General features: G+C 45.2%; 1 protein-coding gene and 1 long non-coding RNA gene across 3 annotated transcripts; one reads left to right on the top strand and one right to left on the bottom strand.

Moving 5' to 3' along the window:
- The first annotated feature begins 15,353 nt into the window (after nucleotides 1-15,353).
- Nucleotides 15,354-24,386, top strand: R3HDML (R3H domain containing like). Its single transcript, XM_061210159.1, has 5 exons — nucleotides 15,354-15,611; nucleotides 18,616-18,734; nucleotides 18,835-18,967; nucleotides 20,111-20,226; nucleotides 24,287-24,386. The coding sequence occupies exons 1-5, from the start codon at nucleotides 15,354-15,356 to the stop codon at nucleotides 24,384-24,386; spliced, it is 726 nt and encodes a 241-aa protein (XP_061066142.1).
- A 16,506-nt stretch (nucleotides 24,387-40,892) lies between these two features.
- Nucleotides 40,893-61,993, bottom strand: LOC133104419 (uncharacterized). 2 transcript variants are annotated; one of them, XR_009703567.1, is made up of 3 exons: nucleotides 61,778-61,993; nucleotides 45,824-46,001; nucleotides 40,893-42,644 (listed from the first exon to the last, which is right to left on the bottom strand). It is a non-coding gene; the product is annotated as an uncharacterized LOC133104419 (long non-coding RNA). The 2 variants fall into 2 exon arrangements; XR_009703566.1 differs by lacking the exon at nucleotides 40,893-42,644 and having other exon boundaries at nucleotides 45,729-46,001.
- Between the last annotated feature and the right edge of the window lie 492 nt (nucleotides 61,994-62,485).

Here is a 62,485-nt window from a genome sequence, read left to right as displayed (position 1 = left end):
GCTTCCTCCATCTGAGCCTTAGTTTTCTCATCTGTAACATGGGGAGCCAAGAGGAGATCAACCTTTCCCAAGTTAGTTTATGAACTCGAGGTTCATTATGGTGGTCCAGACATATGGACATGAGAAAATCCGTAAATTGCATTTATCTGATCATAGTTTTTACGTAGCAAGACGTCTCTGGGTCTTCAAAAAGCTAGGTCGAAAAAAGCAAGTGTACTGGTGATTATACTAATTTGCCTTTTCATGACTGGAGATAAAAACCACACAGCTGGCAAGATGTTAATTGTGAAGGCAGCTTGTAAATAGTATCTGAAACCATCTCTATCTCCTGAAGATTGTCAGGTGCTGAATTATTGTTACTTTCCATAGCAAGCTGCATAATGGTTAAGAACAGGGAGGTAGGGCTTCCCAGGTGGCACAGTGGTTAAGAATCCGCCTGCCAATGCAGGGGACATGGGTTCGAGCCCTGCTCCGGGAAGATGCCACATGCTGCGGAGCAACTAAGTCCATGCGCCACAACTACTGAGCCTGCACTCTAGAGCCCGCGAGCCACAACTACTGAGCCCACATGCCACAACTACTGAAGCCCAGGCGCCTAGAGCCTGTGCTCTGCAACAAGAGAAGCCACCGCAATGAGAAGCCTGCACACCTCAATGAAGAGTAGCCCCCCCTCGCCGCAACTGGAGAAAGCCCGCACACAGCAACAAAGACACAATGCAGCCTAAATAAATAAATTTATAAGTTTATAAACAAATAAATTTATAAATAAATAAAATAAAAAAGAACAGGGAGGTACACTGGACATTATTAGCTAAGTGGTTCCCCTTGACAAAAATCCAGATGCTAATCCCCCACCCCCAAGAAAAGGGGAAAGGGCGCTAGGTGACAGAAACTCTAGACATCACCCAGAGGAACCAGCAAAAACATACCTCCTGTATGTTTCAGGATTTGTATTTCTCTAGAAAGGAAACGGGTTTGTTCTATTTGAAACTCTACAGATTAATCCCTGGAGATTTTTGAAGACTGAGCTACACCCAGACCTGAAAATTTGTAGGTCTCTAAAGTTTTCTTTTCTTTTTTTAAAACTTCAACCCATGTGAAGAAATACATATTCATGTTGTGGGTCCAGCTGTGTGCTGGAGCGAACTCATACGGATGGCAAGAACAGATTGTTAAATTTTCCGGACTTCTGCCTGCTGATTGTTAAAGCCAGTATTAAAAATCACATTATATAAATGAACAATTAAATGCACAATAAATATTCAAAACCCATAATTTCCAAATTATTTTACTCTGTTTCACTATTACCTATGCCCCTGAGGTTGCTTACATCTATTGGATAGTATGTTACTGTGCAACTTTTCCCAACTGTGTGTTCATTGGTGTCACATTTGTAGCTTGAAACCAGCCCTGGTAGGAGTATTTACACTAAGGGAAATGGCAGGTACTATAAATCAGGGCTTTATTTGGTTTGTCGACTGTCTAGACTGGGATGCAACTCCATTTGTCAAACATGGTTGAACTGAAACTATAGGTTGGCTATGGATACAAGAGTCCAGCAAACATCAATGAAAGCATTCTGGGAGAATCAATTCGCTATATGGAATTTACAGTGAAGAGAATTTGTATATTTTATTATTTTAAAATTATGGCTACACATTCTTTATATTAAGAGAAAGTTGGGGAATCCCTGATGGTCCAGTGGTTAGGACTCCATGCTTCCACTGCAGGGGGCACAGGTTCAATCCCTGGTCGAGGAAATAAGATCTGTGGTGTGGCCAAATAAATATTAAATAAATAAAATTTGGGGACTTCTCTGGCAGTCCAGTGGTTAAGACTCTGCACTCCCAATGCAGGGGGCATGGGTTCGATCCCTGGTGGGGGAACTAGGATCCTGCATGCCGCACGACGCAGCCAAAAAAAAAAAAGGAAAGAAAAGAAAAAAAAAGAAAAATTTATAATACACTTATGTACATACATACTTATACATTTTCCCCTAGAGAGATAGTTGTTAAACATTTATCAACAAATCACTGGTTGTGATCCAGTACACATATAAATATATATGTGTATAAATATATAAATATATATTGTATATATATATATAAATATATATATAATCATTCATAAGTGAATATATATGCTAATAAATATATAGGTATAGCTATAAATATAGCTTTATGACAGTTCATGACAGAGGTTGCCTCTACTATGTGTGAGGCACTCTAATATTTTCTATTCAATTATAAATTCAATTTTTTAAACATGCTGGTCTTGACCATTGAACTGACTTTACAACTCACTAATGGGTGGGGATCTGTAGTCTGAAAAACACTTCACTAGACTTGAAGGCATTGGAGAACCATGACCTGCCCTTCCCCACCAGGGGGTGATAGAAGACTACAAATATCAGGGCTCTGCCCTGCCTGAGACTTCAGTGGTATCACCTAATTTGTTGGGTTTCATTCCTTCATTTATTTATTCAACAAATACTTGTTCGAATTATATGGCCTCTCACTTCCAGCAACTTAAAATCTAGTGAAGGTGATCATCATTAATTTATTCAGCCAACCAACACTTAGTAACAATTTGCTATGCGCCAAGCATTGGGCTAGATGTTAAGACCGCCAGTGCTTTGGATAGATGAGTTTCCTTAATAACCGTAGATTTATTGCTGTTTAAAAACACCATTTTGGGGATTTCCCTGGTGGTCTAGTGGTTAGGTATTCCTAACCACTTTCACTTTCACTCCCATGGCCTGGCTTCAAGCCCTGCGGCCAAAAAGAAAAGGAAAAAAAAAAACCACACACACCATTTTTCAGGCTTGAGGCAAGATGAGTCCGGGCCATCTTGTCAAACCAGAAAGCAAGGAAACCATAAGCTATCAAACACTGCTAAGGTCATTTCAGGAGGACACAGAAGCCAATCAGAAAGGCTCACAGGCCAAAGATGGGACAGTTTGAGCCTAAATAAGAGTATTAACTGCAATGGATGGAAATACACACATATGTTTAAATCCAGAGGTTCATAATGTACTTAAACTAATGGCTACCTTTGGAGAAATCAACTCATCATTTTGACAACTAGTAAATAAAGGGAAAGAATCGAGCATTTTTCCTGCCACTCCTATGGGGACTGAACCACTGAATAACCAAGGAGCAGATGAATTTCTTGTTAAAGAAAATATCTCAAGGAGTAAATGAAGAGGGAACAACAGAATTAGACATGGAAGTTTAAAATGTTAGTTTGACGTATGGGTGAGTCAGATTCATCCAAAAGAAGAGTCAGTTTGCAGCTATTCATAAAAAGAAAAGTTTAATACTGAGAAGCACTGTCAACTAAATCTCTACAGATCCATCTCATAAGGTTTAAAAATTTTAAATCAGATTATCATAATTGTGACCTTTGCTCAGAATTTTATATTTTAGGTTTCTTAGGGTCAGATTTTATAAGCACATGGCTTCACGTTTACTACAGAAATGGAGAACTAGAAGCAAAAATATGTCTGCTACAAAAAAGTAGCATTTTCTTATTGAACGCTAAATGTAATTTCATAAGTAAATTCCACACGTATGTTACTTTTGTTGCAAGAGTTTGGAGATTATAGAATTTATCTTGAAGTCTGAGTCTCTCTTGGACAAATAGACACTCTGCTTTTTGAATTTTTTGAAAATCACTTGTCTTTTTATTTTGATGGCGGTTTCAGTTCTTTGAAAAATGTAAAATCACTAAATTTGTGAATGGTTGCCTGGAAATCATCTGAGGCTACAGTTGGGCTTCGGCCAGGTTGAACATGAATATATGTAAACTAAAGATTAAATAAAAGGAAATGTAAGCTTTGACTGCCTTCTTGTAAAGAATTTTTCTTCTTTATAACCATATTACATTATAATACCACTGATTCATAAGATTAAATTCTGTTGGGGTACAATCCCATTACTGGGCATATACCCTGAGAAAACCATAATTCAAAAAGAGTCATGTACCACAATGTTCATTGCAGCTCTATTTACAATAGCCAGGACATGGAAGCAGCCTAAGTGTCCATCGACAGATGAATGGATAAAGAAGACGTGCCACATATATACAATGGAAAATTACTCAGCTGTAAAAAGAAACGAAATTGAGTTGTTTGTAGTGAGGTGGATGGACCTAGAGTCTGTCATACAGAGTGAAGTCTGAAAGAGAAAAACAAATACCGTATGCTAACACATATATATGGAATCTTAAAAAAAAGACAAAAATGGTTCTGAAGAACCTAGGGGCAGGACAGGAATAAAGACGCAGACATAGAGAATGGACTTGAGGACACGGGGAGGGGTAAGGGTAAGCTGGGACGAAGTGAGAGAGTGGCATGGACATATATACACTACCAAATGTAAATAGATAGCTAGTGGGAAGCAGCCGCATGGCACAGGGAGATCAGCTCGGTGCTTTGTGTCCACCTAGAGGGGTGGGATGGGGAGGGTGGGAGGGAGACGCAAGAGGGAGGACATATGGGGATGTATGTATATGTATAGCTAATTCACTTTGTTATACAGCAGAACTTAACACACCATTGTAAAGCAATTATACTCCAATAAAGATGTTAAAAAAAAAATAATTCTGCTAGGGTAGAATACCAAAAAAAATGTGAGTGTTTCCACTGGAAAAGAGATCTTTATTTTGACAGTGATCTTGGTCTGCTTTAAGGGTCAATTGGCCTGTATCACTTGATTAAATGCAAAAAGCAGAAGGTCTTTATGGATTAGGAATATCATCAAAGATTCTTTTAAAAACATAATTTACTTATTTGTTTATTTTCTGTCTCCCTTACTTGAATATCAGCTCTAGAGGGTAGGGAACATTGCCTGTTTTGTTCGCTAAGGCATCCCAAGCGTTAGAACCATATCTGGTGCCTACTAGGCACTCAAAAAACATTTATTTTGTTAAATAAATTAAAGAATAATTATTAATATGCTGATGAAAGAAAATGATTTTAAAATTTAAATTGCTTCCTTATAAACAGAAGAGAAACAGCAGAAATTAAGAAAAATTTTTTTTTACTAGTAAGGGGCTCCCAAGATTACAAATCACTGTGAAAGGGGTTTCTGGTCCATAAAGCCTTGAAAGATGCCGCGGTAGAATGATAACGGGTTAAGGAGAGGATGTATGGGGCCATGAGGAGAGGACCCCGTAGGATCAGGGAAGGGTCAGAGAAGAGTTCTTGGAAGAGATGATTTCTGTCTAAGCTGAGATTGGAAGAACTGGCTAGAGGGTGGCCAGAGGAACAGTGGGAAGCAGTCATTCCAGGAAGAGCAACCAGCAGGTGCTTTTTTGTTGGCTGGTGTGCATGAAATAATTCATTCCCGCTTTGGCGGGAAGGGCCGTAGGCAGCCCAATAATTCTCCCAGCAGGCAGCCCTCTTTGTCCACATTTCCTAGCCAGAGAGCAGAAGTATTCATCCCCAGCACAAATTCCTTCTTTCTGAGCTCCCCTCTGCAATGCCTCCCCCATTCTGAACCTCTGGCCACCTCTCTTTCTGGCCGGAGGGGATGGCTAGCCACTCCCTAGGGTGAGGCAGCTGAGCAAAGCCAGCAGCTGCCAGAGGCCAGGCTGCCTGACTGCCAAACTGGGAGGGGGTTATATCCACTGGCTGTGCCCCCAACACACACAAGCCCAGGCTGCCCATCCTCTGGGCCCATTTGGGTACAGGGTCAGAAGGGCTAGCGCAGCGCGACAGGGATTTGGCTTCGCTCATCTTCAGGCCACAGGGAGAGTGGCAGGAGGGGCCAGGGACCCTGAGTACCTTCCTGCTTTCTCCTCTGGCCACTGAGTCCTACAAACCCCAGACCCTCCTCTCTGAAGCAGTCACAGGGCTGAGGCTTGGAAGGAGGGGGCTGGCTTTTTTTTTTTTTTTTTTTTTTTTTTTTGCCTGAATTAGCATTGGTAAAGTTAGAAGAAGAAAAAAAAAGCAAGGAAATGAATATCCCAGTGTCAGTACAGCAGTTACCTGTAGGACAGAGGGTAACTCTAACCCTAACAGTTGATAGGGTTTAGAGGGCATGGGATCAGAGAGTTTTGCAGGTGTAGGCAGTGTTCTTTACCTGGGGATAGTCACAGAGATATTTGCTTTAAAAATATTCATTAAACTATAATTTGTATTTTATAAATCTTGTAATTTGTTATATTTCACAATTTAAGAAATGATATTTTTTTAAAAAAAGGAACACCAAACTGTGAATAAAATGCCTAGGTTCTGAGAAGAACAAGTTTTATTTTGTTTTTGCAGTCTTTCTCACCAAAGCATAGCACAGAAACCAGATGTATCTACATAATAATTTAATGCCCCTATTCTTAAACGAGTTAAACATGAATTTTCTATTTTTCTAGTTTAAACATTTAGTTGTTTTGTTTGTTTTTGTTTTTTTATGGAAGTAGCATTGATTTATAACATATTGAGCCTTAAACCAGGTGCCAGGCACTGTGCTAAGTGCTTTACTGTACTTGACTCTCTTGCTTCTCACAACAACCACACAGGTAGGTACTATGATCACTCCAGTCTACAGATGGAAACGCTGGGCACAGAGAGGCTAAGAAACTCAGCCAAGGTCACACAGCTAGCAATCCAGCAGAGCTGGGATTCAAACTAGGGTCAGTGTGCCCCAGGGGAAAAAACCTTAACCACTGGCCCATACTGCCTCCCAGGACTGACCTCACCTGCCTGCTGAAATAATGGCCACCTAGTCACAACACTCTGCAAAGTTTACAAACAGTTGATAGGGTTTAGAGGTCATGTAGTATGTTGGTTAAGAATACGGTCAGACAGATACGGGTTCTAATCTAAACACAGAGTTTATTACCTGTATAACTAGTCATTTCTCTCTCCCCTGAAAAATGAGAATGGTACTCGGCCAGCTTTGCTGCCCAGACAAGTAAGGGAAACATTATTTGCCGGGTATCAGGCACACAGTAGGCACACAATAGATGATCACCTCTAAAATAAAGATGCTCATCTTTGGCGGGTCATAGCTTACGAAATAGACAAGGCCCAGTGTCACCATCCCCATTGAACAGATGGGACGTCTGGCTCAGTTCTCATGCCTCCGAGCAGTGAGGAGTCCCAGAGGGTCCACGGGTCCCTAGCCGCCCCCGCCCTGTCGAATTCTTCGGGTCGGGGTTCTGGATGTGGACGCCGGCCCTCACTTGGCGCCCGGCGCAGGAATGCGGGGCCTGAACGGTGGCGAAGATGGGGCGCTGACGCTGAGGCTTTTCCGCTCCAGCTGCGCGGACCGGCGACACAGCAAATTCCGTGGCCACACCTGGCCTTGCAGCTGTCCGGGCTGGACCGAGAGGTGGATTCCCCAGTCCTCCGGCCGCCGGCCCCGGAGGGCACGGCCTTGACCCCTGGCGGCCTTGGGCCCCGATGGCTGGGCCAGGGCACAGGAGCACCGGGCGCCCCCTCGGGGTTAAGTGCGCCGGATCAGCCCCACCCTCCAGGTACTCCCCTTCACCAGGCCTTTTTGGAAGGGGGCTAGTCCTCTCTGACACCCAGGAGGATGAGGGGCTCCCTGGGTCAGCCCCTGAGAATACCCTGCTCAGAATGCTTACTGGGGGGCGGAGGACGGAGAGGGACCCCTCAGGAACATCCCTCTGGTTTCAGGGTTCTGGGGGTCCATGGGAAATCAGCTCCTAGAAGGTCACCCTGGGGTGAGGCGCTTTCATCTCCCTGAAGGGCTGAGCCATGGTCTACTTTCCCTGCTCCCTCCCATCTGCCATCCCCTACCCCCAGTAGGGTAACAGGACTGGGCACAGGGCAAAGCAAAGGAGAATCTGAGGTCCTCACCAGTTCTGCAGCTGGTGTGGTGTTCAAGGCCTCCAGGCTGCAAAAAATGGTCTCTGCTCACCTCTGCTCCCATCTCTGGACCACTTCTTACACTTCTGTCCCTTCTAGCCTTCCCTAACCTGTCTTTTCTCAGTTCTGCGAATGAACCAAATGCCCTCCATCCTCAGAGCCTTTGCCCATGCTGTCCCCTCTCCTTGTACTGCTGTCCCTCTTGGCTCTCTCCTATGTCCCAGCTTCACCCTCCCCCCATTGTTCTGTTTTCTGCTTAATCATCACGAATTACTAATACTATGACTAACGGAGTATCTTGAAAATTCTTGGGCCATGGCTCTCCCACATGAAGGTTAGAATCAGCTTGCCAATTTCCTCTAAAAACTTGGCTGGAATTTTCATTGGGATTGTATCAAATCTAAGATTAATCTGGTGAGAATTGACAACACATGCAAGTTTACTAATAATGACATGATGTGAGTCATCGAGGATACAGAGACCAGTCACACAGCTCCTTCCCTCAATAAGCTTTTTTGCTCATGGTCTTCTTTTTTATTTTATTTCATTTCGTGTGAGAAGATCTTATTGGGCTCATTTCACAGATCAGGAAACTGAGGCTCAGAGAAATTACATGATGTGCCCTAGGTCCTATGGTGAGGAAGTGGTGGGCCAAGACTCACGAATCTGCCCAAGTCAATTCGGTTTATGGGTTTGGTTTGTGTGTGCCTCTGTGTGTTTGCATGTAAGATGTGTTTCCATGCACCCAGAGTGGAAGAGCATCTATATTTACAGATGGAGGTGCTGTGGGTTGAGTGGGAGTGCAGGCATGTCTGCTCTATTGGGCTGTGACTTCTGTTTGTGTTGACGTTGGGGTCTTTGGCTATGTGTGTACAGTGTTGGGGGTTTTAGTGGGTGTATTGGGGAGAATATTTATGTGTATTGGGTAGAAAGTGTGTGTCAGGGAGACAAAAAATGGGATATTTCTGTTGGTGTGTGTGTTTTTTCTTATATGACTTTAATTTGATACTTGTTGAAAGAACTCTTTTAAATTAAACCAAGACTTTTAAAACCATCTATAACTCTAAATTTTTATTAAGGTATAACTTAAAGTGCCCAAATCTTAAGTGTACAGCTAGATGAATTTTTATATACATGCACCCATGTAATCACCACTTGGATCAAAATATAAAAGATACAGCACCCTCAGTTAGAACTTCCTCATGCCCCTCCCTCAGTCAGCACCCCTCAAAGTAGCCACTGCTCTGACTTTCACCACTGTAAATTAGTCTTGCCTGTTCCTGAGTATCTTGTCAATGGAGTCACACAGTGTTTGCTTGGGGAGGTTAATAGCTAACACTAAACAAACTTGCTTTGTGTGCTGACACTTGCCGTATCTCACTGAATTTATCATAATAGCCACATAATGTAGTGCCTGTTTATTGTTCCCATTATACAGATGAGGAAACTGAGGCTCAGGGAGGGCTCACGACTTGCCTTGGGTCACCCAGAGCAGGGTCACCAGTCCAATGCCACGGCTCTGGTCCTTACCCGCTACTAGACCATCCTGCCTCCCTCTGGGTAACCTGCCAAAGAGGTGACATGGCTTATTGGATGCAGAGAGAGCAGGAGCCCAAAGGTGCTTCTGGGTGAGCTTTATTTATCTTCTGAGGAGTCGGTGTCTCTGAATCTGTTGTGAGATCTCTCCAACTCCCCATCGCTGGATCAGGAACGACTCACCACCCGCAGCCCAGCCACTGCAGTGCTGCAGAGACACACCAACCACAGGGCTGGCTCCGAGAGTTATTTGCTGGGTGACTGTGAGGATGTTGCCTCCTTTTTTGAACCTCACATCCTTAACTGTTGAAAGAAGGTTAAAATCCTCATGCAGGGTTATGGTGGTAACAGATGGAAGGTGTCACTGTATAAATTACCACAGCTGTTATTTTTGTAAAAGCCTTCTTATTGAAAAATAAAACATAAATAAAGTCACATAAAACAAACGTGGGACCCCTTAAGGCAAACCACTTGTAACCACCAGTTAGATCAAGAAATAGAAGCCCCTTAAATGTTCCACCCCAATCACAGCTTGACTTTTATAGTAGTTCTTTGTGTCTCTTTTTAGTTTTATCACCCAAGTGCGCATCTCTAAACAGTCGAGTTCATAAAAAAATTTGCCCATATATAAAAAATGTATATCTTTTGAGTCTCTACTGATTTCCCCCTCCATCTCTTTCATTGTTTTACAGTTTATATTTTGGAAGGGTCTGGAGCATTTGACTGAAGAGTTTTTTTTGTTTTTTGGGTTTTTTTAAATACATTTATTTATTTTGGGCTGCATTGCGTCTTCGTTGCTGCTCGCGGGCTTTCTCTAGTTGCGGCGAGCAGGGGCTACTCTTTGTTGCGGTGCGCGGTCTTCTCATTGCAGTGGCTTCTCTTGTTGTGGAGCACGGGCTCTAGGCAGCGAGCTTCAGTAGTTGTGGCTCGCGGACTCTAGAGCGCAGCTCAGTAGTTGTGGCGCACGGGCTTAGTTGCTCCGTGGCATGTGGGATCTTCCCGGACCAGGGCTCGAACCCGTGTCCCCTGCATTGGCAGGCGGATTCTTAACCACTGCACCACCAGAGAAGTCCTGAAGAGTTTTGAAGAGTCTGGATCACCACTATTATTTTTCACATGTGTACCCCTCCCTCCAGCTCCCTCACTCCCTTGTTTGGATTTGGAGTGACATAGATCTGGGTTGCAGTTCTGAGTCTGCCAGTTGCTGTGTGACCTTGGACAAGTCACTCACCTACTCTGAACCTCTTTCCTCAACTGGCAAATGAAGGGGTGACCCTGAAGATCTCTAAGGGCCTTCCAACTTTCTCAGCCTCCTCGCTCAATCACCAGGCTCCTGTCCCACAGTTTCTTCTTTTTTTTTTTTATCTCTCTCTTTTTAAATTATGTTTAATGTACAATATTATATAAGTTACAGGTGTACAATATAGTGATTCACAATTTATAAAGGTTATACTCCATTTATAGTTATTATAAAATATTGGCTATATTCCCTGTGTTGTACAGCACAGGTTGTTCTTAAAAGCAACTTTACTGGGTGGAAAGAGTACTGGGGTAAGAATCAGAGACCTGGCATTGGAATCCAATTTCCACTGGAACTAGCTGTGTGAACTTGGGTGAGGTACTTAACCTCTCTGAGTTTCCACTTCCTCGTCTGTTGAATGGAGATCCTGACACCTAATCCATAAAACTGGAGCAAAACTTATATGAGATCATACCCCTACAATATTTAGTGCCTGGCACCTAGTATGTGCTAAATAAATGTTAACTGCTATTGTTGTTGTTATTATTGTTAGCTATTATTATAACTAACATTTATTGACTGCTTACTCAGGCTTTGTGTCAAGTGTATTAATTCACTGAATCCTCAAAACAATGCCACGAGGCAGCCCTATTTTATAGATGAGAAACCAAGGCACAGAAAGGTTAAGTAACTTGCTCACGGTCACACAGCTAGTAAGCCATGAACCTAGGCTGTCTGGATCCAAAGCCAGCAGTGTTAGTCACTGAGATATATTGCCTCAAATACTACTGCCATCTAGAAGAATTTCCCCTTCGCTTGCCCAAGACCAGAGAGAATTCCAGTAGAGGTAAGGATGAAGCAATAGCTGAATCCAGTGTGATAAAATCCAGGGGTGAGAAAAGTTCTTACCCCGAAGTGAGATCCCAGCCCAGGGCATTAATCTGGGCCATCCCAGATTATTTCCCGCCTCCATCCCTAGCATTTTTATACACAGGCAACCTGCCGAAGTGAACCTGGGAACAGGCTTAGTCAACGAGGACAGCAGGGAAGGTCATACCTGGTGGAGCAGCCAGGGGTGTCGCTGTGTGTTTGCCACCAGTGCGATTTTCTGGGTTTCCTTGGATGTGTGACCGTGTTGGGTAGGAGATGGTGATTTTGTATATGTGGTTGGGCTGTGAGGCTGTGCCTTCCTCAGATGTCTGTCTGTCTGTCTGTCTCTGTGGAGAGGCAGCGGGACCAGCTTGGCACATCCCACTTCTGCCACCCACTGGCTGTGAGACCCCAGGCCAACAACTCACCTCTGTGTGCCTGTTTCCTCACGTATAGAAAAATGGTTATGATGACAATGATGGTACCGACCTGATAGGGTTGTTCTGAAGATTGAATGGCCTCATTCCAGGTAAAGTGCCTGAAACGGTTCAGAGCACCGAGATAAGAACAAATACAGCTTATATGTGTTAATATGATTAAATGTGTAAAGGGTAGGTTTCTGTATATTTGTGCAAGGGCACCTGAGGGCATCTAGCAGAAAGGATCTGAGGGGCTAGGGGAGCCAGCTGTCTCTGTGATTTGTGGGAGGAGGGTATGTGTGTGTGAGTGTGTGCATGTGTGTGTGGTGTGTGCACAGTGGATGCGTGTGCATGCTGTAAATGGGCGAGAATGTTCACTGCCAGAACCCTAGTTACCAGACAAACTCCAGGCCCTAGGACAAGTCACTGAGGCTCTGTGTCCCCATCTGTCCATGGGCGGGGTTGCTGCCTCAAAGGCAGCTGTGAGGACCGAGTGAGTCATGGATGTAACGCTCTGGACCATTGCAAGTGCCGGGGACATGGGAGAGGTCCGTACGAAGTGTTCTGAGAAAGCGGGGCATCATCAGGACGCTCCTGGGTCGTTAGTGCCAGTGCCAAAGCCGTTTGTTTCTGCCTCCTCTGGGCTGCAGCGCTCCCCCTGGTAGGTCGTGGATCCCAGCCCACCACAGGCAGAAAAGCCCTCAGTCCAGTTGCTCCAATGGCCCAGAGAAGGATAGGGACTTGCCCCAGGACACCCAGCATACTGGAGGCAGAGAAGGGCTAGATTGGAGCCACTCCCTCTTTGTCCTTCTGGCGTGATGAGAACGCCGTGTAGAGGTCAGGGTCAGCACTCCCCAGCCCCCACTGCCTCTGTCTACCACACTTTCCCAGCATCCAGCAGTCAGCCTGGGCCGGGGGAAGCTGCTCCAGCGTGAAGGTGTGTGCTTTGGCAGCAGGCACTGTCTGGGCCGCCAAGGCTGAGGCCAGGCGGCTGCCTGGGGCAGGAATTCCATGTGTCTGGGGAGGACCCCACTCCAGTAGCCCAGTCCCAGCCCCCAGCCCTGCATCGCCACCTGGGCCAGGGCTCTGCTTGGCACCCGGAGACTGGGTTCTGCCTGGGAATTCTCCAAGGTCTCTGGAAGAGGAGGCTGAAGGATTACAAGTGCTTCAACTTTGGGTTTTTTTAATGTAACCACTTTCTTGTAAATCTGTCCATTCCCATCGCAAAAGCGTCGCTTGTTATTTGTGGAGAATACAAGTAATCAGAGAAGAGAAAATGAATCTCTTTCTCAACACCGAAGTACAGCAATTCGGAGACCAAAGGGGCTCTGTCAACACACACACACACACACACACACACACACACACACACCCCTACCTGCATGTTCATGCATGTATCTACGCACACATGCATGTGACATAGAAACCATCATAAGCATGCCCTTGCACGTGTGTGCTTGCACACTTATAACATACAAGCACATGCATACTCATGTGAGTACACACACAGGTACAGGCATCTGCATGGTCATGTATGTATCTGTATACCTACATGTGACACACGAGCCCTCATGTTCATGTGTATGTCCACGTGTGCTTGCACACCTATAACAAACACACACTCTCATAAGTACACATGTACACACAAGCACATGCGCGTGCACACACACTTAAAGAGCAACACGCAGTGCTCCACCAATGTGAGTTCACCTAATCCCGGCATCAGTGCTATAAGGTAGGTACCATTACTTCTCCCATTCTACAGATAGGGCACAAATGGTTACGTAATCTGCCCAAGGACACCCAGGTAGTGAGCATAAAAAGAAATTTTTAAAAAGCATTTTTTAAAAAAGGACAGCAAAAAAACCCCAAAAAACAAAATAATGGGGATTTGAACCCAGATCCATGGGCTTAATTAATTAGGCTGCATGGTGCTATGTTTGAGTGGCATCGCAGGGAATATTCCCGTAGAGTTTTTTTCCCTATGCATCTATATGTGGTTTGGTTACAGAAATGACATCCTTTTTACATACTAGCAGGACCCTGGGGTCAGACCTGGATTTGAATCCTGGCTCCACTGCAGACAGGCTGGCTTGACTTTGGGCTGTTCTTTCACCTCTTTGGGGATCGGTTTTTCATCTGTAAAATGGAGAGCGATCGTATCTGTTTCTGAGGGTTGGCTGAGCGTGTGTGTCAAGCTCAGCCAGGCTCATTAGATGAGGCCATACGAAAACTGCCAACTCTGGGGCTGGAGGGCTTTGTGGGGAAAACAGTCAGAAAATACTCTCTGGGCGCTAGATGGGCATAATATGTTGGGGTCTGGAAGGCAGAGAGTAGCCTCCGGATCTGGGGTCTCCAGAGGGGAGGTGGTATTTTGTCCTGGAATCCCTGCCATGACTGCATCCCGATCCTGACCGGCAGCTCAGCCCCAGCCCTGCGCATTCCAGGTGGAACAGCAGAGGCGTGAGAGGGCGGGAGAGAAAAGCCCACAGACCGGAAGGCGGAGCCTCCTGGCCAAGTCTGGCCCGGCGGGAAGGGGAGGGGGCTGTGGAGCTGGGACGTCAGATGCCATCACCTCCTGGGGGACCTTTAAAGTCGCTGTGCTGCCAGGCAGGCCAGGGTGTCTGCAGCGGTCCTCTGCCTCCTCAGCCGCCTCCTGCCACCCGCCTGGGCTGCCCATCCTGGGTACGCGCCCCTGGAGAGCCTGGTGCCTCGTCTCCGGATGCCTCTCTCTGGCTCTCTTCTCTTTTCTCTCCATTTTTTCTGTTCTCTTTTTCCCCTTTCTCTCGTTCTACCTCTCTTTCTGTCTCTCCCATGTTTTTTCTCTTTTTGCCCCCGTCATTGTCTCTCATTCTCTCTTGTATCTACCTTTTTCTTTCTTTCATGCCTTTTCTCTGTATCTCTTTTTGTCAATCACCTTTTCTTCTTCCTCATTTTTTTTCCTGTTTCTCATTGTACTTTCTTTCTGCTTCTTTCTGTCTTGCTCTCAATCCCGAAATTTCAGCAACCCAGGGACAAGAGTGCCCTGCACTATACCTTGGGGAAGGTGGGCGCTGCCCCTCTGAGGGCACCGACAGAGCCCACTTCCAGCAAGATTGGTGAAGAGGGTGTCCAGGCTGGGGAGGACTGGGGTCTGCCTCCTGGGCTGCTGGGACGAAACCCTGGCTTTGAAGTGGCAGTGTCATCTCACCCCAGGGCCTGGTCCAGATTTAGCCACTGTCTGGGCATTTCTTCCCATTGCCCCACCCACTTAGTCCACTGGGGTGGGAAGAATGGGGTGTTGCGCCCCTGGACGAGAGCCGAGTCAGGAGGTCTTTGCCAAGTTCCCAGTAGATAGCATCCTCTGGGGTGGTAATGCTGGAGAGCACTCAGGGTTTGGTGCCCTCATGACCGCCCCCTCCAGGCAGCCGGCTCTGACTGCACAAGTCCAGACGTGTGACCCTTCCAGCCAGCTATGCCCCTGCTGCCCGGCACCGTGGGCCTGGCAGGCCTGCTCTTCTGGGCAGGCCAGACAATGAACGCCTTGATGCCCAATGCCACCCTGGCTCTGGCCCAGACCGAGGGCACAGCTGTGCGACCCCTGACTGGCCTGGGGGTGCCCCGGTACCGGCGGAAGCGCCACATCTCTGCCCGGGACATGAGTGCCTTATTGGATTATCACAACCACATCCGGGCCAGCGTGCACCCACCTGCCGCCAACATGGAGTATATGGTGAGTCCCCATGCCCTCCCAGTGCCTCCTCCAGCAAACGCCAGTCCACTCAGTGTGTCCTGGAAAGACTGGACCATTCACCAGCCTGGCCTCACTAGCCAGTATCTGGGCATCTGGGCCCTGTGGAATGGGCAGGAATTCGTCTGCCCATTTTACAGATGAGAAAACTAAGGCGGTTGTCTAGGTCCTTTCTGCAGGCAGGAGCAGAGGACTGTGACTTATGGAGCATCTCCTGTGCGCCAGGCACTTACGTGTAACCCTCTTCCTTCAAGGTGGGAATTATCTCCATTTTCCAAATAAAGAAATCAAAATGCAGAGAATTAATTTGCTGAAGGTCACCCAGTTGGGATTGCATCCCAGGTCTGCCGGCTGCTAAAGCTGTCTTAACTAACACAATACCTTTTCCAAGAATTCTGGCTTCCAGCCAGGGAGCCGCAGGGGGCGGGTGGCTGGAGCTTTCCCTGCCATTGTCTCTTTGCCCCAGGGGTTTGATGGACACACCCGAACTGTCCTCAGCAAGCCTGTGGAGGTAGAATTTGGAGAGATGGGGTCTGGTACCTGGGGTGGGAGTGGGGGTCTCAGGCTGAGGAAAAACAGCAGCTGACCAGCGGAGGCAGCTGGGATGTCTTCCTTCAAAGAGGCAGGGTGGAGGGCTCTCACCCCAGCCCACCACAAGCCAGACTCCGGAGGGGAGGAGGGAACCTTTCTCTTTATCGCAGCCCCTCCCCCAGGACCATTGTCCCAAAGCAGCCTGGAGAGATAGGCTTCCATTCCACCTACAGATTTCTTTAGGCAAAGGGATTGTTGGCCTGCCCCCTCGAAGACAAACACCTACTCCCTCAACAGCCTGCAAATGCCTATACTTCTGCAGTCTGTCCATTCACTTACGTACCAGCTCCTGCTTGGAGCCAGGCACCACGCTAAGCCTCGTGGACGCTGCCGAGAACAGGATGGACAAGGTCTCGTCCCTCACAGAGCTTCCATTTTAGTGGGGATGATAGAAAACAAAGATCAACCACAAAAGTTACGTGTAATACGACATCAGGTCGCAATAAGGTGTTGGGAGGGGTGGGGATAGGAGCCCAAATGGCAGGCAGCTAGAGGTGGCGGAGCCATTTATTTGTTCATTAACTGACTCATCCATTGATTAACACAGTGACTGGCATGTAGAAGGCCTTCTAGTTTTCAAACAATGACACATTTATTGAGCACCAGCCTGTGTGCGAGGCCCTCCCCACTGCAGGTGTTTAATTATTGCATGCTTTGTAGGACAGAGAGAGCTAGACAGCTCACCAGGGGCCCGAGGAGTGTCAGTGAGTGTGGGTTTGATGTTTGCATGCCCCTACCTCAGTTCACCCCTTTGTGACACGAAGGAAACATTCCTCTGCTTTCCCTAAAAATGGATGAGTCCAACATCTCTGGGGAGATGTCTGGACCCCTCTTTGGGGATCCCCATTGCTTCACTAGCTAGCTTCAGCCCACAGGACTGGTATCTGGCTAAACATCCCTTGCTTAAGCAGCCCTTTCCCTCCTCTGGCTCCAAGAAAGACCGGGTCCCGTTTCACATTCTCACACCCGCCAATTGTAATGATTGTTTAACATCTCATTTCCTGGTTAGACTGTGAGTCCTTGTTCAATATTTGCTGAATGAACAGATGAAACGAATAAAAGAATAATATCTCAGAATCCCAGGAAGTCAGAGTGGAAGGGAACTGGTATTTTTTTTTAAAGTGATGCTTTTTCAAGTTATAAAAGTTGGAGCATTCAGAGATTGGAAAATTAAGAAGCTGTTACGAAGGATGAGGAAGGTATTCTCTAGGTACTGATGTGGAATCATCATTAAGGTAACCCATCTGGTTAAGTGAAAAGAGCTAGGGGCCAAATAGAATGTCTGGAGTCCTGCCATTTGTCAAAAAAATTCATATATATATATATATATATATAAAACTATTGTATGTATGTAATATATAATTATTTTATGTATATACCATATAAGATATATAATTACATATATAAATATATATGTGCATATATAATATACTTACAGGTGTAGAATATTTCTGGAACAGGACACAAGAAACTCACAGTGACAGTTGCCTCCAGGGTCAGGGTGGCTGGAGGGACGAGTGTAGGATGGGGATGAAAGACTCTCCATTTTTCCTCCTTCAAACATCTTACATATTAAATTTGTTCATGCTTTCACTATTAAAAAAAGAACCTTTTGAATTAAAAAATTTTAATGTTTAAATAAACACATTGGGGACTTCCCTGGTGGCGCACTGGATAAGAATCCGCCTGCCAATGCAGGGGACACGGGTTCGATCCCTGGTCTGGGAACTAAGATCCCACATGCCACGGAGCAACTAAGCCCATGGGTCACAACTACTGAGCCTGTGCTCTAGAGCCCGCGAGCCACAACTACTGAAGCCCGCGTGCCTAGAGCCCGTGCTCCGCAACAAGAGAAGCCACCACAGTGAGAAGCCCGCGCACCGCAAGGAACAGTAGCCCCCGCTCGATGCAACTATAGAAAACTCGCGCTCAGCAACAAAGACCCAACGCAGCCAAAAATAAATAAAATTAAATCTTTAAAAAAAAAAATAAATAAACACATTGAAAAAAATACAATAAATTAAAAAAAAATCCATTCTCTTCCCATCACTCTGGGCTGAGTCACTTCTAGGGACTGCTGGGAACTCCTAGGCCCATACCCTGGGACCCCGCTCAGAGCAGAGAGCCCCAAGCTTGAAGTCCAGTGAAGGACAAAGGGCATTGGACTGGGAGTCAGAGACCTAGGTGTGGATCTCGGCTCTGGTGTGGACTTGTCTTTGACCTTGAAGTCGTAGGCCTTCTCTGAGCCTCAGTGTTCTAATTTATCAAGTGGATTGGTTGCAGGGTTCCAAAGGAGATGGGGAGTCAACGTACCATGTATACGTGCATCTCTAGACACTGTTGAAATGATGGTGTTTGTTCCCCCGGGGAATTTCATGACCTTTCTTTTTCCCAGGTCTGGGACAAGCGGCTGGCCAGGTCTGCTGAGGCCTGGGCCACGCAGTGCATTTGGGCCCACGGGCCCTCACAGCTGATGAGATACGTGGGCCAGAACCTCTCCATCCATTCTGGCCGGTGAGTGAACCTCTGCCCTTCCTTCACTCCATCACTCAACAAGGTCACTGAGCACGCTGATGGCAGAGTGATTTTTCGTCTATCTTCTCCGCCTCTGCAGGTACCGCTCGGTGGTGGATCTCGTGAAGTCTTGGTCTGAGGAGAAGCGTCATTACTTGTTTCCGGTCCCGAAGGACTGTACCCCGCGCTGCCCCTTGCACTGCAGTGGCCCTGTGTGCTCTCACTATACCCAGGTACACCTTTGTTGGGATGTAGGGCTGATGAGAGAACAAATCCTCTACCTTAGAAGAAAAAGAATGTGGTGGGACAGCAATTAGAAATAAAACAGAGGCCCTTAACAGACTTCCTTTTACATAACGAGCCAGTTCCTGGAAAGTTGTGTGTACATTGAATTGAGCTGAACTGGATCTTGTTTTGAGGGTCTTAGGTCGGCGGACCATATTGTTTGACCCCAAAATGGAGATGTGTGGTCTGACAAGTTCAAGACTGCCTTTGATTTCAATAGGTCCAAACATTTTCTAGTATTTTTTATTTTCTAAGGCTCCTGCTGTCTTAAAAAAAGAAACGCCAGATAAGATTACAAAAGACTGTAGTATATTTTGAGTGCTAATATTGAAGTTGTTACCACTTATTATACATAAAAATACAATGCAGTATAATGTTGCAAGAAATAGGACCAGAAGTTTTCAATGGTAGGAAAAATGTCTACTTTCAGGTCTGCCAATCTCTCTGTGACTCATTTGCAGTAAATGTTAAAAACTGAAATTTGAGACCCCCTAGGAAATGTGAGGCCTAAACCAAATGTCCTTCCTGACATCCATGAAATATTATTACCTCCATTTTGCCAAAGGAGAAACCAGGCACAGAGGGGTTAAGTGACTTGGTCAAAGTCACACAGCTAGTGATATTGAGATTCTGATCCAAGGCTGTTTAACTCCAAAGTTTGTGTTTTAACTTCCAACATGACAATGATTTTCAAACATTGGTCACTAGGGGGAAAAAAAAGAAAGAAAGAAATCTAATTGAAAGGTATAGAACATATTAGCATATATCATTCTATATGATAAGATTAAATATTGGTTCATAAAACTTTTGTTCAAATTGTTTGAGGAGGGGTAAGGGTGTGTGTGTGTGTGTATGTGTGTGTGTGTGTTGGTACACTGGGTAACAATATAAAATGTATTCCTTACTGTTGGTTATAGTGGAAAAAATTTTGAGAAACATTATAGTACAATATGCCTCTAGTCCCCTCACCCTGAGACAGGTGCCTCCCCCAGGAAAACCTCATCTAATGCATCCACCCTGACAGAGCAAGCCCAAGAACCTTTCAGCCCCAAGTCCTTCTCACAGCCTCCTTTGTCTTTGTCCCTCCTCAGATGGTGTGGGCATCTTCCAATCGGCTGGGCTGTGCCATCCACACCTGTGGCAGCATCCGTGTCTTGGGCAGCACCTGGCACCAGGCTGTGTACCTGGTCTGCAACTACGCCATTAAGTGAGTGCAGCTCTGAGGCAGAGGGGGCTCTGGGGCAGGAGGGTGGACCCTGAGGTGGAGTGGGCAGGATTCTCAGAAAAGGAAGACATACAGGACACCCTGCCTTCCTCCGTTCTAAATAACCTGAACATCATACAATTCAGTACTTTTAGAGTCAATCAAGAATCCTTTTTCTTTACCCAAGTTTCAGAATCGATTGGGAGATAGACAGAGGACCAAGGCAGGTGGATAGGCAGTGTCCCTGATGAAGCCAACAGTGGAGAATGTGGCTTAGGTCTGCCAGCCAAGTGGGCTTGCAAATATCTCACTGTTGAATTAGACCTTCATATCTATTGACAGGCAACATTGGCCAACCATAGGCCTCTTCTAAGTGCAGTGCCAGCCCCTCTAAGCTTCCCACAAGAAATAGAGCAACCAAGAATACATGCTCCCTACAGGCAGGCAGGTCCCATAGGAAAGAAAGGAAGGATGCAATGAGCATGCTCTGCTGCTTCTCCCAGACTCTCCAGTCAGCTTGGTGGGAGAGAAGTCAAGAGTGGTCTTCACATGCTAGTCTCCTGGAAACACAGAGAAAGGGGGATGGGAGTTCCCATCCAACGTACAGTATATAAACTTGCAACAGATTCTCATACAAAACAGATTACAGACTCTCATACACAAACGGGAACAAATTCTAAGTAAACATGATATTCAGAGTTTCAAGATTACATAGTCATAACTGCCTTTTACTCTCACGTAGCTCTTGATCATTTACAAAACACTTTCCCCTTATTATCTCATTGAAGAGATGAAAGAGAGAAAGAAGGAAAAAGGGAAGGACACTGGGAAAATATCTACTCTTTTTACAGATTAAGACATTGAGGATCAGAGAGGTTAAGTAATTTACCAAAAGCCACAAAGCCAATAAGTTGCAGAGCTGTTTGAAACACAAGTCTTTTGATTTCATGTTCTATCTACTGTACTATCCTGATGTTCTGGAAGTCATTGGTAGCCCGAACTCGGATTCTCAAGTCAAGATATTTGTTAAATAGAGACATCTATTGACAAAGTGTCATAATGCAGCCCAGCTTTATCAGATATGGAAAAATGCAACAAAGCAAATTCCATCACACACAGCTTAAGGAACTGTTCCAACTTGTTTGCTGACATATTGAATTTTCTTTTAAAGCTTATGACGTTCTTAAGGATTTTTTTTAATATATTTATTTTTATGTATTTATTTTTGGCTGCGTTGGGTCTTCGTTGCTGTGCGGGTCTCCTTGTGGTGAGCGGCGGCTACTCTTCGTTGCGGTGCGCGGGCCTCTCATTGCGGTGGCCTCTCTTGTTGCGGAGCACGGGCTCCAGGTGTGCGGGCTTGCCGGCTGTGGCCTGCCGGCTCCAGAGCGCAGCCTCAGTAGTTGTGGCTTGCGGGCTCTAGAGCGCAGGCTCAGTAGCTGTGGCCCAGGGGCTTAGTTGCTCTGCGGCATGTGGGATCTTCCCTGACCAGGGCTCGAACCCGTGTCCCCTGCATTGGCAGGCGGATTCTTTAACCACTGCACCACCAGGGAAGCCCCATATTGGATTTTTGAAGCATTGACTATTAACCGTATAGTTGTTAAGATTTTTAGGCTCTGGAGTCAAGACTGTCAGAGTTCAAATTTGTGATTCAACTTCTCCATGCCTGTTTTTCATCTACAAAATGGTAGTAAAATGGTATCTACTTATAGAATTGTTGAGAGAATTAAGTGAGCTGACCCAGGTAATGTCCCCAGGCTCATAATAATTTTGGAATACATGTTGGTTCTTATTCTTATTACTAGACCTGGGTTTGGTTCTCAGCTCTACCATGTACACACTGAGGACTTTGGATAAGTCATTTCATCTCCTTGGGTCTCAGTCTCCTCTTTTAAAATAGGGCTAATGCTACCTGGCTCACAGAGGATCTTGGTACATAGTTGCCCATAGTACATGTTAAATAAATAGTGGCCAGGATTATAACTAGGTTATAAACTCTTTGAGGGCAGGAAATAGACCTGATTCATTTTGGTATCCTTTTACTACAGTGATTTCAAACCTTTGTTCTTTCAAGCAGAACTCTTTTCTAAGTGGTTAAATTAAACAAAAAAAGAATGACTTTTATTCCATCACCCCTGGTGTCTCCACCACCCACATTCCCTGCCCCCAAACTTCCAGGAACACCTTTTTTTTTTCCTGCTGGAAAAACTGGTAGCGTTTGATATATTTATTTATTATTGTTTAAAATTCTATTACATTTTATACTGATGTACATGCTATAAAATTCAGTGGGTATGAAAAAAGGTAAACACAGAATGTTGTCTCCCTCCCCTGCCCACACTTCCCCTCTGTAAGTTTCTTGCATAACCTTCTGGAGATCTTTTATGTATTTACAAACATGCATATGTTTTCACTCCGGGAGCACCTTTTGAAAACGGAGGACTCACAGCATCTGGCACAAGTCCTGATGCCCACTAGATGCTCTGGAAGTGTTTGTTGAATGAATGAATGAATGAACCCATATGAAACCAGAAATGCATACTTTTCTAAGCACTTTGGCTGACTTTACTTACAGTCATTCAACAATCACTTTTGGAGGAAAAAGATTCCATTTCTGTCCACAAAGAGTGTTTGTTTAATGTGTGAGAAAATAAGGCACTGGGACTTGAAAGGTAACTAACACTACAGGCCAGTGGTGAGATTATTAGGTAACTCTTAGCAAGAACTGGGGGAGTGATTTTAGGCTTTGAGAAGACAAAGAGGGGGAAAAAGAGAAATCTGTGGGCTGGGATGGAGAAGTGAGTTGTGGAAAGATGAGGTGTGTAAGCTGGATCCACTTGCTGCTAGAGCAGTCTGGAAGGCCTGACTGAAAGCTGTAGATGTGATTCATAAGCTAGGGGCCAGCAAACTACAGCTCACAGCCAAAATCTGGCCTCCTGCCTATTTTCGTAAATAAAGTTTTATTGAAACACAGCTACGATATTTGTTTACATATCGTCTAGGGCTGCTTTCATGCAATAAAGACATCTGGCCTCCAAAGCCTAAAATATTTACTATCTGGCCCTTTACATTGCCAACCCCTGCACAGGCAATGGGGAGCCACTAAAAGTTCTTGAGCAGGAGAATGATATGATGAAGGTTTGTTCTTTTTTTTTTAAACAGCTTTATTGAGATATAATTTACATACCATATAACTTACCCATTTGAAGTGTACAACTCAGTGGGTTTTGGGTATATTACGTTATTCATTTTTTCAATCGTGGTAAAATATATGTAACATAAAATTTGCCATTTTAACCATTTTTAAGTATACAACTCAATGGCATTAATCACTATTTCCAAAATGTTTTCATCACCCCAAAGAGAAAATCTGTAACCTTAAAGCAATGGCTCCCTACCCTCCTCCTCCCTAAAGGCTGTGGTTCATTGAGAGGATTAACGCTGGAGCAGGTAGGATGGATTTGGGATAAGGCCATTGAAGAAATAAATGTACAGCAGTGGCCACAAAGAGGCTTCGTGGGCATGTCCCCCATGAGTGAATTATACTCAGTATCTAATTATTCTAGTTCTCATTTGCATACCACCTTGTAAGTTACAAAGTGTTTTCACATAATTTTTATGGACACCATTTCATTTATTTATTTTATTCAGAGGATAAAATCAAGGCTCAAGAAATGAGGTGGTTTATTCTGTCACCAACTGGCAGGTGGCAGAATCCAGGACCAGAACTCAGATCCACCCGCTGGGGAGGGGAGGGGGGTGTTTGTGCTGGGAGGTGAGGGTGGGGTGGAAGGAATAAGAAAAGCAGCATGTCCTGGGGAGTCACTTATCTGCCAGGTGAGGTGCTAGAGGCATGCGCACATGGCTCCATTATTTGATCTGCTGCTGCATCCCTGTGTGGGAGGGAAGTCTTGTATTGGTTTTACAGATGAAGAGACTGAGGCTTGCAGGTGTGACTTGGTCACAGGGCCAGACAGTGGCAGTGCTGAGATTTGGAAACCTTTGTGAAGGTGGCTCCATGTAACTGTCCCCCGACCCCGCCTCCCTGGGACCTTTTCTCTTCCAGGGGCAACTGGATCGGCGAGGCGCCATACAAGATGGGGAGGCCGTGTTCTGCCTGCCCTCCCAGCTACCAAGGCAGCTGCAACAGCAACATGTGCTTCTAGGGGCTCAAATCCAACAGGCTCCTGTGGTTCTGAATTTTCCCTGGGCTCTGGCAGGGCTCCAGCTGGGCCTGACCCTCCAAGAGTCCCTTCCCAAAGACCGGGTCAAGCGATTTTTTTTTAAGGACATGAGTTTGGCTTACTTCACCAGTCTGAATTTTCCCTCCTGATTCCATTTCCTAAATGTCCAGCATGTGCCAGAAGAAAACAACCTCCTTGCCTTCCTTCTTACCTGTTAACATCTTTTTTTCCTCCGGCCTCTGGGAAAGAGGCCTGCATCTTTAATTGACTCAGTTCTCCCAGAGCCAGGGCTGGAAGGAGAAGTGGCAGCAGTTTTGTGACTCTCAGGCCTCAAACCCACAAGTCTTTGTCCATCCAATAAAAGGTATTTATTAAATAATCTTTATCCTGAAACCTACCTTCATTGATCCAATAACAGCCAACCAGCTTCTGGGCAGCCTTTGAGGACCTGTGGTCTCCCTCTCTAAGATGGGACCATTTCAGCTCCAAGCTTTTAAAAAATAACTGAAATTAGCATATGGACACCCCACTCACAGTGTATGTTACTGGAGCCACAGCAGGGTCCAGGCACCCCTTTTACAGATGGGCATACTGAGGCTTAGTGAAGGGGTGTGACTTACTGAGAGCTGCACGGCTTGTCCTTGTCCACGAAAGCACCCAGGTTTAAGCTCCAGCTCTGACAATCCCTTCAGGCTGTTCCAGACACCTCTCTGAATGTCAGAACTGAGAGGCTAAAGCCGAAGCTGGCCTGAGGGAACTCCCTCTTTCAGCGTTTTTTTTCTTCCTGCCACTCTCTCTGCCTTGGTGTCTCTCTTTCACCTACTGGTCTCTCTTTCTCTCACCCTCCTTATTTCTCCCATGGAATCTCATTCTCATTCCCAGAAACCATTTCCCCTCTCCCCACCCCACCCCACCCAGTTATCATAACACACAAAAGTCCTTTTGTCTTTAGAGATAGTAAAATCTCTCTCAGACCTTGCCCTCCAGCTGGGGCCCACTCCCTGCCTGGCTGGAGAGAGCTCCATTCAAAGACCTGGATGGAAAACAGGCCCCCTTTCCCCAGAGTCCCTACATTGTCAACAGAGTGAGTTTTCTTCCCTGTTGGTCATTCCCACCTGGGCTATGTCTTGTGTGTATCAACACCACCTCCCTCCGCCCTCAATAAAGTCCTTTGAGATCCCGTGCAATGGCTCTTTCTGGTCCCTGTCTCAGCTCTCGGAGGGTCAAAAGAGGAGAGAGGGAAATGGAGTAGGGGAGATGCAGCGAGGGGAAACCAGCTCAAGAGGAAGGCCAGGGGAGGGGCTAACAGCCCCTCAGCCCTTCCTTTGCACCAGCTACATCAGCTAGATCACACGTGCATGTGTCTGTATTATCACTCCATTTTACAACTAAGAAAAATGAGGCTTAGCAGAAGTGCCCAGTAGTGAAATAAAAACAAGGACGCTGTTCTGAGTTCATTATTCTTAGATTATATCCCGCCTGCTTTTTTGGGGGGGGTGGGGGTATTAAAATATCCTTTCATTTATTACACAATGGTGATAATAAATGTTAGATTTCCTAAAAAATTATTAATGTACTTATATTGGGCGGGGGGGAAACGGCTTGCCAATCCTATGTAAAATTCCCAAAATGTTCTGGAAATTTAAGTGGCATGTGACCCTCTGGATTCAATGGCATGTATAGGGTCACATAGCTAGTAAGGAGCAGACATAGGATCTGATTTCAGCTCCATCCAACCTCAATGCCTGTGCTGTTTCGAGCGTCTCACGTTACCTTCCTGTGTCCTGAGTATCAGGATAACGAGAATAATGACCATTGGCATTTATGAGCTGCTGAGTACACTCTTAATCTCATTGAATTATCACTGCTATCTTAGGTGATAGGTACTTATCCCATCCCCATTTTACAGACATAAAAACTGAAGCCATAGAAGCTGGGTTTGAATATGCTCTGTATGACTCCAATGCCCAATGTCTTAACCCGTTCACTCTCCTGCCTCTCAGCTAAGAAGGGAGAAACCCAGGGATTGGACAAGGGTAGAGACGATGAAGCAAAAAGTGCCACTGGGAATTCCAGATGACCTCCCAGTTTCCCGCATTTCTGAAACTGTCTCTGAGAAGAGCCCATGTCAAGGAGAAATGAGTCAGGTGAGCAGGCTTGTGTTTGCCGTGCCTTGGCCCCTGCACCTGGGAGCGAGTACTCAGGTAGTTTCCTGGCTTGATTAAGCTGCTGTTCCAACTGAATCCGGGAATTTTTTTTTTTTTTTTTTTGGCTGCATTCGGTCTTCATTGCTGTGCATGGCTTTCTCTAGTTGCGGCGAGCGGGGGCTACTCTTCGTTGCGGTGTACGGGCTTCTCACTGCGGTGGTTTCTCTTGTTGTGGAGCATGGGCTCTAGGTGCACGGGCTTCAGTAGTTGTGGCACACAGGCTCAGTAGTTGTGGCTCATGGGCTTAGTTGCTCTGCAGCGTGTGGGATCTTCCTGGACCAGGGCTCGAACCCGTGTCCCCTGCATTGACAGGCGGATTCTTAACCACTGTGCCACCAGGGAAGTCCACCAGGGAACTTTTGCTGCAAGAAATCTGAAACAGCTTTCAAACCTCTGTAATATTTTATGTTTTTTGAAGATCTTCATCCCCCAATCCCATCTGATTTCTCATTTGCTCATACATTCACCAACCAAGAGGGTTAAGAGCATGGACTCTAGAGCCAGACTGCCTCGGCACAAATTTAACTCAGTGGCCAAGTGTGCTTGCGTAAGTCGAGATCTTAGTGCCTCAGTCTCACCTATAAATGGGGACACTAATCATATCTGCCTCATTAGGTCCTTCAAAACATTAAATGAATGAATACATGGAAAGCACTTGGAACAGTACCTGGCGCTAGTGTAGATGGCTATTTTAAAAGTTCAACATCGGGATTCCCTGGTGGCACAGTGGTTAAGAATCCACCTGCCAATGCAGGGGACACGGGTTCGATCCCTGGTCCAGGAAGATCCCACATGCCACGGAGCAACTAAGCCTGTGCACCACAACTACTGAGCCTGTGCTCTAGAGCCTGTGAGCCACAACTACTGAGCCCGCGTGCCACAACTACTGAAGCCCACGCGCCTAGAGCCCATGCTCCGCAACAAGAGAAGCCACTGCAACGAGAAGCCTGCACACCGCAGCAAAGAGTAGCCCCTGCTCTCTGCAACTGGAGAAAGCCCGCGCGCAGCAACAAAGACCCAACGCAGCCAAAAAATAAAAAATGAAAGTTCAACATCAAGAGGGAGGAGAGAGGTGACGTAGTCACTGAAATGGAAGAGGAAGCTATGGAGGGAAGTTGCTTTTTTTTGGCCACGCAGCATGCAGGATCTTATTTCGCCCACCAGGGATCGAACCCGCGTCCCCTGCAGTGGAAGCATGGAGTCTTAACCACTGGACTGTGAAGAAAGTCCTAGAAGTTGTTTTTTTAATAAAAGAGATAGTGTAGCATATTTAAATATTGATAAGATTCTGTCTCTAGACATTTGTCCTACAGATATACTCCTCACATCTGGGTCAGGACATTTTTGAAGTTTATGATGACATGCACTTTATGTAGTGGCAAAAGCCTGGAGACAACCTTAGTGTCCAGCAATAGGAGACTAGAAAAATCACCTATAGGACATTCACACAATACGTAGCCACTCAAAGAATGAGGCAGGTATGTTGGCGTGGAGATAGCCCTTAGACACTAAGGAGGGAAAAGTAAGTGACAGAAGAGTGTGTTTAATATGTTCCCGTGTATTTATATGCATTTACATGTGTGTATGTCTGAGTCAGCTTGGGCTGCCATAACAAAATACCATAGACGGGTGGCTTAACCAAAAGAAAATTTTTTCCCATCCTGCAGGCTGAAAGTCTGAGCTCAAGGTACCAGTATAGTTGGGTTCTGGTGCGATCTCCCTTCCTGGCTTGCAGACAACTACTTCTCACTATGTCTGCTTATGGTGGGGGCAGGAGAGAGAGAGAGAGGGTGCTCTCATGTCTCTTCTTATAAGGGCACTAATCCTATTGGATCAGGACGCCACCCTTATGACCTAATTTAATCTTATTTAGTTCCATAAAAGCCCTGTCTTCAAATACAATCACATTGGGAGTTAGATCTTCAAAATATGAATTTGGGGAGGACACAGTTCAGTCCATAGCAGTGTATAGGTGTATAATTTCTGGAAATACATACGAGAATTTGCTTAAAAGTTCAATAGAGTGAGATGTGGGAACTAAAGTAGGAGAAAGTCTTATTTTTCATTTTATGCTGTTAGTACAATTTTCATTTTTAACACATGAATTTACTACTGGCTTCATTTATAAAACTAGTTTAAAGTAAATGGAAGCAAAAGGAAAGATCACATCACATGGTTAAAGTTAAAAAGACTGACAGCAACAAACAGTGATAAGGATGTGGAGTAAATAGGAGCTCTCTTACCTTGCTGGTGGGAATGCAAAATGGTATGGCCACTTTGGACAATAGTTTTGGAGTTCCTTATAAATTAAACATATACATACCATATCAGCCATCAATTCCTTTCCTAGAAATTTAACCAAGGGAAATGAAAACATATGCCTGCAAGAAGACTTGTCCATGAATGTACATCGCTGCTTAATTCGTAATTGTCCAAAACTGGAGATAACCCCAATCAATGTCCGTTACAAGGTGAATGGGTGAACAAGTTGCATTATATTCATTCAATGGAATACTACTCAGCAAGAAAAAAGGACACTAACACAGGTGAAAGTCACAAATAGGCTGAGCAAAAAAGGCAGACACAAGAGTAAATCCTGTCTGATTCTACGACATTCTAGAAAAGACAAATCTACTCTAGTGTGACAAGCAGCAGATCAGCAGTAACCTGGAGTGGGAGGTGCTAGGGGGATTAATTGCAGAGGAATAAAGGGAACTTTGGGGGGCAATGGAAATGTTCTGTATCTTAAGGTTATAGTTACATAGGTGTATACATTTGTCAAAACTCATAAAACTATACACCTAAAAAAGGGTACATTTTATTATATGTATATCATACCTCAGTAAAGTTGATTTTTAAAGTTTAAAGAGGGAGAGGTTGAATATATAGGAGAACTCACACATGGTCACGTGGGGCTCCCAAGCAGTGGGAAGAGGGAGGGTGTGGCCCCACGTGGATCTGGAGGGAAGGAGGTGAACGAAGTGCAGATGCAGGTGAATTTTTGTGGGGAGTTGAGGCTGGTCCAGGGTGAAGGCTTCTCTTTTCTCTGTGAAGAAGGTAAAGTCTCAGCCTGCTGAGAATGAGATGGAAAAGTTTTGAGGAGAGAAAAGATCTGAAATAGAGGCAGAAAATAGAAAAGCAAGGAGGAGAGAAACAGGGTAGAAGTTCCAGGCAGTGTGGAGGGACCTGGCGAAATTGTTGATCATTAATCTCTGGTGGCCCTCATCTGTCTCGCTAAGTGATTTTGTTTTTTTTTCAACAGTGATTGGCTGCTGGTTCGTAGGCATGAAGAAAGCAAGATACTTAGGCTCTTCCAGGCTTGGGTTTTTGTCAGGCGGTCAGAAGGAAAGGAACTGAGACAGAAGCAAGAGAGAAACTAAGATGATGGACTGTGGGCTTCAAACTGGACAGGAGGAAATGAAGACAGGAAGGTGCAACAGGTAGGGAGGAAACGGAAGGAACAAAGGACTGGAGACACCCCAGTGTCCATCAGTAGGGGATGAGAGGTCCCCTTGAGGTTGCTGAGCAAGCACACTGGGAAAAAGAGACTGTGGACAGAGAGGAATAGATCAATTAGCTAGTTTAGAAGTGAAGCAACACGTGAGGTAGGTGTTACTATGGGAAAATGAAGCAATGTACCCAAAACTATACAGCAAGATGATGGTGGAGCTGGGGTTTTCTTGACTTTTCTGAGTCCCAGGTTTTCCTACTTCTCATTTGAGCCTCCCCATCATGATGAAGACCCTGAGCTCAGGATTCCAAGTCAGGCTGTGAGACCCAACATTGGGATAAAAGAAATGAGACTGTTTCCCCAAAAGCCAGATGGTAGCCCAGTATGCAGGACAGCTAAGATGCAAGATGGCTCTGCATTCCGAGGCCAGGATGCAGATTTCGGCAGTAGGTTGTGTTTTGTGTGGCGAAGGAGACCAACGGACCGGTGGAGGGAGCAGGCAGAGTGCCTCTGACCCACGGGCCTTGAGGCATACTTGTGTTTCTCCATTCCTCGTAGCACTCACCATCTGTAATTATGTCTTTGCAATAATATCTTTAATGTTATCTAATTAATGCCCATCTCCTCCATTAGTCCACAATTCCATGGGTGCAGGGATGACGTCTCTTTGCTCATTTCTATATCACTGGAGTCTAGCACAGAGCCTGGTATACAGTAGGTGCTCAATAAATATATGTTAGATAAAGGGAAATTGTGGGTTGGAATTCTAACTCCTCTTTGTACCAGCTGGGAGACTCCAGGCAAGCAACTTCTTTCTGTGCCTCAATTTCCTCATCTCAAGTTTTAATTTAAACGTGGCAATGCCTGTTGCAACTCCCAGCATCCAGTAGGCGCTCAATAAAGCCAGCTTCCTCCTTTTCTCCTCTACCCCTCCCTCTTGCCTCATGCCACACCCATTGTTTGGAGCCATAAAACCCAACCCAGGTTGGACTCTCACCTCCTCCTCCTCTCCTGGCCAGTCCTTTCCCTCAAGTGAGGGGTGAGGGGGCTGGTGTTCCCCACATTCTGGTTCCAAGAGCCCCCAACCACAGAATGCAGGACTGGGGCCCTAGTGGACCTCTGGTCTAGCCAGGTTGTCGTTGCCATGGCAACAGTGACAGTCCCCAGCCACAGGTTCCCTAAGTGACTGGTTACTCTTTAACGTATCCACCCACCTTGGGTGATTAGAAGAATCAATAAGATAACCGGGCAGTGGCAGCTGGCTGCACTCACTGCCTTCCTGGTGGACTAGCTCCCGCTGTTGTTGTGTGTGGGCCCCAGGCTCCTCCATGCCCCCAGGTCTCCGGCTGGGCAGGCTTGGCCATGGTCAGTGTGAACGCGCCCCTCGGGGCTCCGGTGGAGAGTCCCTATGGTGAGTGGGGTCTGCAGTTGGGCTTCGGGGGAAGACTGGACATGGTGGGACCACCGTTAAGTTTGGGAGACCATGGGATGGCCCTCTACGTGTTTCCTAGCACCCCAAAGACCCTCTAAGGGCTTCTCTAGAATGGCAGGAAACCCAAGGGAGGCATGTGACTTGCTTCACTAAACTCCTAAACTGAGGCCTGGTGGATCCGATATGGGAAGTACTTGGAGGGGCTGCAGGAGCCCCAGAGTAGGGGCTCGGCTCACTTTGCCCGCCCACAGAGACAGCCTTTGTGGGGATGCATCCCGGGGGTCTTTAGGAAATTTCACAGAACGTGGAACTGGAAGCATCATCCTCACTTTGAAGCCTGCAGAGAAGCTTGCTGGGTCTCGGTCACGGAACTAGCTCCTGGTCTAGGTGGGATGGGACCCAAGGGGAGAGTTGGCCGGCTCCTCTAACGAGGACCATCAGCTCTGGATAATTCAGCAAGGGGAAGCCATAGAAGGAAACGCACAGCCTGGGGCATTGGAAAATGAGAATGATCTTTGCTGTAAGTGTGTAACTTAGACGCAGGGTTAGGGAAGAGTGTGTTTCGGTGAAGGACTGGGGCTCCGCTGCTCGGGGTAACCCCAGAATTGGAAGTAACCCCAATGACCGGCAATAAAGGATGGGTAAATAAAGCATGATGCCTCTTTAGGATGGAATGCTATCCCGTTGCTGAAGAAAAAAAAATGCAGATCTGTTTGCAGATAGAGAAGGACCTCCAAGTAATTATGTGAAAAAAGTAAGCTGAAGAGAGTATAGCATATTACATTTCTGATAACAGAACAGATATATTCATATGTATGTACACACGTTTGTATTTGCGTAAAAAATTAGTGGAAGGACACAAAGAGACCGGTAACAGAGCTTTGTTTCTAAGGAGGGAAGTTCAAGAGAATGTTCATTTTACTTTTTTGCACATTTTGGATTTTCAAAAATTTGGTGCATTTTATAAACTGATTTCAGTCACATGCATGCGCAGAGCTTGACCTCTGGAATCCAGTAGATCTCGGCTCTTGTTCTGTGACTTTAGACAAATTACTCATCATTTCTGGGTCTTGGTTGCCTTCTCTCTGAAGTGGACGGAGGGTGTCTTAGGGGCTTCTTGCAGGCAGGACTAAAAGAAAGCGAGGGTGTAAGCCCTCGGCACCAGGCACGTAGTAAAGCCTCAGTAAATATTACTTGATATCATCATTACCTAAGGGCAGATGGCCTCAAGGAATCAGGGACTGGTCTCTCGACTGGTCCAGGGGATCTTCTTTCTTTCACCATCAAGCAGGAGTATGTGAGGCAGTGGAAATGGCAGAGGCTGAGAAGCCAAAAACAGCCTGGGGACCTATCCCGCACACCAGCTGTGTGACCTTGGGCAAGTCACTTCCCAACTTTAAATCTATTTCCTCATCTGTAAAATGGAGAGAACAACAGGACCTATCTCACAGGGGGCGGTGGTTAGAGGAGATAGCATAGCTAAAGGGCTGGGCATGCCTGGGGGTCTTCATCCAAGGTTAAAACACAATTGTGAGACTTGGCTGACCCTGTGTCCAGAGGAAGACTCGTCATCTCCCAATGGGTCAGATAGGGATGGATGGATGATGGATGGGTGTTCTATGCCTATTACTGCATTTAATTCTCAAAATAGTTGTCTCAGATAAATAACATTATCATCTCCAAAGACAGAAGAGAAAACTAAAGTTTAGGATTGTTTAAAAAAACCCATCTGACTCCAGACCTGACATAGTCCATCTGTGCTGACCCTCTTGGCTCAGCTACAGATATGGCTGAGGAGATAAAGAAGGGCTCCCATGCCCAGATTTGCAGCATGCATCAACAACAAGAGAACATTGCCATCCTGGAACAGGGGGGCATTTGCTGGTGTGTGTGTGTGTGTGTGTGTGTGTGTGTGTGTGTGTGTGTGAAGAAGAGGAAGAGAGAGAGAGAGAGAGAGAGAGAGGGAGAGGCATTGGCTAAAAGACCCTGCTTTTCAGATAAAATAAATGTGGGTTAGCATTAGCATTCTGGATCTGCCTTTTTTTTTTTTTTTTAAGCTGTATAACCTACCCTTCTCTGAGTCTCAGATGTTTCATCTGTAAAATAAACTAGGGCAGTCTGCTGGGAGGCTCTGGAAAGATGAACTTTCTGATTAAAAAAACAAGCAAACAAGTGCTTTGAGTAAAACCCCTTCTTCTGGGATTCTCAACTGGGGATAATAATAACCTCTGAAGGTTGCAATCACAGAGGTGAGTTGCTGGGTAAGGAACATGGTTCATAGCAGAGCCTTGGGAGAGGCAATGGAGGGCAGGGCTGTGGTTAGGATCACAAGAATTAATGTACAAGTGCTTAAGATGCAAACCATTATATATAGGATGGATAAACCACAAGGTCCTAGTGTATAGCACAGGGAATTATATTCAATATCCTATGATAAACCATAATGGAAAAGAATATGAAAAAGAGTATGTGTATGTGTAACTGAGTCACTTTGCTGTACAGCAGAAATTAACACAACATTGTACATCAACTCTACTTCAATAAAAATTTAAATATATATATACACACAAGTGCTTACAATAGTGCCTGACACAAAGCAAGCACGGAATAAATCCCAACTGCTGTCTCACGTTTTTGAACCTTAGTAGGATAGTCTTTAATCAGCTTTGGTGTGGTGGTACTGGGCAAACTTGACCTTTCCCTGGTCTTGCAGTGCCTCCACGGCACACTGGATTCGGCTTTATAGTTCTCATCACTACTCTGATCAAATCATTGCGTGTCTTGTCGCATCTGTCTCCCCCACTAGACTATAAACTCCATGAGGCCATGGACTTCAGTGTTTTGTTCAGCCTTGCACGTCTCACATGGTGACTGGCACAGAATAAGTGCTCAGTAAGCATTTGTTGGATGAATGAATTGAGGTCAGTTTTAAAGAAACAGCCCTATGACAATGGTCAGCAATGTCCACCAGGTCTGTGCTCTTCCCTTCCTTCCTCCCTGCCATCCTCACTGTGTTGGCTTTTGGTTCTTGATTTGTCCCATTACAGACCCAAGGTGGCTGTCACAGTATCAGGTATCACGTCTGCAGTTAAGTGTCTGAAGCTGGAAGGGTTTTTCCTCCAAGCACTTGTTTCTTTTCCCCCCAAAGCAAAAATTTCCCAGAAACCTCCCAGCAGACTTCCTTAGTTCAAGGAAAGCTGGGAGGTGTCTAATGGAAAGAAATGGGAACACACAACACAGGTTTAGACCAATGATGGTCTTTTCTTGTCTGGCACAATGCTGCTGCAAACCAAACTGGGGTTCCCTTGTAACGGGTTTCTCAACTTTGACACTACTGATATTTTGGCGTGGATAATTTTTTGCTGTAAAGGGACTGGCCCGTAGGATCCTGCACTGTAGGATGTTTAACAGCTTTCCTGGCTTCGACTCACTAGATGCTATAGCACACCTCCTGTCAGCTGTGCCAACCGAAAATGTCTCCTGCCATTTCCAAATGTGCCCTGGGCACATGAAACACCACTGTGTTATAAGGAAGCAGAATAGCTGCTGAGTAGGATCTGCCACAACTGAGTGTACTGTGACTCATGTTGCAGTATTTGCTTTGGGTGCCAGCATCTAGCTCAGGGCCAGATTTGGGGCTATCCTTAGCAACTGTGAGGATAAGATGCTATGGTGTGCATATCTGTGTGCTAACCTAACTCCTGGCTTTGTTATTTTCCTACCCTTGTTTTGCTTTTAGCAAGCTTCCCTTGATGATTATTTATTTTGGCCCTTCAGGACTCTGCCATTTTTGTAAGCATCTCAAATCTCCTTGAGGGCAAGGTCTGTATATGTCTGATGCTTCTTGTTATACCCCAGGCTACCATAGGACCTGGTCCCATGTAGAACTTGAAGGAGGTTTATTTAATGAATGAATGAGAAGATGGATGAATGAATGAATGGATATTTGGGTGGGTAGATAGGTAGTTGCTTTGATGAATCAATGTGATGGGCTGGTGAATGGATGGATGGATGGGAATGAAATGGAGAGATAGATGAACGAATGGTACAAATGAATGAATGAGTAACAGGGAATATGGGCAGGTGGGTAGATGGATGGATGTAATAATGAATAGATGTGATGGATGGGTGAGTGGGTATGGTGGATGATGGATGGATGGGATGGATGGAGAGATATGTGAATGGATATGGCAAGTGGATGAATAAATAACTGGAAAGATGCATGGGTGGATGGATGGATGGATGAATGAGGTGATGGGTGAGTGGGCAGATGAAAAGATAGATGGATGGATGGATGGATGGATGGACGAGATGGGCTGGTCTTGGACATCAGTACCTACAAGTAAAGAGACAAGGGGTGACTTGGCCACTGGTCAACAATCCTCCTTCAGGGCAGTATATCTAAGTGTCAGATGAGCCGGATTTTTCCTGGGGACATAGGACTAGTTCCTTTGACTAGTGGCATCAGCCTCAGGTCAGATCAGAAGCTGTTGTCAGAGGTGGTTTGGTTAAGTGGCTCTCCCACTTAAAGCTGTGAGAGGCTGGACACTTTGCCCAGCTCTCTGATCATCAATTTCTTCATCTACCAAATGAACCTTGGTCGTTGTGAAGATCCATGAGCTCATGAAGGCGAAAAGGTATCATAAACTATAAAGTGCTTTGTCTCCCTGAATGGTTGGTTGATGAGCCCAAAATTGGATAGGGCCCCAGATACTGGCCAGCAACGGGACTATGTCAGATACCAGGCATGGCTGTTCCCACCCTTTATTCTCAAAATATAGTCTCCCTCACCCTTCCTGCCTTTCTCCCTTGTCCATATTATCTTCCTATCCCACCTCAATTTGATTTCAGCCTCTATGGTTCAATGGTTTACGAATCTTGCTGCATATGGGGAACTTTCTTAAGATAACATCTTTTGGGGGCTCCACTCCAGACCTGAATCAGAATCTTCTGGAATGAGTTCCAAGAATCTTTAAATTTTCATTAAGTTCCTTAAGTGATTTGGGGTGTTGGGTCAGCTGGAGTTTGGAAACCATTGCCTTATTTTGTCCCATTTTATAAAGGGAGGATGTGGATACCCAGAGTGCATCCTGTCTTCATCCGGAAAACTCCTGCATTCGTTAATTAATTGTTCACTCATTCATTTCTTCAACAAATGACCACTGGGGGCTTATGGTATGCAAAGCATTCTGCTAGGCTCTGGGGGAATGTAGGAGAATATAAAGTATGGCTTTAGATCTTGGAGAGCATCCAATCTGGTGGGGTAAACAGATGAACCAGCAGCAATCAAAGACAGAATGCCATAACAGGGGTGAACAGGCCACAATGGGAGGACAAAGGGGCTTAGGAAGAGGGGAAGGGGTCAGGGACCTCTTGACCCTGGAGGAGTGAACTGATATCTAAGCTGAAACCTGAAGGTTTAGCAGGAGTCAGCCAGGAGGAGAGAGGGAGGGGGACCAGCAGATGCAAAGGCACTGATTTTATTTAACATTTGACTGCAGTGAATTCCATCCTTAATTGAAAGTATCTTGGGACTTTTCTGATTGTTCCATAAAGGATTTATCTTGTCCCTAAAAAGATTATGAGATGCTTAAATGCAGGAACTACGCCTTCCATTTTTTTTCTGACTCACATGCCTCTAGCATAAGGGTGGACCTCTGAAGAGGAAAGAAATTTATTTCCATATAAGCCCCTTCTAGGTAATGGGCAGGGTGCCGGCTACTTTATAGGTTTTTCTCCCTTTTAATCTTTGCAATACCCGTCAAGGTGGCAAGTATTATTCCCACTTCATAAACAGGGAAACTGAGATTCAGTGTTGTTAAGTAAGTTTCCCTGTATCACCCAGTGAGGGATTGAGATCTAGTCTGTCTGGTGCCAAATCTTCATTCTTTTGGCTACGCTGTTACCTCTTATAATAGCATCTGAGAGGCTGCATAACACCTTGGTTAGCAGCTCAGACTCTGGAGTCAGACTGCCTGGGCTCATATTGCCACCTACTAGCCATGTGGCTTTGGGTAAATTACTTAATTTTCTGTGTCTCAGTTTCTTGATGTGTCAAATGGTGTGATAATAACAGCATCTACTTTGTAGGGTTGTGAGAATTAAATGAGGTTGATGCCTGTAAAGCGTTGAGTGTCTGGCATGTAGAAAGTGCTACGTAAATTTTATGCATTGTTGTTGTTTTTTTTTTTTTAACATCTTTCTTGGAGTATAATTGCTTTACAATGGTGTGTTAGTTTCTACTTTATAACAAAGTGAATCAGTTATACACATACATGTGTTCCCATATCTCTTCCCTCTTGCATCTCCCTCCCTCCCACCCTCCCTATCCCACACCTCTAGGTGGTCACAAAGCACAGAGCTGATCTCCCTGTGCTATGCGGTTGCTTCCCACTGGCTACCTATTTTACATTTGGTAGTGTATATATGTCCATGCCACTCTCTCACTTTGTCACATCTTACCCTTCCCCCTCCCCATATCCTCAAGTCCATTCTTGTTGTTATTATTATACCTGCTATGTGAGAGGGACTGAATGCTTCCTACGTGCGAGGCATCTTTTAGCTGCTGTGGAACAAACAGAGATGAATGAGGGCTATGTAACTGGTTCCGGGCTGCAATTCCTTGGCTGGACAAACCTTGGTCCTGAGCCTTCAGATGCCCTCTGAGGCCTGAGGTTGGCTCTCGGGGGCTTGGCTTGTGATTCTGGGCCTGCGTAGAGCAAATTGAAGGCATGGAAATGGGGGGAACAGACCTGGCCTGGCCACAGCCCTGAGAAATGGCTCTGGGTCCAGTCAGCTGTTTGTGACCTCACTCAAGTCCTTTTCCTACTGGTGCCCTGCCTCCTCTTCTGAGAAATGGAGGCCTGTGCCTGGCTCAGTGGTCATCACACAATATTCACTGGAGCCCTAGGAGTCAAGAAAGATGCCTCAGAGTTCACTTTGAGACCAGTGGGGGCCTGGGGGTGGTGTTCAAACAGACCAGGTTCTTAGGTTCCCCCACGCCGCAACCTCTGGTTTAACCAGAGACGCTGCATTTTGATTTTTGATGGAAGTGTTTAATGAAAGGATTCCATGGTTAAAAAATGCGTGGACCAGACCAGTGTGTTTCAAACCGCAATCTTGACCCATTAATGGGTCATGCAATGTATTGGGTTGTATTAGTTACGGCAATGCTCCCTGTTGGAACAAAAAAACAAACCTATAATGTAAGTTAGAAGTTTACTTACTTCTGTCACATAGTCATCCAGGGACCCCAGAAGTGCCCCTGGCTCAGAGTGACATTTATCACTTCTATTCACATTCTATTGGTCAGAACTAGTCACCTGGCCTTGGCCAAATGCAAAGGAGTCTGGGATATGGGGTCCCTAGATGGGCAGCTTTTTTCCAGGAATAGCTCTAAACTACGGAAGGAGGAGTGAATTTGTTGGTACACAGCTGACCACCTCTGCCATGGGACCATGGTCACATACACAAATACACACACACACAGTCAAATATGTATAACATGTATGAATACACAATTTTTTACATTAAACATTCTAATAAAATAAGAGCATAGAGAGATATATAGATAGTGATAAAGCAAATGTGACAGTATGCTACCAATTGATGAATCTAGGTAAAGGATACATTAGTGCCCACTGTATTATTCTTTGAATCTTTTGTAGGTTTGAAATTGTTCAAAGTGAAGTGTTGGGGGACATGTAATTGTTAAAATTTGCTAGACTTATGAACAGGATAAAATATAATACAAATAGTGTAAGATTTAATTTAGGCTTAAGGGTTTTGAATTATAACTTTAATACAGGAGTTGGCAAACTTTTTCTGTAAAAGGCCAGATAGTAAATATTTTAGGCTTTGCAGGCCAGATGGGATCTGCAGCAACTACTCAGCTCTGCTCTTGTAGCACAAAAGCAGCCATCAACAATAAATACGTGAATGAGTGTGGCATGTTCCAATAAAACTTTATTTATAAATATAGGCACTGGGCCAGATTTGGCTCAGAGGTTGTAATTTGCTGACTCTTGCAAACTGAAAACTATATTGAATATATATTTTTTAAAGCCTTTAAAGCACATATATGATTCCTAGAGTACAATTCAACAGTTTTCATTAGAAATTACGGATCAGCAGTATCCAAGCTGTTAGGGACCCTGAATCTGTTCATGTACCCTCACTGTGCTGGACAAAATAATTTCAGCACATTGCTGTTCACATAACCAACTGATTTCTTTCATTTTCATTTCTTGTGTTTTCTTTGAATAAAAATGTATTATTTAAAAAATATGTTTATTGAAGTATATTGTTCACACAGAAAAGAGTATGAATCATAAATCACAAATAGATTAATGAAATTTTACAAAGATGACCACTTTTTAAAACTGAAGTAAAATAGAACAGAAAACATCCTAGTGCATCTCATGTAGTCACAGTAAATTTCGTGTGTGAAAATTTTGTTCATTTCTATATGGTTATGGATGTGTGTGGGGGATTGTGATAATACCAACAATTTATAGATCACATACTAGGGCTTTACAAATAATAACTCCTTACCTTCACAATGACCCTGTGAGGTAGGTGCTATAATTGTCTTTACCCTTTTATAGATGAGGAAATGGAGCCACAGAGAAGTTGAGTCACTCAGTGAAAGTGACAGATGCCTTAAGAGGCGATGCTAAGGTTCCAACCCAGGCAGTCAGCCTCCAGAGTCTGTGTTTTGACTGCCACCTTTATTGCCACTGTATATAAAGTATGGGATGTAAATGTGTTACTTACTGAGGGTCATAGTCAAAAGGGTTTAAAAGTCACTGGACAGAATGTTCCCAAAGGTTCTTTATAGATCTAAAAATAGCATACTTTTCCTTAAGTGTACCCACAGGGAACAGGGGCTGGTTTTCCATAGTACATTGACAAAACACTTTTAAATCTTACTGAATTTTACTATGTGTTAGTAAAATTTATAATTTATAGCATATTGAAGCACTAATATAAAACATCCTTTGAAAGATTAATGTATGTCCTCAAAAGAAAGAAAATTATCAAGTAAATAATTACAGATAAATAAAATACAGGTGCTGGGCAAATATGGTAAAAATCATAAAGAGGAATACAAATGTCTGGGGCTTTGGGGTCAAATACTGAACTTGGCATCAGAAGGCCCACATCTGGGTCCTGGCCTATTCATTCCCTAGGTCTGGTTTATTTTATCTCTCTTTAAAAAAATTTTTATTTTATATTGGAATATAGTTGATTTATTTATTTTTTTACTATTTTTGTTTATTTTTTTATATCTTTATTGGAGTATAATTGCTTCACAATGTTGTATTAGTTTCTCCTGTACAACAAAGTGAATCAGCTACATGTATATAGTTGATTTATAATGTTGTGTTAGTTTCAGATGTACAGCAAAGTGATTCAGTTATACATATACATACATCTATTCTTTTTCAGATTCTTTTCCATTTTAGGTTATTACAGAGTACTGAGTAGAGTTCCCTGTGCTATACAGTAGGTCCTTGTTGATTATTTTATCTCTTTTTTTTAAAAAAATAAATTTATTTACTTATTTATTTTATTTTGGCTGCATTGGGTCTTCGTTGCTGCGCGCAGGCTTTCTCTAGTTGTGGTGAGCGGGGGCTACTCTTCGTTGCAGTGCACAGGCTTCTCATTGCAGTGGCTTCTCTTGTTGCGGAGCACAGGCTCTAGGCACACGGGCTTCAGTAGTTGCAGCACGCAGGCTCAGTAGTTATGGCTCATGGGCTCTAGAGCACAGGCTCAGTAGTCGTGGCGCACCGGCTTAGTTGCTCCCCGGCATGTGGGATCTTCCTGGACCAGGGCTCGAACCCGTGTCCCCTGAATTGGCAGGTGGATTCTCAACCACTGCGCCACCAGGGAAGCCCTACTGCAATTTATTATCAGCTTTGTAGAAGTATTTGATTTTTTCAATTGTGTACGTATAGAGCTTTCATAAAATTTTCGAAACAATTTTTAAATTAAAAAGGAAAAGGGAATAGTTAAACACTACTTCAGACACCCTCAACGGTACTTGAAAACAAGAGTCCTGGGACAGAAAGCCATAAAGGGAAAGGGGGGAGTTAAAGTTAGAAATTCAAGATACAGTTGCATTTAAAATCCCTGCTGAATACCTTCTAATTGCTTTGTGTCACACTGAAAAGAAAAGCTAAGTTCTTTTCCCTGACCTAAAAGGACCCCTGGGGTCTGACTCTTGTCTGCCCTTCTGTTGGCCTCTCCTGTCTTTCTCCCTTTTGCTCACTCCACTTCAGCCATTTGGGCCTTTCTACTGTCCTTCAATCATGCCAAGCACATTCCTGCCCTAGGGCCTTTGTACTTGGGGTTCCTTTTGCCAGGACCACCCTTTACCCAGATCTTCCCATAACTGATTTCTTCTCCTAGTTTGGTTCTTAGCTCAAATGTCCCCACTCAGAGCGGCCTTCCTTGACCACCCCATCTAAGACTGCCTCTCCTCCAGCCATTACTACCAATCCCTTTATCCTCTACAGCTCTGGAATTGTGAATTCACTGATCTGTTTATCATCTGTTTCCTCCACTACGATGTCAGTTCCGCGAGAGTGGGGAATCTGGCCGTCTTGCTATATCCTCAGCATGTAGAACAGTGCTTGGCACACAGTAGGCGCTCCATAAATATTTGTGGAATGAGCAAATGCAGAAGGGGACAGCTGAGTCAGTATGCTGAATGGCTGGATGGGCCGGTGACGTGAGGAGGAAGCTGCAGCCTCTGCCTGGGCCCTGCCCTGGGTAAATAGTCCTCCCTCTGCCCAGACAGCCACTATTTAACAACTGTCTGCCACGGGACTGGCCAAGCCTGGGCCGTCACACAGCCAAGGCCCCAGGATTCCCTGGGACAAGCAACGGAGGCAGCCACACCTCAGGGAGAGCTTGTGAAGGAACAGGTCAAAAAGTTATCCAAACAGGCATGAGGAAGGCAGAGGAGGTGCTGAGACACAGAGAGAGCAGCTGGCCCTTCCCTGGGCAGAGCCCAGAGAAGCACATCCAGTGGGCAGCTTCCCAGACGGGGCCTGGCCTCCAGAGCCCAGTTCTGGTCCTGGCTCTGGTCCCGACTTGCAGAGGGACCTCAGACACTCGCCACCTCTGGGCCTCAGTTTCCTCTTCTGTAAATCAAGAGACCGTGGGCTGGTCAGTGGTTTCAAACTTAAAAAAAAAAAATGGCAGTGGCATTCTTTCTTCAAACAAAATCTTACCGGAAACCAATTTGCGGGAATGATACAAAGGAGGCACCTGGGTTAAAGGAAGTGTCGGGGTGCAGGATGCTGCCCATCCTGTAGCCCCTGGCCCTTCAAAGCAGCCCCAGGGTGAAAACCACCAGGCTCCTTGGTCTCCGAGGTTCTTCACCGAGAGTCTTGTAATTAAACCTAGACCCAGGTTCAAGCCTCACAGTGGGATCTTAGGTAATCGACTCCACCTTTCTGAGCCTTGGTTTCCCTCTCTAAATCTGGCATTGTAAACAGTACCTCCTTCATGGTGTCAAATGTTCAGCCCAGAACCTGGGACCTAGGGAATTCTCAATAAGAATAGTGAAAAATCAATGTTGGTTATTAGTGGAAGCAGCAGAAATGACCCGAAGGGCCAGTTCTTTGTCTCTACTGTGAGTGGGGAAAATATTTAACCACTCTGAACCTCAGTTTCCTCCTCTGTAAAACATGGCCAAGGGTTCAAAGGAGATCAGAGGTTGAGATCCAGGCCACCCAATTTTGTTTTTAAATAAAACTTCAATTGACTTCTAACCTTTCAAAACCCCAACTTCCAGCCTCTTTCAAAAAACTGGAAGCTCTAGCAACACTGATTCCCCATAACCATGAGACAAAAGCCCACTGGAGCTAATTTAGGCTGGGCGTGCTTTCTCTAATTTGCCACAGTCCCCACCATTCCTTAGCGTCTCTACACTAAAGTTATATTAATAAACGTAAACCATTATATTTGCTGTGTTTTCTTATAGGAAAGTGTGAAACCTGCTTATACTCTATCTGCTCCATATATCTCTATCTGGGCACCGAGGGCACTTGAGTTTCGGACCCCTGGTTGCTAAGACCAAGGGGAAGCTCATTATTTGTGAGCGCAATTTCCTATTTCACAGATTTACTATTTTTTGATGTGACTACTAGAACACTGTAAATTACATATGTGGTCCACGTTATATTTCTGTTGGACACAGCTGCTCTAGCACCTAGGATTCTATAGCAGCTAACTCATCCTGTCTCCATTTCCCATTCTGAATAGACCAGTTCTAGCCAAACGTCTTGGGCAGGTATCCCTGGCTGGGTCTTCTCCCTAGCCCACAGTTCTCTCTGGTGTCCTCACCCTTGTTGCTTGCCTGGTTTGGGGTGGGGGGGTGGGGTGACGACCCAGGCTCTAGAACTCAAGCCTTGTCTTCTAGAATTCTACACTTGGGAAATCTCACCTCCCAGCCCCCATGGCAGCCATTGTGTTCTCTTTATCAGAGAGTCACATAAAACAATAGTCAATCTGAATCTTAATTACACACCCATTCTTCTGTCTCCAGCCTGTGAATTTACCCCCAAATCCTGTGATTTGGGGGGTGGAGTTGGGGAGGGGAGAGGATTATTTTTTTTCCCCTTCTCCAGGGCAAGTCATAGTTTTTCTAGAGATAAGGTGGACGGAGTATGGGGGAGGGACACGGATCCTCCCACAGTGAAGGTGCTGACTTTGTTTTTGGAGGAGTTGGTATCTGCCCACAGCTCCTCTGAGATGAGAGAATCCTGAAGGACTTAAGGTGCTGGGAGGAAAAGGAATCTCACAGTGATGAAGACCCCCTTCAGATGGGGAGGCCTTATATGGTAGTGGCTGAGAATTTGTGGTGCAGAGTTAGGCAGACTTGAGTTAGAGCCTTGCAAGCTGTATGACCTTGGACAGGTGACTTTACCTCTCTGACCCTCAGTCTCCTCATCTATAAAATGAGGATAAAAATAGTTCTATTCTAGCACAGTGCTTTGGGCATAAGTGTTCCATAAATGCTAGCAATCATCATACCTTTCGAAAAAGGCATACATTGGCATGTGGAGTAAATTTAATTCTTTTTTATTTCACTTCTGTGCATTTTTGTAATTCTTCTACCATGAACCTGCTTCAGTTAAATCATAAAAAGTTAGTTGAGTGAAGAGGAATAAAAGTGAGTGGAAATGTCATCCTAGGCCCAGGCTCCAACATGGGGTTTTAGAGCTGGAAACAGGTAAGAGAATCTTAGAGTCTAAACTTCACACACCCACTTAATATCTTAATAAGCTGAGGCCCCAAGAAGAGAGATGATTTGGCCAAAGTCATACAGCACGTTAGTGGCAGAGCCAAAACTAGAACGGTGATGGTGAGGATTGGAAGGAAACTTGGAGGTGACTAGGTCAGCCTTTCCCAAGGCGAGACCGCTCAGACAAGGAGGATTCTATCCTGAGATGTCTGAAAAATGTTGGATTAAAGAAAGCTGTACAAATTTCATTATCAGAGAACTTCTCAGAGACCTTAACACAGGACAATGAATGCCTCGGGCACTCCAAGAGAAACTTCCAGTGTGTTCACATTAGCTCATCACAGAGCCCCTTGAAAACATCAACACCCATGAAAGCTCTCCCTGCCCCCCAACAGAGAAATTCTCTAGCTTAATACATTCCTAGATTTAAGAAAAAAAAAATGTAGAGATATTTTAAATAGTATGATTTAACAGTTACATTGCAGATTGTTGCTGGTATGTAGAAAGACAGTTAATTTTTTTCACTATCTTTCTCCTTTATAAAAAATTTGTAATTATTCCCTAATATTGCAGAAAAGTAGAGAGAATAATATTGTGAACACTGATGTACCCATCACTCAGTTTTGTCGAGCCCTACATGCATGACCATATTTTCATTTGATTCATTTTTTGTTTGTTTTAATGACAAATGAAACATTCCACTTAGACTTGAAGCCCCACCTTGTACTCCTCCTCAATCCCTTGCTTTGCCACCCTTCTCAGAGGTGACCCCTGTCAATATTTGCTGTTCATCATTGCTAGACATGTTTTTATACTTTTACTCTACATGGCTACATAAACTATATATAACATTATTTTGCATATCTGGAAAACTTATTCAAATGTTGTATGTATCCTTCAGCAACTTCCTTTTATTTTTGGATCTTCCCATGCAGCTACAAGCAGCACTAGGGCACTCACTGAAAATGCTGTGAAGGAATATCCCAAAGTATATTTATTCCAGTTTTTGACAATGGAGTTGTTTCCAGCTTTTCACTATTTTAAACAATGCTACAAAGAACATTCTTATACCTGTGGGTGAGAGTTTCTCTAGGATAATGTGGAGGAGTGGAATTTCTGGATTTCAGGCAGTGGGCATCTTCACTTTGATGAGATGTTGGCAAATTGCTCGATCTTGCCCCCCAACTGTCACTTTGGTCAGTAGCATCTAGGAGTTCTGGTTGCTCCACACCTTCCTCTGCACTTGACTCTGAAAGATGATGAATGTAAAATGAGAATTTGCATTTCCCATAATGCTAGAGAGGGAAAGGCTCCTTTTGCCATTTGAATTTCCTCTGTGAGTGTGTGTGTTCATATCCTTTGCCCATTTTTCTATTGCCTTATTTATCTTTTCTTAACAATTTGAAGGAATTATTTATTCTCAGTACAGATCCTTTTTTCAGTTATATTAGTGGAAAATACCTTTAATCAGTCTGTAGCTCGTCTTTTCACTCTCTTTAGAGTATTTTCTGTTGTACAGAAGTTTACAAGTGTAATGTAGTTAAGTTTTGGTTAAATTATAAATAAGATCATTAAATTTAATAATCTTTTCCTTTATAGTGTGTTCTTTTTGTTTTTTGCAGTGCCCTGAAATCATTAAGATATTATGCTAAAAGTTTTCTATAATTTTTAAAGTTTTATTTCTCATACATAGGTCTTTATTCCATAGGAATTGATTTTTGTGTGTGATATGAAATAGAGATGCCATTATATTTTTCTTCATATGGAAAACCAATTGACCCAGACCATTACTGACTAGGACGTCCTTTCTTGACTGATATGCAATGCCATTGTTTTTGTCCCTCATTTTCAGACATATGTAGATCTGTTTCTAGGCTCTCTATACTGTTCCACTTATCTCTAGTAGCCACATTTAAACAATGAAAAAAAAAACAACAGGTAAGTGAATCTATTGATACAATTATATGAAAATAAAACATTTAATTTTTTTAAGTTCAAAAAGGAAATAGTTAAAATTATTTAATATTTTATTCAACCCAAAATAGCTAAAATATTATTTCAACATTTAATCAATCAAAAATAATTAATGAGATATTTTTCTTCTTTTATATTCTAGGGCTTCAAAATACAATGTGTATTTTACACTTACAGCACATCTCAGTTTGAACTAGCCACATTTCAAATGCTCAATGGCCACATGTGGCTAGTGGTCACCATATTGGACAGTGAAACTATAGCTTTATGTATCATAGAGCATGTCCTCCTCATATTACTGTTGTTTTTAAAAAAATAATCTTGTTTATTCTCTTTGCTCATTCACATAAATTTTAAGATGAGACTGAACAGAACAGAACAGAACAAAGTTTGGAGACCAACAGCCTATCTGTCTCCACTGGATTTCAATGAAGGCAACTAACATATTTTGAGTGCTTGCAATTCGCCAAGTACCATGCTGTTGGGCTTCTAATTGAAATTACATTGAATTTATTGACTAATTTGGGAAGAATTGACATCTTTGCATAATGAAGCTGTTAACCTAAGACAATAAAAGAGCCAGTTATTTTTACCAGCAAAATGGGTTTATTTGGGAGCAGCAAAGAAATGCAATTTGGGACATGCAACTGTGGTGAACTATATGCAAGTTTGGTAAACTAAGGGAGAGGAAACTCTTCTATAGAGGAGAAGAGAAATTGGGATGAGCTGGTATAAACAAACAGTCCATTAGAGGAAACTGGGAGTTGGAAGTATAGTGGCTTTTCATTGGCTGAGTTGTGACAGTCTCTCATTGGCTGAGTTGTTGCCAGGCAAGGAGAAAATCTTTCTTCCTCCTGCTGCCAGTAGTAAAGTAGTGTCACTTTCTTCCAGAGATGTAAGGTACATCTCTTCCGGTTGGGATCTGTATTGAGATTAAGTAGTATGTGCATGAGAGCTCCCCCTTCTGGCCTTCTGACTTCCTTTAATGAGGTTTCCCTTTATAATTTTCAAAAATTCTTCTGACCATGATACATTTATATAGGTTTGCTGTTATGTTTTTTAAATAAAGTTCAATAATTTTAATACATAAAGGTCTTCTGTTAGAGTAATCCTAGCAATAATTGCTATTGCTATCATAAATAATTTTTTTAATTGAATCTTCTCATTTGTTGATATTAGTGTATAGAAACCAACTGCTTTTGACATACTGAAAATGTATCCAACAATTTTGTTCAATTCTCTTATTAGATCTGTTTTTAATTTCTTATCTTATTGTATTGCTTGGGTCTCCAGTAAAATATCAAAGAGAAGCAGTAATAATGGGTATTTCAAATAGGGCTTAGTTTGTCTATGAGTAGCTGAGACACAAAATAGCAGTAGTTTATACAAAATAGAAGATTACTCCTCAGATTATAAAAGTCCAGAGGGAGGCAATCTAAGGTTAGTATGGTGGTTCTTCCCCAAAACAGTCCTCAGGAACCCAGGTTCCTTTCATCCCCATGAGGTCTACATCCTCATGGTCCAAGATGGCTGCCAGGGCTCCAACCATACAGCCATGTTACAGGCAGAAAGAAGGAGCAAGAGACAAAGAAGAAAAAGGAGTAAAATCATGTTCCAGCTGTCTTTTTAAAAAAGTTCCTGGAAGCTGCCACATTACATTTCTGATTATACTTCATTGGCCAGAACATATTCACATGGTCTCCCCTAGCTTTAAGGAATGCTTGAGATAAGTTTTTTGAGGGGGCATCCATGTGTTCAAATGAAAATTGGAGGTTCTCTTACAAAGGAAGACAAGGAGACTATATAATACAGAACAGACAACTTGCAGCCTCTGCCACAGTGGGCAACCTTGTTTTATTCTTGACTTTAAAGGGACTTTGGCCTTTTAAAGTAAGATATCTGCTTTAGGTTTTGGGTAGGTAATTTTTACTGGGTTTTAAAAAGTTTCTTCTAAGTAAGCTAGAAGTTTTGCTTGTTTGCTTTTTAATCACAATGTTGAATTGTCTTAATTGCTTTTTGTGCATCTACTAAGATAATCACATTTTTTTCTCTTTTAGTCTGCTAATTCAGGAATATTCTAATGTTAAACCATCCTTGCAGTCTTGGAATTAAACCTAAATCTGTCCGGATGAAATACATATATTTTATACATTGATGAAATTTTTTAAAGTTGTGGTAAAATATACATAAAATTTACCATTTTAGCCATTTTAAAATGTATTATTCAGAGGCATCAAGTACATTCACATTGTTATATAACCTTCACCACCACCCAACTCTTGAAATTTTTTATCTGTTTCCATTAGAAAATAACTCTCCAAGCTTCTCTGCTCCCAACCCCCAGCAACCGCCATTCTATTCTACGAATTTGACTACTCAAAGTACCCCTATAAATGGGATTACACAGCATGTGTCCTTTTGTGATTGGCTTACTTCATTTAGCAAAGAGTCCTCGGGGTTCATTCATGTTGTAGCATGTATCAGAATTTCCTTCATCTTTAAGGCTGGATAATATCCTGTTGTATGTATACATAACATTTTGTTTTTTGGTTCATCTCTTAACTGACACTTGCTTCTGCCTTTGGGCTATTGTGAATAATGTTGCCATGAAATGGTGTAAAAATATCTCTTCCAGACTGCTTTCAATTATTTTGGGTATATACCCAGAAGTTGTATCGCTGCATCATATGGTAATTCTATTTTTAATTTTTTAAGGAAGTGTTATACTGCTTTCCATAGTGGCTGCATTATTTTACATTCTCACCAGCAGTGAGAAAGTGTTCCAATTTCTCCATATCCTTACCAAGGCTTATTATCTTTTTTTTTAAATTATCCATCCTAATAGGTGTGAAGTGGTTATCTCATTCTGGTTTTGATTTGCATTTCACTAATGATTAGTGACGTTGAGCATATTTTCATGTGTTTCTCGGTCATTTGTATATCTTCTCTGGAGTAATGTCTATTTAAATCCATTGCCCATTTTAAAATCAGGTTTTTTGTTGTTGCGTTGTAGGAATTCTTTTATTCTGAATATTAACCCCTATCAGACATGATTTGCAAATATTTTCTCCCGTTCCATAGGTTGCCTTTTCACTCTGTTAATAATGTCCTTTGGTGCACAAAATTTTTCATTTCAATGTAGTCCTATTTATCTATTTTTTCTTTTGTTACCTATGCTTTTGGTGTCATCTCCAAGAAATCATTGCTAAATCCAGCATCATGAATATTTCCCTCATGTTTTCTTCTAAAAGTTTTATAGTTTTAACTCTTACACTTAGGTCTTTAACCCATTTTGTGCTAATTCTTTTATATATGTAAGCTAAGAGTCCAGCTTCACTCTTTCACATGTGAATATCCAGTTTTTCCAACATGAATTTGGTTTGGATCACATTTTATTTAAGACTTTTGCAGCGGGGAAATGCTACTTTGATTCAACCTTTGATCCATTGCTAGAATCCTCTCACCATCCTCTCTGACAGGTGGTCATTTAGCTTGGGTTTGATACTTCTAGTGACAGGACACTCACTACTTAATAAAGCAGCTTTTTCCCTGGTAGTATCATTGTATCCAGTAGAAAAATCTTCTTCGTTTTCAGCACAAATCTTCCTCCCTATACGATCCATCTGTTGGTCCTAATTTGTCCTCTGGGGCTCTGAGAATAGGTGAGCACCCTTTTCCAAAGGAAAGTACTTTGAATTCAGTAAATAACACAACTGTATGGTGGGCAACCATGTGCTGGGTTTATAAGGTTTATCACATTTATTCCACAAAGCAATCTATGAAGAGGTCCTATTATTGATTCCTGTTTCTCAGATGAAACAAATAAGGCTTGAAGAACTTATCATTTTCACAAGGTTGAACAATTATGTAAATGGTACCACTGATATTTCAAAGGCAGTAGCCTTGACCACTCTGCTACACTGCCCCTCTCCTCTTCCCCAACAGTCAGCCCAGAACCCTTTTGGAGCTTCAATTATTCTCTAAAGGGTATGGTTTTCTCACCCTGTCCCATCCTAGGAAAATTTTAAGTGTTTCTATTAAAATTGAAATCAAACACAGTTGTTTGTGTATGGTCCATGTATACAGAGGGCTTCTTAGCTTCTTTGACCTGAGCACTATATCTTTTTTTAAAAAAATATCTATTTATTTATTTAGGTTGCGCTGGGTCTTAGTTGTGGCATGCATGCAGGATCTAGTTCCCTGACCAGGGATCGACCCCGGGCCCCCTGCACTGGGAGCGCGGAGCCTTACTGGCTGGACCACCAGGGAAGTCCCCGAGCACTACGTCTTCACTAATGACACATGAGACCGGGGTTAGAGGTTTGGGCAGCCGCTGCCAAGTAAAACCTCTAGAACTTGGTCACGTCGCCTGCTGCTAAGGCAGCTTCCCCCCCGCCCCCCATCCACACTGTCCAAGTGATTTATTTTTGGCCAATGTGGAGGATTTTTCTTTCCTCTTCCTTGAGTTCAAACATTTCTCCAAACCCACCTGATCTTGCTCCTGCCATTATTTTATTGCTAACACCTGTGTAAGAACTGCGTGCCAGGCACAGTTCTAAGCCTTTTCTCTACATTAACACAAATAATCCCCACAGCAACCCAATGACACACACATCATTATTCCCCCTATTTTGCAAATGAGAAAACAGTCACAGAACAGTTAAGGAGCTCAGCGAAGATCACACAGCTAGTCCAGGGCAGAACCAGAATTCAAGCCCAGAAAGTCAAGCTACAGAATTTGTGAGCTCTCAGCCTCCATACTGGGCTTCCTCCAAACATCTGACAATCTCAGCCAGCTTTTTTTTTTTTAACTTATTTATTTTATTTATTTTTGGCTGCGTTCAGTCCCCATTGCTGCGCACGGGCCCTGTCTAGTTGCGGAGAGCCGGGGCCACTCCTCGTTGCTGTGCGAGGGCCCCTCACTGCGGAGCACGGGCTCTAGAGCACAGGCTCAGTAGCTGTGGCACACGGGGTTCAATTGTTCCGCGGCATGTGGGATCTTCCCAGATCAGGGCCCGAACCCGTGTCCCCTGCACTGGCAGGCAGATTCCCAACCACTGCGCCACCAGGGAAGTCCCTCTCAGCCAGCTTTTTGAGGCCAAAAGATTGACACACAGTGACTGTCCTCCTTTTTTTTTTTTTTTTAACAAAGAGAGAACAGACCCAGGGCCCAGAGGCTTTGAAAGGCAACAGTATTAATTCAGGACGTAATATAATGGTTTATTTTATTCTGCTTATTTTCCCATTGCTTTCTACTTATGATATTGGTGTTTGATTTGGAAGTAATAACGTTTCCTTCTAAAATAAATCTAAATAAAAATAAGTGAGTTGATGTAAGCCAAATGTTAAGTAATAGCATAGGTGGTTTTCAGATATGATAAAAATCATAATGGTCATAGGAAAATCAGTGAAGCTTTGAAAAGACCGCACTCAGTCACGTTAGATGAGGTTACGCTGCGATAATAAAAGAAAGAAAGCCTCAAGTCTCCCTGGCTTAACTCTATGGATATTTATCGCTCACTTACTGCAGTCTGACATGAGTCGGCGGGTCGCTCTCCTCGTCCTGGTGACTCCATAGGTACACTTCCTTCCGAACAACCACAGCACTGACTCTTAAAGCTCCCGCCCAGGTGTGACGCAGATTGTTTCTGCTCACATTTCATTGGCTAAGACCAGTCACGTGGGCACGTCTAACTTTAAAGGCAGCAAGAAAGTGTGATTTTGCCACGTGCCTCAGAAGAGGGACGTGGAATAGTCAAGCCACAGGTAGGCTATGAGTAAAGGAGCCTGAAAGATAGCTCTGGAAAGGTAGGCTGAGTCATGACCAGTCAGACCACTAAGACCAGCCCCACCAAGTGGTCTTCAACACCTGTTCTCAGAAAAGGGACAGTGGTCCACCAGGGAGAAGACAGTCTGACAGTACAATTCTGTTACACTGATACTTCTCCCAAGCAGCAACCCACGATTCCTTTGGTTGGGGGTGCCTTCATTTTGTAAGCAGTTTTCGCTGAACCCTGTGGTCAGCTTTTGTTTATTCCCTGAAGTTAGATGTGGCAGTTTGGGCTTTGCCTGAGCTAGGATTTGGTTCTGTCACTACTTTGAAAATATATCCAGGGAAGGGTAATCGGAAAGGAAAGGAATTCAAGGACAGGGTCCAAGTGGATAGGGAGCCTCACACAGTGTTTGGTTATCAGGTTATCAGGGAGGCTTCCTGGAGGAGTTTTCCTGCAGGCTCCCTGAATCAGAAGCACCTGGAAACTCATCAAACATGTGATGCCTGGGCCAGCTGTTGACCCTGGAACCTGGAGGTGGGACCTGAGTCATCTGAATTTTTGTTAATGACCTCAGATGATTCTTATGGACACTGAAATTTGAGAAACACTGAATTATAGGGAGAAAATTTCCTATAAGTCTAGAGGCCTAACACAGTGGTTCTCAATTGGGGTTGATTTGAGACCCCAAAGGGGCATTTGGCAATGTCTGGAGATACTTTTCATTATCATAGGTTGGGAGGGGGGCAGGTGCTACTGGCATCTGGTGGGTAGACGTCAGAGTGGCTGCCAAGCATCCTACAGTACATAGAACAGCCACCCATTACAATTATCCAGCCCAAAATGTCAGTAGTGCTGAGGTCAAGAAATTCTGGTAAACAAGAGTTTAAACCCTTCCAAACATAGGAGCACATATGATTTTTAATCTTTTTAAAATTTTACTTCCCTGAAAACATGGAATCCTTTTCATTGAATACATACTATGTACTAAGCACTTCATGTACATTGTATCAGTTTCTCCCCCCCCCAAATCTTTTCAGTCATTTATCCAACAAATATCTATTAAGTGCTTGTTATGTGTTTAATTTTAAACTGTAAAAGATGTGGGGTGTACCCTGGGGAACACATCAGACAAGGTTCATCTCCTTCATGGGGGTGGAAGAGATAGAAATAGATATACAAGTAACACACATATGTGTAATTTCAAATTGTGATAGGTGGTAAGAAGAAAAATCAGGTACAGGGACAGAGAGTAAAGGGTGAAGGATGGGAAGAACCTACATAAATATGTAGGAGAGTCCTCCCAGACAAGGTGACAATTAAATCGGGATCTGAAGGATCTTTTTTTTTTTTCTTTGCCAGCCATGCAACGAACCAAGCAACCATTTTCCAGGGAACCAGAAAAGAATGTGCAAAGGCCCTGAGACGGGGAGCGGGGGCGGCGGGGGGGGGGGGAGGCCAGTGTGGCTGCAGCCACTGGGATGGGAGTGAATGGAATAAAATGAGGTTAGAAATGTAGGGCTATAGAAGCAAGGTCATGCAGGCCTCACAGTTCATGGGAGTTTTGAATTCTATGAGTTTTAGTGTAAATGCATAAAAAGCTTTAACTGTTTAAGGGAGGCACCTATTCCAATCTGCTTGTAGAAAATCATCCCTGGCCCCTGGCTATAGAGTGGGTGGTGGAAGACCCAGAGCAGAAAAACGAGAGAAGTGAAAAGAGCTTTTGCAGACCTGGAGAGATGATGGGGGATGGGGACAAGGTTGGCTGTGGTGGAGACGAAAAGATGATGAAAATTTGAGATACTGTTGGAGGCAGCAAGAACTAGATTTTCTGAAGAGCTGGCAGGGGTGGGAGGAAGGACACAAAGATAATGACTCCCAGGATTTTGGCTTGAATAACTGAGTTGGGGGTGGGGTGATGGACGATGACAATTAACGTATTATTATTGTTCTTTTTTAAAACTGAGGAAGGGGAAGTGAATTGTCCTACTTCACAAACTTAGTAAATGGACTCCAATTCAGGTGTGTTTAACTCCAAAGGTCATGCTTTTCCCACTCTCCTGGACCCACACATTTTTATAATGGGGGAGGATATTTAATGATATGTCATTAAATATTGATATATGAATGCCCCTGAATGCAACCATGGGCTTCCACATAGAACCCGCACAAAGCCTGGGACCCTCACTAAAGGCGCTTGTACATTGGGACCGGAAGTTGGGAATATAAATTCCCTAGATGGTGTAATGGCAGCGCGGTGCCCGCCTTAGGAAACCAGTTTTAAAATATTGCGTTCTGATTGGTGCAGTGACCACGTGTGGATGTGTGATAGGAGGAACGTTAGCATGCCCCGTAACTAAACCCAGCGAGTTCTGATTGGTGATCATGTCGAGTGGTCTTCCGCTGAGTTTGGAGAGTCGTAGTCGGTCTGGGCCTGTGACTGGTGGGATTGTAATACGACCTCCGCTGTGATTGGTGAAGCCCGCTCGGTTGTTTAAAGGTTTCTGTACGCCAGTTCCTGCGTTGGCCACTAGGAGGAGCCCAGGACACGCAAAACGCGGCGCTGGGGCGCATCTGGGCCGCTTCCTCCCGGAGGCCCTCCGGATCTGAGCCGCGCAGGTTCTGCCCTGCGTTCTAGGGCCACCGAGGGACGGTTGGGCGTGGGGGAACGGCGTCAGGGCTCTCAGCTCCGGCCCAGGTGGCCACGCTTCTCTGCACAGCCCTTTTGGCCCCTTCCTCTGGCTCTCAGCCCCGCAGAGGGCATTGGCTGACCGACGGCTGCGGGTTCGCAAAGGTTTGTGAAGGCCCAGATCCAAATTGCAAAATTGTGGAATCTGTCAGGTGAGACTCAGCAGCGCCCCCCGGCTGCGCCCTCTGCTCGCCTCGTAGCCCTCCTCTCAACTAACAGCCACCAGTGTTTACAGCCTACACTCCCTTTAAGATATTCAAAGAACTTTTCCAAAGTAGCATCTCACTGGAGCTTAGAATTGTCTCATGAAGGTCAAGGTCACTAGCTCGGAGATCACCGTATCCACAGTTACCCTCTACCATCCCAAGGCGCTATCACATTGTACTGTTTCATTGTCTTCCCTGCACTTAACCACTATTTGAAATTCTCTTCTTTTTTATTTATTTACTTCCTCCTGTCTGTTACCACCGCACCTCTCCACCAGGATGTAAACTCTGTGAGGGAGAGAAGAGGGTGGCCAGATCCAGTGCAGAATGCCCAGTTACATTTGAATTTGAGATAAACAACAGAAGTTTTAAAAGATATAAGTATGTCCCATGTGTTATTTGGTACATACTTGTACTGAAAGAATTATTCATTGTTTATCTGAAATTCAAATGCAATTGGGCATCCTGTGTTTTTATTTGCTAAAACAGCAACCCTGTTGGGGAGGGATCTTACCAATTCACTGCTTCATCTCCAGCACCCACAGTAGTGCACATGGCATGTACTGAATAAATGTCGAATGATTGGCTGGGCAAATTCCTTCATTCCTTCGCTCATTTATTCGTCCAACCCATTATATTAACTGCCAGCTGGGTCGTGGGACTATAAGGGTAAAATGAGACATAGTCCAGTGGAAGAGGCAGACAACCAGTAACCACCATGTGATTAAACTTTGATGATATAAAGTATTAGGGGCTGTGGGAGCACCGAGGGGGAGCCCTGACCTGTCCAAGCCAGCAGGACTGCCTGGAGGAAGATGAAGATGAGACTTGGAGGATGAGGAGGCGAAGAGAGAGGTGTGACAGCTGCTCTGGGCAGAAGGTATGGCATGTGCGAAGGCCAGAGACAAGGCAGGGGCTACGGGATTCTGAAAGCTGCAAGTGGTGGGGGTGGAGGGCAGATGTACAGTGTGGATGGGGCAGTCAGAAAGAGGTGAGAAGGAGACTCCGTCGCTGAGCATCAGTACCCACCAGTCAGGTGCCATAGTGATTGTGCCCATTGTATAGATGAGGAAACTGAGGCTGGGAGAAGTGAAATGCCTGGCCTACGTTGACAGTCTGAGTGGAAAAGGCCTAGCTGAAGCAGATTCTGAAGCCTGAACTCTTCTGAAAAGGCTCTGGGTTAAGGATTATAACCCCCAACTGGAGAATGGAGAAACTGAGGCCCAGAAAGGTGGCAGGGCTCTCCCTGTGAAAGAGGCTCCGTCCAGTTTAACAGGAGAACGCTGAGGCAGTACGAGGGGTATGGGTTGTCTCAGGCCCTCCAGAGAGACAGCAGGAGGGCTGGAGCAGGACACAGGAGTTCAGGCCGCTGTGTCTCCTGTTCCTGTTTGGGTTGGGTCTCTAGGAGTCCCTTACTGAGCCCTGAGGCTAATTCCTTGCATGGGTCTTGGGCTGGTCTGCAGTTTCCATGGAGACCGCCTCCCTCCATCCCTGAAATCTCATTGTGACTAGTATTAAGAGATTAACTCTGCCCGGCAGCCCTCGCAGGGTCTTGGGTGCCAGAGTGGCTGTGGGAGCTCCCTTAAGGATGAAGAGGTTGCCCACTGTGTGAGACCCCATAACACCAGGAGGAGGATGTCAGACTGGGGCCAGGGCTTCCCCCGGGACACCCCAGGTATGATCCTGACTCCACATCTACCTGGAAAGGAGGACGAGGTGGTGGGAGAGAGACACAGGACCTAGGGGAGGAGTCCAGATTTTGGAGCAGTATAGAGATGTTGTCACCCCAGTCCCCAACCCAAGAAGACCCAGGGTCTTGATGGGGGGACCCCATTCTGATCAAGGCAAGATCCAGATTCTGTCAACAAGGCGAGGAGAGCCTCACAGAGTCTTTTAGGGGTGTTTCAAGGCTACCTAAAGACCAGCTTCCTAATCTGCTTCATTTTGCTTTGGGGAAACTGAGGCACAGAACAGGAAAGTGACTTGTCCCCAGTCAGTGAGTCAGTGAACTGAAGCAGGTCAGGAATCCAGAGGGAGCCCTGGGGTTGCCTGAGCAGAAAATGTTTGGTTAAATGTCATTGCCCCCTCTGCCATGAATCCCACATCCTCCTTCCTGACCTCCAAGAATGGGGTCCCCTCAGCTTTCTCTCCCCTGGGCCTGTCCCATCAGCCATGCTTCCCTTCCCTCCCCACCTCCCCCCCTCCTCCTGCCCTCCCCTGCTACCTGCATGGTCTGAGCCTGCCAGAATGTCCCTGGCAGGCTCCACTCCACTGGAGGGCATGGCCACCGGGCCCTAACTGTCCCATCCAGGGGACATCCCCTCACTGGGTCACTATCAGGATGACTTTGGACATTTTTTGTTCCACGCTTCAGCCCCTCTGTGACTTCAGGGCCTGGATATGGTGGGGGCCGTGAGAGCCCATCCCCACCCCACCTCCTCCTGCCAGGCCTGCATGGGAGAGATTTAGGCCCAGTTCCAAAGCACTCCTGGGTCAGGCTTCCTGGAAGGCCACACTGGGGCAGGGGAACAAACACCGGCTCTGGAGCCAAGTAGCGATAGTTCAAATGCTCTTGACTCAGCAGTGTGAGCCTCAGTTTCCTCACCTGTGAAGGGGGGCAATAACCCTTCCTTCCTCAAAGCTTGTTCTCATTTGCTATGGAAAAATCTCCAAGTTAGGCTATTAAATGAACAAAGTGAGATACAGAACAGTTTAAGAGATGGGGGATGATATCGTATGATCCCATACGCTGCCTGGTCTGTACAGGGAAAGTTAAGGGAAGTGATTAGCTACAGTGAAGAGGGCAGTAGACTGGTGGACAGGAGTTGGGGGTGGAAGCCAGACTTCTCAAAGTGCACCTTTTATATTGTTTTGACTTTTGAATCGTGTGCACGTAGTACCGATTCCAAAAGAAATTTAAGTGTTTTAATAGATTGGGTAAAATATCAAACCATCAGAATAATCGCTCAGACCTCAATACTGTGACAGGTATGCAGCCAAGATGGAGACCCATGTACTAGGACTTGACTCAGGAACCGAGAAAGCCTGACCCCGAGTCTCTAAATCCTTGACCTAGAAGGGCCCTTTATTTTAAGCTGATTTCATTTTGCCAATAGCAAAATAATAGTCATCGGTACCAAGAATCAGGAGCTCCCTACATGCCCACCACAGTGCCAAGCACTGTCTGAGTAGAATCCCGTTGAATTGGCATTCTGACTTTATGAGGAAGCTATTATGTTCCCATTCTACAGATGGGGAAATGGAGCCTCATTGAAGTTGCAACTAGGAAGTTGTAGAACTTGGATGCACATCTAGGCCTTTCCAGCTCCAAAATTTTAAGGCCTCCTGTGGTAGGTCTCAATCTTAGTTGCATATCAGGATCACCAGAGAACTTTAAAAAATACTCATAGCCAGCACCCACTCACCCCCACCCCAAGATTTGATCATTGGACTGTGGTGGGGCCTGGGCATCAGTAGTTTTTAAAGGTCCCAGGTGATTCTAATTCACCATCAGGGTTGAATTTCTGCTTTATGCTAGACAACTTTTCAAATGGGAAACCAAGGCCCAGGAGGGAAATGACCTTGCCCAAGGTCACACAGTGGTTGGAAGCAGAGCTGGAACAGGGCTCTCACATGGAGCCTTTGTGAAAATAAGTGAATGGTGTCCCCCTCTGAGCGGGCAAATCTCCATGGGCAGTTGGCTTGGTAAGTGGAACAAGGGCTGGATTTCCACCTCCACTTGCCCCCTTAGCCAGAGAACCTTTGTGCAGTGAGCAACCTGTACAACTGTATGAGGTGGCCGTGGCCTGAGTCTCGGGATCCCAAACACTTCATCTCAGTGACCTCCAGGCAGATCCCTAGAGCCCTTCAGAACAAGGATGTGGGGAGCCCAAGGGTGGTTCCTGGGATGTGGGTTCATCCCTCACCTGAAGACCAGGGCCTGCACCCTTCAGACCCGACAGGGTCTGGGCAAGGCCCCATCTAACTCCCAAAGTCACGTCAGCAGATAAAGTCAGGAACATAACCAGGAGGGAGGAACATACACACAGGAGGACAGCAACAGCCTCAGCCCAGAAGTCACAAGCCACCTGGCAGAAGGCAGCCTATGGGGAGGCCCCGCCCACACAGACCCAAGTCCTCCTGGCTTCCTTCCTGATCATTCTCTCGACCACACTCTCTACACTACCTATTGAGCCTTGAAGTCAGCATCTCCCATAATACCCTGCTCTCCAGCCAGAGTAGCTTCCATGCCCTTTCACCCTCACCCACCATGTTCTCCACTTCTGGATGTTCCCTCTGCCCAGGATGCCACCTCCTCCAGGAAACCCTCCCTGACCACTCCAGCCCAGAGATATGTCTTCTTTCTGCCACCTTCCAGCCCTCACAGTCCATACACACAGCCCAATTGTGCCTTGGGATGGAGCTTATTTTATCATCATACTGGCCACTTTTCATTGACTGCTTACTACGTGCCAGCCCTGGAAGGGCAGGGTGGCCTGGAGGTTAGGAGCACAGACTCTGGAGCACAGATTCTGCTCAGGTTGGAATCCCAGCTTCTTATGAGCTGTGTGAGCTGTGGCGTATGATTCAACCTCTCTGTGCTCCAGGTCTATAAGATAGTGATAAAAACATTGCCTTACTTCACAGAGTGGTTGTGAGGATTAATGAGTTAATACATGGAAAACCCTCAAAACAGCTTTATAAACATTGGCCATGGTTATCATTGCATATATCCCACTCCATTTCATCCTCACAACAACCCTATGAGTTAGGTATTATTATTCCCAATTTACAGGTGAGAAAAGTGAGACTCAGAGAGGTCTTGAGAGTCAGGGCAGGGCTCTGCATCCTTTTCTGTGGCCTGATGCCTCCAGAGAGAGGATGTGGCTGAGATGGATTATAACTTTGAGCCTCTGGTTTGCAGCTCATGGCTGCTTCTCAGAGGGCCCACAGGACACAGGGCCAGGTGAGACCCCCCTGACTTGGGCCTTCCGGTGGCTCTCAGGCACCACTCTGCTTCCAGCCAGCCCCAGGAGGGAGGGTAAAAAGCAAAGAAGGGCCTTTCAGTGCCATCTTGTTCACTAACATCCAGAATACATCACTGAGTACCAGATAGAGTCTCCTAGCTGGAGACTCAGGACACCCGGGTGACCTTCTGTCCCTGGACGAGTCACTTCCCGCCTCTGGCCTCCGTCTCCCCATCTGTACGATGAGTGAGGGGATGAGGCTGGACCAGTAGTTTTCTGATTCTCATTAACAACAGCTGGCTCCACTCTCAAATGAAATACTGAGGGACAGTGTCCCTAAGAGGCAGGCACTGGGTGAAGTGGGGCCTCTGCCTACACTCCCTTGGCTCCTGGGACCTCAGAACCCAGTTTGAAAGGCCTTAGGCCGCATCCTCCTAAGGGCTCTCTTGGCTCTGACACTGCAGGGTTCTAGAATCCCCAGCTCAAAGCGGCCGCTTCGCATCCCTGTTTGGAAAGCTCTCCCAGCCCCCCCACCCCCCAGCTGCTTTTATCTCTCTTTGGTAACACAGCAAATTTGCTCAGGACCCAGAGCAGGGGAAACAAGCAAACTGTTGACTCTTGAGCAAAACGTACCCTTTGGAGAGCAGCAGAGGAGGCTCTGGCTGTGCGTGGGGTGGCCGAAGGCCTCTTGCATAACCCGGCGGCCTCCTGCCCACCCAGGCCTTTGCTTTGCAGGGTTAGGGGTGAGGCAAACCGCAAACTCATGCCCAGTTAATTTTTTAAGGCAAAATCAACAGGCTCAGCAATGATTAGCAGGCAGGTAAGTTCGTCTTAATCATGCTGAGGAGAGGGAGGAAGGAGGCTTCCAGGGGCCCAAGGGTGGGGCTTAGTTATCAGTTAACCACATAAATGTTTCCTACCAAACCCACTGGCCTTCAGCCCTGAGCTTCCTCCTCTTCCTCTCGGAAGTACTTGCGTGGCATCCCAGCGAATGGCCATCAGTCATTGAGAGAACAGACACTCCACCCTCTGGGGTCTGTAGGAGGCACTGCCAGGGCCCTTGAGGGCTGGGATGAAGCAAAGGGGACCTCACCAAGCTCCTGGGCTTCTTGTTAAGGCCGAGCTCACCCTGCTGCCTCTGCATGGCCTTGAGCACGTGTCCTCCCTCCTCAGGGCTCAATGAGGGGCCCTGGGTCTATGTCCCAGGTTCAGCCTACAGCTGGCTGCCACTCCCCTGGGGGCCTCGGTGTCTCCATCTGCCAAATGGGTGGATTGGCTGAGACACCCTGTCCAGTCTTGAAGTTCTATGATTGGATTAAGCCAACATGGCCTGTACCCAGGACGAGGAGGGTGGGATGAGCCGTGTTTTAGGAGTGCTAGGGGGGAGAAAAGATGCCCGGAAGAGGGAGGGGGCCTACCTGGTATCTGCTGTCGGCACCAGCCAGTGTCAGATCCCAGCTCCAGGAAGAGGGCTGTCCTCTCTGTTGGAAGGCAGGGGTCCCTGTGGGGTGGGCTGTGGCTGCAGGGATGACCTGACAGACCCCAGTTGGTCCAGGACCCCTCCCCCTAGACCTCGAGAGCTGCCAAAGGAAGCAGCAAGGCCACACCAGCCCTGGGCCTGCTGGCTGCCTGGACTGGAGTTTGGTCAGTTGTTGGGGACCTATATTGTGAGAAAGTTAGGACTTTGTCCACAAACTGGAATTTGAAATTTCAAAGGGGCGAAACTGAAGGGCCCTACCCAGGAGTGGAGATGGCTCTTGGCTTCTTTCCCCCACGACTTTTGTTCTCTGTCTTGATAAGTCCCGGGTTCCCTGCACTGCTCCCTGGGTTGTGGGCGGGGGAGGGGAGACAGGCGGTAGTGGGGACTTGAGCGCCCAGGGGACGTGAAGACGCCAGGCGGCCCGTGGTGGCTGGTGTCTGGAGGACACCTCTGCACTTGCACGTGCCCTGGGACAAGCTCCTTCACTTCTCAGACCCCTGAGCTCCCTGGCAGTAACGTGACAATGGAACCACTAGCCACCAGCGCTCCAGAATTCCAGGGTTCTTTCCAGGGATCCAGGAGGGAGGCAGCGTGGAGGGGGTAAAGCCCTCAAGCTCTGGAGTCAGACTCGGGTTCCAATTACAGC

This window comes from Eubalaena glacialis, chromosome 13, assembly GCF_028564815.1.
Source record: "Eubalaena glacialis isolate mEubGla1 chromosome 13, mEubGla1.1.hap2.+ XY, whole genome shotgun sequence".
NCBI classification, from domain to species: Eukaryota; Metazoa; Chordata; class Mammalia; order Artiodactyla; family Balaenidae; genus Eubalaena; species Eubalaena glacialis.
The sequence above is the reverse complement of the archived record's forward strand: the minus strand, read 5'-3'. Positions and strand labels throughout refer to the sequence as shown.

Coding starts and splice junctions, on each gene's coding strand:
- R3HDML (XM_061210159.1), top strand. CDS start 15,354: ATGCCCCTGCTGCCCGGCACCGTGGGCCTGGCAGGCCTGCTCTTCTGG. Junction 15,612..18,615: donor CCGCCAACATGGAGTATATG/GTGAGTCCCCAT, acceptor TCTTTTTCCCAG/GTCTGGGACAAGCGGCTGGC. Junction 20,227..24,286: donor GTCTGCAACTACGCCATTAA/GTGAGTGCAGCT, acceptor TTTCTCTTCCAG/GGGCAACTGGATCGGCGAGG.